This window comes from Camellia sinensis, chromosome 3 (genome assembly GCF_055761805.1).
Source record: "Camellia sinensis isolate YWXY chromosome 3, ASM5576180v1, whole genome shotgun sequence".
Classification (NCBI taxonomy): Eukaryota; Viridiplantae; Streptophyta; class Magnoliopsida; order Ericales; family Theaceae; genus Camellia; species Camellia sinensis.
The window spans coordinates 120,013,997-120,086,085 of record NC_138963.1 but is presented as its reverse complement, the minus strand read 5'-3'; the positions used below and the strand labels follow the sequence as shown (position 1 = coordinate 120,086,085).

The window sequence follows — 72,089 nt, the reverse complement described above, 5'->3', positions numbered from 1 at the left end:
GGGAGAGTGTTCAGGACAAAGTTGAACTATAGATACGGAAAGAGATCAAGAAACTGTTTAGATGATGGGTTTATCAAATCCATTCAACATCCTCATTGGTTTGTTTGCCAATGTTGTTCCTGTGTAGAAAAAGAAAAAGAATGTTTAGATACACGTATCGACTTATTGGTAATGAGAGTTCTATACCAAGCACCTTGCAAGCACATTAGTTTGTGAGCGGCAAGGTAGATCCCTATCGCGTCACTTGGGTTGGTCTTTAGGCATAATGCATGGGGTACGCAGTACCACTTGTGAAGTCAGCTTTTCGGGAGGATGACAAGCGCCCAGTCCGTGATAGTGGGCTTCCATGACCTTAATCAGGCTTGTCCAAAGGATGATTTGCATTTGCCAAATGTTGATATGTTAATAGATGCAATTGCGGGATGCCAAAGGTTTTTTTCATGAATGGTTTTAAGTAGGGGTGGGCGTGGGTCGGTTGTGGCTACAGAACTTCCAATCCGCCATCTGTCTGTCAGATTGGCGGATTGGAGAAAATTAATCCGCATCTATCTGCCAATCCAGCGGATATAAATTGAGCGGATTGGCGAATGTATGCGAATCGGTTTGGCGGTTTAAAATTTTATAAATTTTCAACATAATTCAATTTCTGCATTTCCTCAAAAAAAAAAAAAAAAAGTATTACAGTCAATGACTTAAAAAAATATTACAATCACTACATGTCTCATCCAAAGAAAAAAAGTTTGAAACTTCAGAATATTAAAATCATTGCATGCCTCATCCACATATTACAATTATAGCATGCCTTATCTACATAAAATCACCAAAACTATGAACAGAGTAATAGTAGAAATTGTATACCTTTGTATTATTACATCTATATCTGTTTTTGAAAACAAAAATCAACCAATATATATATCATCTTTTTTATTTATGATTTTTAGAATTAGATTTAAAACCAAAAAATATAGATAAATAATACATTTATTTTTTTCAATTAAAAAAATATATATATTTAAGTTGAAAACTTTTTTTCAATAGAATATTTAAACTCTTTTTCAATTGAAAACACAAACAGAATATTTAAACAAATTGAAAACACAAAGTCTTACAAATTATTAAGGGTTCTCACGGTTTGGCGGTTCGATTGCGGTCAAAAAAATTTCAAATCCGCAACTGTCTGCTAGTCATCACGCATCTGTCTAAAATGCGGCGAATCGGTTCGGTTCGGTTCGGTAGGTTTAGGTGGATTGGTAAATCCGCTGCGTACCCTAGTTTTAAGGGTTATGACCTGATTACAATGGTTCCCAAACATGCAAAAAAGTTCACCGCTGAGCACATATTGGAGTCTTTTGTAACGCTGTGATGCCATTCAGGTTGAAGAACACAGTTCAACATATCAAAGAGCTCTAATGGCCCTAATTGATGACATACTCTACAAAAAAAATTTGCATTTTATGTAGATTATCCTATTGGTGAAATCCAAGTTGGAGCATGATTATTTGAAACATTTTTTCGAAGAGTTTTCAGTAATTATTGCACATACAAGCTCAAAATAAGCCCATTGAGGTGTACTTGTGGTGTTACCTTGGGAAAGTTTCTTGATTATGTAATCCATCACCATGGAATTGAGCCGGATTTCACAAAAGCACATGCTATCAGAGCAAGTCTTATGACAAGGGAAGAAAAGGCAACATGTCTTACGGTGCCAACGAGTCAACGGTGATCGAGCAAACTCGTGGGAGGGACAACATTGGCAAAGCAAGGAAGGATGAGTAACCAGATAGACGCGATGTTGTGGCAACCATGGAGACTCGACTAGCCAAGTTAGAGCTTGCTGTGGGCGACTCAGGGGAGCGTCTTGATGTGTTGGAGCAAAGCTTAGAACAGAAGGTAGAAGGTCTTAAGGGGGAGATCAAAGAACTCCATGATGGCATACTTTTTACCATCAACTCCATAGTGCATGACAGCTAAGTTGCCAATGATTACAAGCTGAAGTGTTGAAGATGCTCGAAAGCTTTGAAGCCCACTTGGAGGAGGTAGACCAAGATGTGGCAATGTGCAAGAAGGCCATAGTCGGGGGAGTTGTGACCATGCCGGGGACATTTAAGGTGGAGGTACCAAAGCCAAAACCTTTTGACGGAAAAAGGAATGCCAAAGAAGTGGACAACTACTTATGGCATGTGGAAAGATACTTTGAAGCAATGACAGTAATCGAGGAAGATGCTAAGGTACGACCCGTAGTCCTTTACCTTGCCAATACAGCAACACTATGGTGGCATCTCAGACATGCTGACATTGAGAAAGGTACGTGTACCATAGATACCTGGGAAGACTTTAAGAAAGAACTCAAGAAACAGTTTTATATTGAGGATATGGCCTACTAAGTTAGAAAGAGCTTGAAGAAACTTAAACACACATCATCTATTCAGGACTATGTAAAGGAATTCTCTACTCTTATTCTTGAAGTCTCGAGTATGACTAATGAAGAACTACTCTTCAATTTCTTGGACAACCTAGAGCCATGGGTGGAGCAAGAATTGCGTTGATGTGGAGTGCAAGATCTTGCCTCGACCATGGCAGTAGCAGAGTCCCTAATCGAGTATAAGAAAGGAGAAAGTAAGGCCAGGACATCCAAGGAGAGTCATCATAAAGGTTGGGGAGACAAGACAAGGGGTTCCATCGCAAGGAGGGGCACGACAAATCGCTTACTGGCAAAGAGGGAAAGTGCAAAGCTAAAGACCAAGCTAAAGACAAGCAAGTTCAAGCCCAAGACCAACTGCTTCTTGTGTGATGGACCACATAGGGCAAGAGAGTGTCCTAGGAGACAAGCTTTCAATGCCATGATAGAATAACGGGAAAAAGAGGAGACTTCCCACATGGGATCCCTACAACTACTCAATGCCATCAAATTAAAGCATGCAACATCTACCCAAGGTGACAAGAGCTTGACGTATGTGGAGGTGTGCCTTAACGGGAAGCCTACTCGTGCAATGGTGGACACGGGAGCTACACACAACTTTGTCTTTATGGAAGAGGCCAGAAGGTTGGAACTAAGGACTAGTAAAGAGTCTGGATGGCTCAAGGCTATTAATTCAAAGGCAAAACCCTTGCATGGAGTTGTATATGGGGTAGACATCAGCCTTGGTGCATGGAATGGCAAGATCAACCTCACGGCGGCACCTATGGATGACTTCCAAGTTGTTACTGACATGGACTTCTTGGGGAAAGTCTAGGCAATACCAGTACCATTCCTACGCTCCATGGCAATCTTGGAGGAAAACACACCTTATGTGGTACAAACGGTGCTAGGAAAAGGGTTCAAGACCCTGCGTCTCTCAGCTATGCAAGTAAAGAAAGGCCTCAAGAAGGGAGAGGAGACCTGCCTTGAAGCCATGGCAAACGAGAAGAATGATGTACCTTTGGGGTCAATACCTAAGGAGATAGAAATGGCACTCGATGAGTACAAAGAAGTGATGCCGCCTAAATTGACGAAGAAATTACCACCTAGAAGGGAGGTGGATCATAAGATCGAGTTGGAGCCAAGTATAACGCCGCTCGCCATAGCATTCCAAGTTAGAAGAACTAAGGAGGCAACTGAAGGACTTGATGGATGCTGGCTACATTTAACCGTCCAAAGCCCCTTATAGTGCTCTGGTGCTATTCGAAAAGAAGAAGGATTTGTCTATGCATCGACTATCGGGGCATTTAGCAAGGTAACTATCAAGAACAAATATCCTATTCCTTTAATTGCTGACTTGTTTGATCAGCTTGGAAGAGCTCGTTGAGATCTAGCTACTACTAAGGATAACAGTTGGGGATGAGCCTAAAACTGCTTGTATTACTCGATATGGCTCATATGAGTTCGTAGTGAAGCCATTTGGCCTCACTAGTGCCCAGCCACATTTTGTACGTTAATGAACAAGATTTTCCATCTTTACTTGGACCGTTTCGTAGTGTTCTACTTAGATGACATCGTGGTCTATGGCAGCACCTTGAAGGACCACGTAGATCACCTACGAAGGGTATTCAAAGTATTGAAAGAAAATGAGCCCTATGTGATAAAGGAAAAATGCTCCTTTGGAACGAACGAGGTGACGTTCTTGGGGCACAAGATCAAGGAAGGGATGCTTATGATGGACGAGGACAAGGTGCGGGCAATACAAGAATGGGAAACTCCTACCAAAGTGACAGAGCTAAAGTCTTTCCTTGGCCTTGACTACTATTGGCGTTTCGTAAAAGGCTACTCTACTCGGTGAGGGTAGCACCACTCACCAATCTCCTAAAGAAGGACAAGGCATGGGAGTGGTCAAAGAAGTGCAAAGATGCCTTTGATGACTTGAAGAAGGTAGTGATGGAGGAACCAGTCTTGGGACTACCCGATCACACCAAACCATACGAAGTGCACACAGATGCCTCTGATTTTGCTATTGGAGGAGTACTTATGTAAGACGAGCATCCTATTGTCTATGAAAGTTGTAAGTTTAATGACACTGAACGGAGGTACACAGTGCAAGAGAAAGAGATGACAACAATAATCCATTGCTTGTGTACGTGGAGACACTATTGTTGGGATCCAAGTTTGTGGTCAAAACGAACAATGTTGCCACTAGCTACTTTCAGTCCCCAAAAAAGTTAAGTCCTAAACAGGCTAGATGGCAAGACTTGTTGGCAAAATTTGACTACGTCTTGGAGTATAAGCTGGGAAAGGCAAACCTCGTGGCCGATGCATTAAGTCGCAAGGCGGAATTGGCTGCTTTGGGTAGCAAACCCCGGGGGGAGTTGGTCGAATTCATTAAAGAAGGGCTGCAACATGTCCAACTCGCCAAAGGCATCATTGTATTAGCCAACATTGTTAAAACTAAATGCTTTTGGGTGGAGGATGGCCTACTCTACACGAAAGGGAAATGACTCTACGTTCCAAAGTGCGGTTACCTACGGAGGAATCTAATGAAGAAATGCCATGATACAAAGTGGGCAGGCCACCCAGGACAAAGGCGTACTAGGGCGTTGCTGGAATCAACCTATTATTGGCCAAGAATGCAGAATGATGTAGAGGCGTATGTGAAGACTTTATCTAGTATGCCAACAAGACAAAGTGGAGCAACAAGCACTCGGAGGGTTGCTGGAACCGCTGCCTATAGCTGAAAAGCCTTGGAAGAGTGTCTCTATGGACTTTATTTCAGCATTGCCTAAGTCAGAGGGGTATGACTCTATCATAGTGGTGGTTGATAGGTTTTCTAAGTATGCCACATTTATAGCAGTCCCCATGGATTGCACTGCGGAAGAAGCAACTTGGTCGTTCCTAAAACATGTGGTGAAGTATTGGGGTGTGCCGAGGTCCATCATCATTGATCGCGACCCTCGCTTCACAGGGCGATTTTGGACCGAGCTATTTAAGATGTTGGGGTTAGATCTGCATTTCTTCACTAGTTTTCATGCACAAAGTGATGGCCAAACTAAATGGGTAAATGCTCTGTTGGAGCTTTACCCGAGACACTTCGTGAGTGCCTATCAACGAGATTGGGCTAAGTTGCTATATGTAGCCCAATTCTCTTATAACATGCTGCGAAGTGAGTCCACCAACCATAGCCCATTCGAGTTGGCTATTGGACAACAACCACTAACACCCCACACAGTAATGTCGGGTTACACTGGAAGGAGTCCAGCAGCATTCAAATTTGCTAAAGGTTGGCAGGAACAAGCCTATGTAGCATGTACATACTTGGACAAAGCATCCAAGAAGATGAAAAAATGGGCCGACAAAAACAGACGTGCGGAGGAATTTCAAGTTGGGACTTAGTGGTTGTCAAGCTACTGCCTCAACAATTCAAGTCCCTAAGGAAGGTGCACAAGGGGTTGATACGGAAGTATGAAGGCCCATTCCCAATCACAAAGAAGATAGGTAAAGTTTCCTACCGAGTACAACTATCTCTAAGGCTCAAGATCCGTCTTGTTTTCCATGTGAGCTACTTGATGCCCTATCATACTAATGAGGAAGATCCAAGCCGAGGAGAGTCATCTAGAGCACCAACGGCAGTCATAACCTCGTGCGACGAAGAAGCAGAATACATGATGGCCAACCAAGTCATTCGAAGACCTGGAGTACCTCCTTGCACCAAGTACTTAGTCCAATGGAAAGGATTACTAGAGAGCAAGGCTAGTTGGGAGCCAGTCGACGCTTTGTGGCAATTCCAAGAGCTAATACAAAGGTTTCGTGAGGAGGATGCGATGAGGTCGTCGCCAACATAGGTGGGGGAGAATGCCATATCCCTGTTGAATTCTCCAATATATCCAGATGGGAGCTTGGAAGAATGAGAGCTAATAGAAGAATCTAGAACTTCCTAACAAACTCTAGAAAATATGAGACCATGGAGAATTCTAGAAGGCCCTAGAGAATTCAAGTACATACACACTTGTACATATAACTAGACTTGTATATATGTGTATAGATATTTCTAGAAGGCAGTCTAGAATGTTCTTGTAACTTGTAAGAAGGCTTTCATGGGAAGCTTCTACATACCATTTTGTTGTGTATTCTAGAATGCTCCAAAGGAGCTTATAAATAGGACTGGGGCTCATTTGCTCCAATCACCAATCAAGAGTTGTACAAGTTGCTCTAAAGTGAATACAAAGGCATTATGTCAAACTCTCTGTCTGCTTGTCTTTCTTGCAAACTTGTGAGTTAAGCTGACTTAGCGTCACCAAGTGAGATTTGTGATTGTTTAAGTGTCACACGGATAACTTAGAAATAACTACGTAGGGTAGGTTTCCTATGGGTAGGGGAACAGACAAGCATGGAGGCATGTAGGGTAATGCCCCCTTGACGAGAGTGTCAGGGATTGGCGGTGGTAGCAAGCATGTCATGTACTGACTTATTGGTAATGCGAGTTCTACACCAAGCACCTTGCAAGCACATTAGTTTGTGAGTTGCAAGGCAGGTAGGGTAGATCCTTATTGCATCACCTGGGTTGGTCCTTGGGCATAATGCACGGGGTACGCACTACCACTTGTGGAGTTGGCTTCTCGGGAGGATAACAAGCGCCCAGTCCGTGACAGTGGGCTTCCATGACCTTAATCAGACTTGTCCAAAGGATGATTTGTGTTTGCCAAATGTTGATATGTTAATAGATGCAATTGCAGGATGCTAAAGGTTTTCTTCATGAATGGTTTTAAGGGTTATGACCTGATTACAATTGCCCTCGAGCACATATTGAAGTCTTCTGTAACACTGTGATGCCATTCAGGTTAAGGAACACAGTTCAACATATCAAAGAGCTCTAATGGCCCTAATTCGTGACAGATTCTACAAAAAAATTTGTATTTATATGGATTACCCTATTGGTGAAATCTAAGGTGGAGCTGGATTATTTGAAAGATTTTTTAAAAGAGTTTTCAGTAATTATTGCACATACAAGTTCAAAATAAGCCCGTTGAGGTGTACTTGTGGTGTTACCTTGGGAAAGTTTCTTGATTATGTAATCCATCACCATGGAATTGAGCCGGATTTCACAAAAGCACATGCTATTTGGAAATGGCACCAATAAAAGCTCTCAAAAGTTTTTTTCCCATTATTTGTCCTCCCTCTTGAAAAAAGGAGCAAAGCTTTCATGTTAAGAACATATAAAGCCTTTGAGTCTGCCAAGGCCCTTCTCTTCTCTTCAAAACTTATGACCACGCGCCACAAGTGAACCATTCTTATTGTATTTCACATCCACTCTTTTCTCTATTTGAACACTTCTGGCACAAGAAGTTGATGGCCATGAACACCCTGTAATCATCAGCAGAATGGTACAAGAAGCAGAATAGAGATACTTACCTATTGAGAGGCATTGCTTGGCACTTGTTTTTGTGGCACAAAATTTGAGGCATGACCTTTTGACCTACCCACTTCATGTTAGGAATTGCGACTCTTTGTTATTTGCTCACCAGACCTGCAAATGATTGGCAACATAGCTACAATGCCTCTTTCCTTAGCAAAATTAGACATAATACACAAAAGTCCTAAGGCTATAAAATTCAGGCACTGGTTGACCTGCTAGCTCAACTTCTGAATAGGGATTATCAGCCGCCATAAAAATAACGTCCTAGAGATCACTTTGAAGTTGCCTAGCTATGAAGTTGTGGTAACACAATATCAGGTGGAAATTTTGATGAACCGTTTTAAATACTCAAGGAAGCAACTGTAAACGACATTTGCAAATTTGATTATTCGATGTTTATCTTTACTCCTTGCCAGTTCAGTGGTTCTTCAAATTTGGTGTATCCAATTGCGAGTTATTCTTTTCTTCAGTAGTCTAAAGAAATCATGCTGGCCATGTGCATGTATAGTTTTGCTAGAATATATATAAAAATATACGGGTACAAATGGATTTATTGACGTTTATTGTTGACAATATCTACTGATATTAATATGTGCTTAAATCAAGTCCATATGATAATATATATTAATTTCAGGATTTTTTATTGTTTTTATTTTTTATTATGATCTTATTCTAAGAAATTGAGGGTATGCTATTTAGAAATCTGTTGTGCATTTTTCCTTACAAACCCACCATGCATTAACAAACTAGGTTCCAAGCCAATTTTTAGTCACAGTAATAAATTATTTCATGAACTGCATGTAAACAAGACTAGAAAATTTGAGTTACTTTGTTTTTTGTTTCTTTTTTGCATTACATTATGCACTTTCTGATCCTTAAAAATAATATGCATTTAGTTTGAATTTTTCATGTTAGTTAACAAGTCTTAGAATCCTGATGCCTCAATGATGTTCACGCAAAACGAATCTATTTTGTTGAAGCTTCTGGTGGTATGCATAAGCAAAAATGGTTCACAAATTATTACAAGAATTTTGTTTGATTGGTTAAATTTTGTTCTCCGTCTTTGATTGTTGTCTGTGAACATTCAAAGTATATTAAGAACTGGAGAGGACCCGAATCTTCTGAATCCAAAATAAATCCTTAATAATGAGATATCCTTGTGTGTAATGCGCATATTTGTTTTTTGGTTTTCATTTGTCCCTCGTAGGTCTTATTTTACTTGTGTAAAATTTTAGTGTCCACATATATGTTTTAAGTAATACTATATGTTTTGAGCATAGGATTACAAAGACTTCGCATCATGATTTGTTTCTGAAGTGTGAATTGCCCATGTGGTTGTGGAGTTTTACAAGATCACTTTGCTGTCATCCCCACTTAGGCCCTGATGTTGGAGGGGGGCAGCCTGGAAAAGGGAAAATAATGGCCTGAGCAGCCTATTTTAGGTTTTAATTTAGCAGGTATGCATTGGCCATTGTATGATTAAATGTGTGCTTAGTTTACCATTATTGTTACATGATTGCTTTAATGATAAATGTTAACTATGAATCCATAAACATAATTTTCTTTAATTCCCTTGGCTTTGATATAAAAGCCTTTAGCATAGATGCGCATCCTCGTGTGGTTTTGGAAATGGATTCAGGTAGCCGACCCCAAGTAATTGAGACAAAAACTTATCGAGTTGCTTTGATTTGAGTGCATCTTTGTGTGTGGTTTTCTTTTTGCTAATAATATATGAAGTCAATTAAAATGTCAGGTATTCTAAGATGTTCTCTAGACTTTTGAAAGCATCAGTTGAATGGATTACTTGTACTCTTCTTACTGCTTTAACTTTTAAGCTGTCTGTAACACTTACTTTTACCAGTGAATACTATTTGCTTGAAGTGGTGCGCTAATTCTGATTCTGTCGGATTCTGTGGCAGTCGATTCTTGCAATGCAGAGGTCCATTTGCAAAAAGAAGGCATCACCTGGTGGATTCTACTGTAATTTCAGAAATAAGAAGATGCCTTGAAGATGGAATTGAGTTCCAAGGCAGTTTGTTGAATTTTAGGAAAGATGGATCTCCATTGATGAATAGATTGCGTGTGACACCTATATATGGAGATGACGACATAATAACTCATTTTATTGGTATCCAGTTCTTTACTGAAGCAAATCTTGATCTGGGTCCACTTCCAGGATCTTCAACGAAGGAGTCTGCAAGAACATCTGACTGGTTCCATTCCAGTCTTTCCTCATACAGGCCAATTGCAGATTCGAACCGAAGTATCACTCGTGGTGGGGCTTGTGGAATACTGCAACTGAGTGATGAGGTCCTGTCTTTCAAGATTCTTTCACGCTTGACTCCCAGAGATATTGCATCTGTTGGCTCTGTCTGTAGGCGACTCTACGAGCTAATAACAAAGAACGAGGATCTTTGGAGAATGGTCTGTCAAAATGCTTGGGGTAGCGAAACTACTCGAGTTTTAGAGGCAGTGCCCGGAGCAAAGAGACTTGGGTGGGGTAGACTGGCAAGGGAACTCACCACTCTTGAAGCAGCAGCATGGAGGAAGCTAACTGTTGGAGGTGCCGTTGAACCCTCTCGCTGCAACTTCAGTGCATGTGCTGTTGGGAATCGGGTGGTTCTTTTTGGTGGGGAAGGGGTCAACATGCAACCAATGAACGATACCTTTGTTTTGGACTTAAACTCTAGCAACCCAGAGTGGCAACACGTCAAAGTAAGCTCTCCACCTCCTGGTCGTTGGGGCCACACGCTTTCTTGTGTGAACGGATCTCATTTGGTTGTATTTGGAGGCTGTGGAAGGCAAGGTTTACTCAATGATGTCTTTGTATTGGATTTGGATGCCAAGCAACCAACTTGGCGTGAAATCTCAAGTCGGGCCCCTCCACTTCCACGATCATGGCACAGCTCATGTACCCTTGATGGGACAAAATTGATTGTTTCGGGTGGTTGTGCAGATTCCGGAGTGCTGCTTAGTGACACTTTTCTGCTTGACCTCTCAATGGAGAAGCCCATCTGGACAGAGATACCAGTAGCGTGGACCCCACCTTCTCGTTTGGGTCACACATTATCCGTGTATGGTGGTAGGAAAATCTTGATGTTCGGGGGTCTAGCAAAGAGTGGTCCCCTGCGCTTCCGCTCCAGCGATGTCTTCACGATGGATCTGAGTGAAGAAGAACCGTGTTGGAGATGTGTAACCGGCAGTGGTATGCCTGGTGCTGGAAATCCAGGGGGCATAGCTCCTCCTCCAAGACTTGATCATGTAGCCGTGAGCTTGCCGGGTGGCAGAATATTGGTCTTCGGTGGGTCTGTGGCGGGTCTTCACTCTGCCTCACAGCTTTATATCCTGGATCCAACGGATGAGAAGCCAACATGGAGGATATTAAATGTACCTGGGAGACCTCCGAGATTTGCTTGGGGACACAGTACGTGCGTTGTTGGAGGGACAAGGGCCATTGTTCTTGGTGGTCAAACAGGAGAGGAATGGATGCTAAGTGAACTTCATGAACTATCTTTGGCAAGTAATGTTATCTGATTTGGGAGAAACAGAAAGAACAAACAAGGGATTCTTTGACCTCTGGGAAGGGAAGTTCTCTATAAGTTAAAATCAATGTGGAGAAAATGTGCATTTGTTATGAAGATGCATGACAGATATATATATATATATATATATGGCTCTGGTTGATACTTGCGAAAGCAGATGCTGCTGTTGCATCGGTGCATTTTCTTGTAAGAGATCGCGATGCACACTTTCTGAGTGACTTTCCATCAGTGTTTGAGGCGTGATGTATGTAACTGATAGTTTGGACACATTGGACCATTACCCCTTTCTAGGTTAATTAATAGTATTACTTTGATAGTTTGGTAGTTTCTTTGTTGATAGCAAACCATGTGTTTATTGTGGTTTAGCAGGTTCCATAATTTAGACCCAACTTTCCCAACTACCTTCTTCATCCTCATCCCCGAGACCATTAAAGGAAGAAAGATGGGTGAGAAAAAGAAGATAAGCAGCGCTGCATGTGTATATATCTAGTGACGAACTGATTTCATCTTTTTTATGCATCTTTTCTGGACAATCTTATTAAGCAAGGGGGTGAGGCTGTAATCTGGAGAAGTGGTCAGTGTCACCATTGTTGCATAATGGTTGCTTGCCTGCTCTTTTCTGCTACGGCTGTGGTGGTTGGGATTGTTGAGACAGTTTTTTTGCTCTAATAGTTAATAAGGGTCCGATGATGCTGCTTCTCACGTGTTTGCTAGTTGTGGTTCAATCTTATTTCGCATTCGAAGTTAAGCTTTTGGATATGTTGCTGTTTAAAAAGTTTATTGTGTTTTATAGCGTTCTACTGTGTCTGAACAAATTACTTGGTGTTGGTCACTTTCAACTGCTAACATAATAATGTCAATCTGATAGGTAAATCAGGCGCTATCCTATCATTTTTAAGTGAGCTTGCTACTTGGGAATCCATGAATAGTGAAATTGGCGCTTGAACTAGTAGCGGTCAAGATTTTTTGATTTTATTACTTTGGCTACCTTTGCTGGGAGTTTTAGATCTAGAATGAGACTAAACCCATTATTTGGTATGAGCTTTTTGTCCGGATTTTAATGAGTATTCCCACAGTAATTTGATGATCTGCATAACATTGCTTTCTCAAAAAAACTTGATTTTTGTGGATGAGAACTTAGACGTGGACTTGGAATTCCTCTGCAGGGAGAAGTTGGTGATATTGCTGTAGTATTTAACAATGTTATAAGACCTGAACTGGACAGGCCAGTTCAATCGGTGACCGGACCTAGTTTCGGTCCAGATGACACAAAAATCGAATTAGGCCAAAAACCGGCCTTATTTGCAAAAATCGGTGGTCCAACTGGTAAAACTGGCGAACCGGTCCCGGTCCTCGACCAATTCGATTTTTTATTTTATTTCTTCTCTTCTCTCTTTCTTTCTTTTATATATATATATATATATATATAGGGAATGGCTCTTGTCAAGTCCTTAATCAGACTGGACTGTGTTGTTGGGCCCGTGGGGGCCACCACGGGTCTCGTTTTGATAATCTGAACCATTCAATGGTCCTGTTTGGTAAAGCTTATTTCTAACTTATTTCAGTTTTTAGCTTAATTTAAGTTATTTTGATGTGTTTGGTTTAGTTTAATAATATAACTTATAGCTTTTTGTAAGTCAAAAATCAACTTATTCTTTGAGTGGGGGAGTAGAAGCTTAATTTATAAGTAAAAAATCAGCTTATGTTCACAGTTATAAGCTATAAGCTGTTAAGTTATGAGTTATAGACCTTGTTTGGTAGAGCTGTGGGAAAGTGTTTATAGCTTATGCCTAAATAGCTTATAGCTTATAACTATGAACATAAGCTGATTTCTGACTTATAAATTAAGCATCTCTTGCCCCACTCAAAGAATAAGCTGATTTCTGACTTCCAAAAAGTTATAAGTTTTAAGCTATAAGTTAAACCAAATACATCAAAATAGCTTAAATTAAGCTGAAAGCTGAAATAAGCAGCTTTTAAGCTGCACCAAACAGGCACATAATCGCTTTCTCACAGCTCTACCAAACGGGGCCAATGTGTAGAACTTGTCGAGTACTATATGCTTGTAAAAAATCACGTTGATTGGATATCGATAGCTATGTGATCAAAACAGATTTTGTCAATCGTTAATTTATTCACCGTCCATTTTTTTTATATACAAAACTGATTTGATCACATAGCTATCGATATTCGATTAACGTGATTTTTTACAGGCATATAGTACTCGACGAGTTCTACACATTGAACGGTTCAGATTATCAAAATGGGACCCGTGATGGGCCCCTACGGGCCCAACAACACGGTCCAGTCCGATTAAGGACTGGACAGAAGCCATGCCCATATATATATAGAATAATGCTTGGGACCCCCTTTTGGGGTCACCCCCTCACCCCCTTTGCCACGTGGCGGGTGGTGATTGGAGGAGCAGGAAAAAAAAGAAAAAGAAAAAGAAAATGTAACCAATTAGAGAGAGAAGGGGTCAAAGGGGGTGGGTGGAAAAGGGGGGATGAATCATTGTTGATATATATATATCAAAATTTTGACTAAAAACTCTTCAAAAGTCTATTTTCATGAGGAGGAATTTCATTAGAAGCTTGAAAAAATTATGAAGGGAGAGTTGAAAATTTTATTTCTCCAAAATTAAATCTAATTTAATCAATCTGTTTGGAGGGAATATTAATTTTTTTTAATTTTTTTAAAACTTGTGACTTTTTTTTTATTATTATCAATTATGATTTTATTAAATATTCTTAGTAAATGTTATGCAACACTTTTTTTTTAAAAATTATTTGAGTAATTATATATATATATATATATATATTTATTTATTTTATGGGTAAATTACATTGAGACTCCTTGATATTTATGTTTATTACAGTTTCTCCTCTCACCTTTTGGAAATTACATCCCCCTTCCTGAGATTTAAAATTTCATTACAGATTGTCCCATGAGATTTAAAGTTTCATAACAGTTCCCCCCTCACCGTAATGATCATCATACATAAAATTAAATTAACAGGGGGTCAGTGTAATTTTCCAAATGTGAAGGGGGAACTGTAATAAATATAAACCTCAGGGGGTGTCAGTGTAATTTACCCTTTATTTGTTTATAATATATAATTATATAATATTAATTATAACGTCACGGTTCGACTGCTTCGACTTAACGGTTGAACCAGTGACCCGTCCACCTGGTCATTTTTTGAGTTCGCTCATTGGTTTGGTTTTCAAAATATTGGTATTTAAGATGTCTATGTGTGCAAACTGTAATTTATTTATTTATTTTGGACCATTACATTTTGAGTAGTAGGTAGTAAATAGAATGCCAAACACTGCATGGTGTTGTTGTGAAAAAGTGTTGACTGAGACTAAGGTGTATTTGATAAAATTGTAAATTAAAAATTAAGTATTGAAAATTGAATGTTAAATTTTTTAAGTTAAAAGATTGTTTGATAAAAATTTAAGTACTAAACTAAAAGTAAGTTATATGTATAATATCAAATTTAAAATTTATTATTTTCAAATTATATAGTTTAATTTTTATATTATCATGGTGGTGGTAGTGGTGGGTTGTGATGGTATGATGGTGATGATGGTAGTGGCATGGTGATGGTGGTGGTATTGGTAGTGTTTACAGTAGCAATGGTAGTGGTAGTAAAATGATGGTGATGCTTATAACAACGACAATGGTGATGAAGGTGGTGGCAGCAATATTATAATGGTAGTAATAGTGATGACGTTGGCATGGTGATAGTGGTCGTGGTAGTGGTAATAGTAGCGATGGTAGTAGTAGTGATAGTGATGATGGTGCTTATGATGTGGCATGATAATGGTAGTGGCGGCGGCGGCGGTGGTGGTGATAGCGGTAGTAATGGTGGTGGTGGTGATAACGGTAGTGATGGTGGTGTTGGGGGTGGTGGTAGCATAATGGTGGTGGTGGTATTATAATGGTGGTGGTAGTGATGGTGGTGAGTTTATAATAGTGTGTATCGATATTTTTGTTTATTATTTATAAATTTAGTCAGAATTAGTTAGAATTTTCATAAGTTTCAGCTTACATTTTAAGAGATATTTAAATTTTTAAATGATATCAATTGTTGGCTTAATTGATTAAGTGATAATCACAATTAATAATCAATTAAGCTCGTTTGATAACTACAATTAATATCACTTAAAAATTTAAGTGTGTCTTAAAATGTAAGACTAAAATTTAAGAAAATTTTAAGTCATATCAAATTTACTTAATTCTGACTAAATTTATAAATACTAAATATAAGTATCGATATACACTATTATAAATTCACTACCATCACTATCACCGCCACCAATCACCACCATCAACATCGCTATAACTATCATAATCATTGCCTCCGCAACCACCATTGCCACCACCACCATCACCGCCACAACAAACACCACCATCATGCCACTGCTGCCATTACCACGACCATAACAACAACCACTATCATGCCACCGCCATCACTACCACCACTACCACAATCACCATCACCGCCACCAATCGTTACTACTACTACTACCACAACCATCATGCCGCTGCCTCGGCTATTGTCGTTACCACTACTACCACCACCTTTATTTCCATTGTCATTGTTGTTATAAGTACCACCATCATTTTACTACCACTACCATCGCTACTACCACCACCACTATCACTATCATGCAACCACCACCACCACTTTTATCACCATTGTCATTGTTACCATAAGCATCACTATCGTGTTACTACTGCTACCATCACTGTCTCTGCTACCATTATGCCATCGTTGCCACTACCACCACCACCATCACCACTATTACAACATAAAAATTAAAATATACAATTTAAAAGTAATAAATTTTAAATTTGATCATATACATATCAAACAATATATTTATTATTCAACACTTAAATTTTATCAAATAATCTTTTTAACTTAAAAAATTCAGCATAAAATTTTCAATACTTAATTTTTAATTTTCCACTTTCAACTTTATCAACACCAAGTAAGCAGTCCATAGCCACTCAGCATGTTTTAAATGACCATCACAAAGTGCAAATGGACTTGAAACGTGAGTTCTGTCTCCATGTCTGAAGGTGAATTAAGGGGAGTTTGGTGGCGAAAGTGAGTTTTATGCCACCACAAACACCACCAACCTCTTGGTCGTCGAGGACGGAATCAAAATTTTATTATTGGAGAGATTAAAAGAAAAATACATATATATATATACATATATATTTCATTATATACATAAAACATACATATATGTCTAATAAGATATATATATATATATATATATATTATATAAACATAACAAATTTTTTTTTAATACCATAGAAGCAATTTCTAATAGGATGAAGAAGTTTTTTTGGTGCAAAAAAGAAAGAGAATACGAGATGAAAGAAGAATGACATATATCTTTTATACTGGGGGCTGTTTTATGTATGAAATGTTATATATATATTTTTAAAGTTCTATGGCAAATATTATTTTTCACCAAAATAGGGGGGCCATGGCCCTTTATAGTCTTCTCCTAATCCCGTCTCTGCTGGTGGTACTACCTCAACCACTACCCCAGGCTCTATTTTTATTTTAGTCCTAGGACAACAATAATTCGAAAGATCATGATTACCCTATTTATCAACTTATTTGTTCGTGTGTCCTACTTATTTGTCTACTTGTCCACTGTCATTACCCACTGTCGATTGTTGGTCGTTGGTGAATTTTCAATGTCAGCTAGATTTTAGCAACTTTTCCGACAAGTCACCGGCAATAGTGGGTGGCAATTGATAGTAGTGCGAGAAAGAGAAAGAAAGTAGAGATAGAAAAAGAACAATGTAAAAATGAACGGGAAAAATGACCTTTAAAATAATAATTTGTATTTCTCAGCAATATATTTCATTAGGGTTTGGTTTAGAATGTGGGCTTGGCAGACCCATTTTTGACCGATTTCGGTGATCTATACCGTTCACTTTTTATGACTTGTTAAGTAAAATATCCATAAAAAAAAAATAAATCAAAATGATTGGACATCAGGCACTATATATTTGAAACAAATTTGTATTACAAAAAATGTATGGTTATTTTTGTTACACCAATTTGTGACAAGATTACAGATTTTGTGGTTGATGTTACAAAATTTTGTTATAAAATTATACATTTTTGCAGTAGGTTGCATGTGGTATGCACCCCTTTAGGGGTGCACACTAAGGGTGTTTGGCAAAGGCTATTTTTTGACTTTTTGGGCTAAAATCTACAAAAAGATAAAATAAGCTAAAATAGTCAATAAGACAAAATGTTACATAAAACCCATAATCATTTCATTTTTTCTCTCGCAAACATCACATCAAACTACAAAAAGATCAATTATCTTTCCAAACACAAAAATTTTGGTCTACTAAAATAGTCAAAAACTAAAATAGCCTATTAAAATAACAGCTTCCCAAACACCCACAGACATCATCACTTAAGTGTGAGACTCCCACCATATATGATCTATAATTATACTGACTTCTCTTAAAGTTTAGAAAAAATATAGTAAACCTTACAGGTTTGACATAATTGCATTAGACTCTCTTAAAATTTTAATTATCATAATACTTGACCCCATTTTTATCATAAATCGTTAGTCATATGGATAAAAGAAAATGATATTATTGTCCCTTTTACACTAAAATGTACGTTTTGCCTTATTTATTTTTGTGTTTTTCATATCATCTACATTGGTTTTAATCCCTTTAACTTTCCTAAAAAATTATCAATGTAATTAAGTTAAAACTGTTGAGCTTAATGTATTTTTTTAAAATCTCAAAGGAAATCAGTGTAATTTATCTTAATTTTTTTTAAGGTCTTTAACATTTTTGTTAGGCTAAATTACACTAATTTTTCTTAAGATTTAAAGAAAATACTGATATGCCTCATAATTTTGATATAATTACATTGAGCTTTCTTGAGATTTTAATTTATTTAACTTAATTAATTTTCATCAATAGTTTGTAAGTTATGAGTGAAAAAGTAATATTGTCATATCTTGTACAAGAAAATATATATTTTATGTAATTTATTTTTATGTTTTTACACTATTTACAAAAGTTTTGATTAATTTAATTTTATACAAAAAAAATTAAATATAATTATATCAAGACTATATTTTTTTCAAACTTATTTATAGATGCAAAAAAAAAAAAAAAAAATGGCGCTCCAAATTGTTTCGTTGAGTTGAGTCTATTTTATCGAATATAGTACGTACTGCCAACCTTTTTTTTTCTAATAGGGCTGAGAGTTGTGATTATAAAAAGGTGAACATCGAGAGTTTAGATCCTCGGATTATCCTGCAAGGCTTCTTGTGGATAGCCAAAACGGCGTTGTTTTGGAAAAAATTCAATTTTTTTTTTCTTTTTTTGTTTCCTTCCTCTCTCTCATGTTGTTCAACCCTAACTAGGGGTGTGAATTTGGCTCGGTCCAGCCTGGTCCACTTGAGCTTGGGCTGTCCCACTGTTAGGCTATGTGAGCTCCCGTTGAAATTCTGATCGAGCAGAGCCAGCCCACGTGGCAAAAATCTAGGCCCAGGCCCAGACCCAAGCCCACTCAAAATAGGGCTGAGGACTCGGGCTCGGGTTCGGGCTCAGGTTGTAGGTTAAGCCTGGCAGGCCTTTTTTTTCCCCCAAAAATAATTGATATATATATATATATATAGATTATTTATGAGGGATAAAAAGTAAAAGAAAATTTTACTAAAGTATTTTAGTTATGATTAATGAAATGTTTGTTTATATTTCATCTGGTATTTAGTTATTATGACTTATGTTTTTCTAGTTATGACTAAAAAGATATGAAATTATGTAATTTTCTTCTTTTATTATGACATTGTTTTAGTTATGATTCATGAGAGTTATTTGGTTATACTTCGTATGATATTTAATTCACAAGGGTGGTTGGGCCCAGTCAAGCCAACAAGGTGAAAATTTTCCGGCCAAACTTCAAAACAGATGGCCTAGGCCTAGGGTCTAGGGTTCGGGCTCATGGGTTTTGAAGTAATATTTGTGGTTTGTTTAGTGATTTTTATGTTGCTAATTTCTTGGATTAAATTGTCGAGTTCACCCATGTGGAGGTAGCCACCGTTGTTGACATTGGTTGGTGTTGAGCATTCCAAACTATGTGAAGTTAGCCATGGAAGTCAAAATGTAGCTGCTACAGATTTGCTGAAGTTCTTCAAACCTAGGATGGCTTGCCATTTATTTTGGTTGTTGGTTGTTAGCAAGTAGATGTTGATTTTTGGCTCTCCCGTTTGTGTATAAATAGGGAGAGCTGTGAGTTGAAGAGAGATATACAAGAAAGGAAGAACATGAGTGATATACAATAGTGTATATCTTTGTGAGAGTGAGAGAAAAACTAGAGAGTGTAAGGCAGTAGAGAGTGTGAGTTGAGTGAGAGTGTCTCTTCTGTATAATCTCTATTTGTTTTAATGGAATCTCCGGTTCTCTCCATGAACGTAAGCATTGAGACTGAACCACGTAAATCTTGTGTCCATTATTGTTTGTTTGATTTCTGATAGTTCATATAGGTTGCCTTAAAGCACAACAATTGGTATCAAAGCTAAGATTGAGCAAGGAGGCAAAACAGAGGCTCGAATGCTCTGTTTTTCGAAATTGTCAGAAATTAAATTGTTTGAAATTCACTTTTGAGCATTCCAGAAGGAAGGTCTCAACGAGAAGAGTCCAGACTCAGAAAGAACAAACAAAACGGAGGTCGAGGTGGCCCACACGCGCCGGTCAAAGCTTGGTTGGTGAAGTCAACTTTGAACCAGTGTGCCACTCGCGGCTAGAGGTTAAAGACGACTGTGTTGTAGCCAATACAGATACTTTAAATATTTATTTGGGAAAATAATCCCACACAGGTGAGTTTGGCTTAGTGGTCAAGGTTGGTGGGCTTTACTCCTTGGTTTGGGGTTTAAGTCCTACCCATAGCATTTGGAAAATTTTATTTCTTTTTGGGTATAGCTGACATCAGTGCCAACTCATTCCCAGGTCATTAGCCAGTCAGCGCCATGTGTCACAGCCACGTCACCGAATCTACCACATCAGCAGAAAGTTTCAAAAATTACATATTTGCCCCTACAAGCTTGGTAAATTGCAATCTGGTCCCTGAAGTTTTCAAAAATTACAATTTGGTCACTGAATTTTTGAAAATTTTTATTTTGGCCCCTATAGTTTGTGAAATTACAGTTTGGCCTCGAGTGTTTGGAAAATTTACAATTTAACCCTTGGTTTTTGGGATTATTTTCAGTTTGGCCCCTGAAGAGGAAGAAAGTGTGTTCCTAGCCAAACACAATGTTCCGATCACAACCGCGAGGTCAGAATAATCAAATTTTGAAATTTTTTTTTTTTTGAGAAGATCAAAATTGCAGGAAAATGTGCAAGTTTCATGAAAGAACCTTTCAATGGTAATAATGACTTTACTCTATGGCAGCAAAGGGTAAAAAATATTTTAGCACGGGAGGGCTTGGTGAAAGCTCTTAACAAAAAGTCCAACAAACTGGAAGATATGGGAGATGACAAGTGGGAGGAGTTGAGAGAACTGGCAAACAGTAGAATCCAGTTATATTTCGAGAACAACACACTCTGAGAAGTCATCAATGAAGGAGATCCAACAGAGCTATGGGCAAAGTTAGAATTGAGGTACAAGTCAAAGTCCTTAACAAATCGATTGTCTTTGAAGAAGCAGTTGCACGCACTTCAAATGACAGAAAGAGCGAACCTTACAGAACATCTGGATGAGTTCAACAGGCTCATAATGAAGTTGGGGTCTATCGGGGTGAAGATCGAGGAAGGAGATAAGGCTATTATCTTGCTAGTCTCCTTACCTTCATCATATGAACATCTTAGGACTACTCTATTGTATGGGAAGGATACTCTTGGACTGGATGAGGTGGTTGCTACGCTTATTTCTCATGAGGCGATGAAGAAAAAGGAAAGTGGCAAGCACCTAGAAGGAAATGCCATGGTTGCATCAGAAAATGATCAAGGCAGAAGCAGGTCCAATGATAGACAAGGTAGATACAAATCAAGAGGACATTCGCAATCAAAGCCAGGTTATATGAGAAAGTGCTATTATTGTGATCAGGAGGATCACCTCATCAAAGACTGTGCAAAGTTCAAGGAGGACAAGGTAAACAAGGAACATGCGAGCTCATCAAATGTCACAGCTATAGTGAATGCTAAGGATGAGTATGCATTCACAGTTTCGTCGAGTATAACGAAACCTGATTAGATTTTAGATGCTAGACTTGAAGGGCTACAACTTCTCTTCTAGTAAAGGAAATCTCAAAGTTATCTATGGAGATACGGTGATGTTGCATGGATAACTATAGGGAAATCTATACAGACTTGTTGAAGAGGTTGTGATAGAAGGAGCTACTGTCACTTACAGGGCAAGAAGTACAAGACATGCACCGAAAAGACATAGGGCTCAGCAGACATGGCAACCAAAGTGTACAAGAACGTATGAAGGCAGTTCAAAGGTGCACAAAACGGAGCCATTGCAGCCAATCTTGAAAAAAGCTTAAAGCAAAGAGACCAAGACAGCAAAGCATGTCCTAGGGAAGAAAAGAGCTTCTTTTGCTCATGAATTAGAGACCTATTGCAATCTCTCTAAGACTACATTGAAGAGAGAGATGCAATCACAAAGAGTTGCAAAGTAAGCTTTGCATGACACCCTAGTGAGGGGGCGCAAGGCACTCTAGGCAGGGGGTGTTATTGTGATCACCTTACATAGGTGAAGGGGGTGATTTGTTGAATTCACCCATGTGGATAGAGGTAGCCATCGTTATTGACATTGGTCGGTGTTGAGCATTCCACACTATGTAAAGTTAGCCATGGAAGTCAAAATGTAGCTGCTACAGATTTGGGCTACAGATTTGCTGAAGTTCTTCAAACCTAGGGTGGCTTGCCATTTATTTTGGTTGTTGGTTGTTGGCAAGTAGATGTTGATCTTTGGCTCTCTTGTTTGTGTATAAATAGGGAGAGCTGTGAGTTGAAGAGAGATATACAAGAAAGGAAGAACACAAATGATATACAAGAGTGTATATCTCTGTGAGAGTGAAAGAAAAATCAGAGAGTGTAAGGCAGTAGAGAGTGTGTGAGTTAAGTGAGAGTGTCTCCTTCTCTATGTAATCTCTATTTATTTTAATGGAAATCTCCGATTCTCTCCATGAACGTGGGCATTGAGGCCGAACCACGTAAATCTTGTGTCCATTATTGTGTGTTTGATTTCTGGTAGTTCATGTGGGTTGCCTTAAAGCACAACATAAATCTCCTCCCGGTCCATAATTCACACACTTCCTCTTTTTATTTTGTTTTATTTTATTTTATTTTATTTTTAACATGGTGTGAGATGGGTTTGGAAATGTCTTGCACCAAATCTCGGCTCTGGTCATATATTGCTCCAGTGATGAAGGTATTTTTTATTTTTCTATCTTGCATAAACCTCTTTATTTAACAGTTACTAGAAAAAATAATTAACAAAATAATCAAACTTCGTATCTTGTATGCCTGTTTCTTGCAAATATTTCGTGTTTGTTTTGTGGTTGAAATATCTATCTAGCTTTATATCATTGCTCAAATTATAAAAATAATGATCAAATATTTGTTATTTATTACCTTGAGACTAAGATTGCTTTCTATCCCTTGTTTAGAACTATATGAACATAGTCATGATAATATTGTTGCAAAAATAATTCTCTCTTAGTAAATTATGAAACTCTATATGTGAGGATATTCTCTCTTATAGTACTGGGTGCTTTGAATTCTGTTCTTTTGATTCTTGATTCTTTATTTTGTATTGCCATTTGTATTGCATATGTCATCTAGTAGTGTTAACATGACTAACTTTGATGAATTCACATATGCTAACAAGAGTTGTCGATGTGGTAAAAGAGCAGCTGTTCAGATATATCTGAGTCTGATAGAAATAAAAACAAATTAAACTATTGTTGTCCAGACAATGCTTGTAATTTTTGTGGATGGTGTTTGCCTACAAATGCAAGAAGTGATGAAATTGGAAGAGAGGTAGAAAGAGATGTGGCACTTGAAAGTGTTATCGAACAACTTGTCAGCCCAAGAGCTTCCATGTACTTGAGATTTAATTCAGAATATTGGGTACACATTTCAAAATACTTATATTTTGCCATTTCGTCCATCCAATTCTTTAGCTCCTCCATATATACCAACAAATGGGATCTCTTTTGCCTTCTTCTTCATCCATTTCTTCATCTCCTCCATACTACGAGGTGAGGTTATTTGTAGGAACCACTCCAACCTTTGCTTCTGAGGCATTGTCAGGAAATAATAGAACATCGGGTCTTTCTCATTGCGAAGCACGCCTAGAGTCGCCAAATATGTGCCCCTTGGCAGGTCTCCATAGACTTGCATAAGTTCTGCACACTCATGATACAGAGTCCACTTTCCAAGCATTCAGGAAGTTCTTCTGATGTTTGAATAGGGAGTGCGACATACACATTTGGAATGGCATTAAACAAACTTGTCCCCATAGTTGCTAGCCTCCTTGTGCAACATTTGGAATGGCAAGATTTGGTTTGGCCCGCGTGCCATATCCATTGCCATTTCCCCAGGATTTTCATTATATATTACATTGTAGTGTAATTGTTGTATCCAGCATTAGGATCGTTGTCCTTTCCCCAGCGGGTCGTTTCCCCACCTTTGTCATTCCCCCCAATACTTGTTCTTGTGTCCGTCTATATTACTCATAGTTCTGTTGACCGTTCTATGGTAGACGGATTTGTTACCTCCATCAATCTATTTGACATAGGTGTGGTTTCGAACCGCTCATGATTGGATCATGATTCAATTGCATTGCATTTTCATTTGCATTGTTCATACATAGTTTTGTATATATTGCATATCATTTTGCATTCATTTTTGCATTGTCATGCATGTTGCTAATAACATTGTACCTGTTAAGTTTGCTTTCTTTGCAGGCACGATATTGTATGTACGGTTCGTTTGAAGCTGGTGCGACCAGACGAGCTGCACAGGTATTGTATCCTCCGAGTGAGACGTATCGAGAATTGCATAATTTTCTTACATCCTTTCTGCATTGTAATGTAGTTGCATTGGTGTATGCTAGCTTAAAACTGTCGCATGTGTGCTTCATTACAGCTTTCTTTGCATGATCATAAGCTATGTCCGGCTCTGTGCATTGTCTTGCATCTTGCCCCCGCCTTCGGGCGCATATTTTGTTTGTCTTGCATGTTTGTCTGAGTCTTCGGCCTTATAAAAAATGGGTCGTCTCTGGGCTTTGACATTCACTCCCGTCATTGTTATGACTTTCGAGTTCTGTCAAAGAGGGGCAACTGTAGACACCCCATTTTTGACCGTCCTCAAGACTTGGACGTCACCATTGGAACACTTGGTGATTACCCTTGTTTGTGTTCGTCTTGAGTTCCCGGAGGTCTCAGTTGCGCGCCTTGCCTCAAGATCTCTCGACTCGACCGTGTTGTGTCTGGTTTTGCACCAAACACTTGTGTTTTGCCTTGGAGGGGCAGGGAATGCCTTGTGAGGCATCCCCACACATCACCGGCCATGGCTTGAGGCCACCGGCCAGTGATTTTATGCCATCGACAATGTATATTGCCGGTCGGCACTCTTTATTGCCGGTCGGCCATTTATTTTGTCAAAATGGCAATTTTGAATGGCCGATCACTGTTTATCTACTTTTAGTAGATATTTTGTACCAGCTGTGATAGCTGGCACCCACTCTGCTCCCCTCCATACACGTGTATGGAGGGATTTCCCTCTTGGATGGCTTGTTTTGAAAGCCTTACAAGAGGGAGTTGCCTATAAGAAGAGGCTTCCTCTCTTGGCATTAGGGTTACAAAAATTTCAGAGGGAGCTCTGGATTAGGGTTAGGGTTGATACATATTTCCTATCTCTATATCTCTCTCTTGTGTGTGTCTAGTGTGTGTTTGTCCATATTATTGCACACAAACACATAGTGTTACACCTTCTCTTGGTTGTTGAGGGACCAGAGGGTTGTTCTTGGTGTTCTTGACTGGATTTGAGCTCGAGGAGGCAACAAGATCATCATTTGTGAAGGAGGACTTCAAGGGTAAGAAACTAGTCCATTTTTACCCCATTTTTGTACACTACTTTTACCTATCTTGCAACTATTTTTTGGCTTTGCATATAATACATAAAAGTTCTGTTTTTAAGGCCTCTAAATAGTTTGTTAAGAGTGTTTTAAGCTTTGGGGTTGTTTGACCCCTCTTAAGCCTTGTTTGGCCCTTGTTTTGTGCTATTTTGTGTGAGCTCCGGGACTTTGGTGTTTGGGCCTCCTCACCACTGAAATCTTGAGGGATTTCAGTGGTAAGGATGGTGCCTTGAGGTCCCAAGAAGGAGAGGGCCACCCCCTCTCCTTGTTGTCCTTGAAAAGGACCATTTTTGCCTATTGAGGGAGCACCTAGCTTAGGCTCTTGTTGACCATGCCTTAGCTGTTATTTATGCTTATTTTGCCATGAAATAGCATTGTTTTAAGTTGGTTTTGGTACACCATGCTTGCTTAGCATACATGCCTTGTAATGCCATTTTGTTACCTTAACATGCCTTAGGTTGTAAACCATTGTTCTAGCATGTTTTAGGCTTGGCTTTGTGAAGCTTTCATGTTTATTTTGCCATGATTAAGGTCTGTCCTTAGTTGTTTGGGTCGACTTTGGCATGCATTGTATAGCCCCTTTGCATTTTTGGCTTGTTGACCTTAAGGGTGTGAGTGTATAGCATGCATAACTTGCTTTGATTTAGTGGGTTAGGACCATTTTCCATGTCATTTCATTCCACTTAGTATGCTTGTATGCTTGCATTTCATGATCCCTTCGATGTGTCAAAGGCTTGTGTTACATGCTCCATGTTTTGGTCATTGTGCATGCTTTTGAATTCAAGTCATTTAGATGCCATCTAAGTAATCTTTTGGGCTTTGTTTTATGTGCTAAAACTCTGTTTTGGGTTATTGAATTCATGCCATGTTTGGTCTTGTTAAGTGTGGTTCAATACCCCTTTAGCTTGCTTTGAATCTTCGACTTTGCTTGCATACCTTGATTGCATTGTTTGGGTTGGTTTGGCACCATGTTCTTGCATGATTTTTAAAGCTTAATTTACATGCTAATTGTCCATGTTATGCCTCTTTCAAGTGTGCTTAAGAGTTGCCCTTTTGTGCTTAAGTATTAGCCCTTTAACATGTGCATGTGTGTGCGTGTGTTGGCCTCCATGTTTGAGCACTTTGGCCACTGGTTTAGGCTTGTTTGAGAATTGCCTAATCATGTTTAAGTCCATCTCTTTGCTTGTTTGCATGCTCACCTCGCATGGTTGCTTGCATACTTGCATGTACACATTGCATTGCCATGTTGCATCCTTAGCTCGCATGCCTAGGTTGCATTGCATTGTGCATGCATTGCCTCACCTCTTGAAGTGAGTCATGATAGAGGTAGAAGCCCCTTGGTTTGACTATGTGCATTGCATTACATTTGAAATGAAAAATGCACAACTTGGTCTCTTGGGCTATCACGCATTGAAATGCGCGCTTGATGGTCCGAGAACCAAGGACCATGTCCCTTTGAGTCATAAACATGATAAGGGATATGTTTGGTGCATACATTGCTTGAATTGCATTGCCATGCAAAGTTCTGCCCTCTGCTGCTGTCAAAACAGATTTTGCAGGAACTTTTTGCCAATCGACTGCACATAGTGCCGACCAGCAATCCATCCGTGGCCGATAGCTTCATCAATAGCCGATGATCACATCTTACTGCCGGTGGCCATTCTCCTCAGCCGGTGGTGTCTCCCAATGTCCAGGGAAGCAATTCTGAGGCTTTGGCAGTTTTCAGAGGGGCAGAGCAGGGAAAACAGAGGCAGCCTACGCATGGCAGTGGACTTTCGAGCAAGACCCGAGCACGCGTGCATTGAGCCTTCTTCCCGAGGCCCTTTTTCTTTCTTTCTTAAATTAATTAATTTGTTTAATTAATTTAGTTGGTCTGTAACAATTAATTAGCTAGGATAGTTAATTCATTATTCAAATTGTATTATTCTTTTGGTCCCTCCGAGCGAGGGTGAATCTATAATAAATGTGGGTGAGTGTGTGCATGTCTTCCAACCCCCACTTCTTTCTCCCTTTTACTTACCTGCTTTGATGGTTAGTAATAGGTCATGTTTAATTTAGCATACCTTATGCTATGCATGCGTGCATCATTCATCAGCATTGCATGCACCGGGCTGGGCGCATCATGCTAACTGTATTAGTATTTCAAATCTAACTTGAATAGATGATGTTGGTGCATTTCACATGCCACTTCTAGGTTAGCCGAGCCTATTCTAGTGACATTTTGTATGCGTTGCATTAGGCACTTAACATGGACTTGGATCATACATTGATTTGCTAACGAGTTCCCTGTTTTGGCTTGGAGTACTATGTAAGTATTTATTCTTTAGCATCCTTGCATGCGTGTGAGTGCTGCCATGACAGCATGCTTACCATGTGGCTAGATGCTTATGTGTTATAAATTGCCTGAATGCCTGTGGGTGAAGGTTGGATTGTCTGAGTTGGAATAGCTCATTGAAATCTGTGTTTTAGCCTACTCGCGAGTAGCAAATTCCAAAACATTTTTCAAAACAAACGGATATGCAATGCTTATTCCCAAATTAGGCGATCTAGTCTATACTTTTGTGCTGTGCGCATAACATAGTAATTCTAGGCTAATAATCGGGATAAGAACACATAACGTTTTCAAAATTGGATATCACGGTTAGTAGAGGTCGATCTTCAGATCGGGCGAGAGGGGGTGCTCATAGCTGACCTTCCCCAATCGTACCTTAGCTCCCGAGCCGAGGCAACTTTGGTGATGACGGACACGTGGCCTTTGGCACCGAGTCAAGGTTTCCTAAATTCCCCTATAAAAAAATATTTAGGTGGCGACTCCGTATCTGGCAAAGCAGTCTATGTTTGGCACTTCTTTTCTAAAAATCTGTTTTTCTCAAAACGATTTGCCGGATTTGGACTCTTTGGTTCAGATTAAGAACTGTGACACAAATCGAGTCCGAACTATAGCGAGGCCCACGGGCGCGTCTACACCAGCACTGACCTGATCCCTGTAGAAGCCTAGCTTCAATGGACTCTGGCTCAATACTTATCCTGGACACTCAAATAGATAGAGATGAATTCCCTAAGAGCTTTATCTTTATCCAGACTGAGGTCCTCCCTCATTCTAGGACTCTTATCCCTTATCTGTTCATCTCGGATTCCAGTATCTCCGCAGATAACCTCGGCCTAGCTGAGATTACCTCGGCGCCATGACCAGGGCACGTGGCACCTCGGCTGGTACTTCGGTGCCACCTTGGCCACGTGTTGTCATTTACAAAAATATGCCCCCACAATTGCCCCCTAGGTTTTATTACCTCGGCATCCTGAGGTGATGGAACCTACGTCGTTTGTCCATATAGCACTTCGGCTAGGACTCACTCCATTCTTCATGACCGAAATCATCATACGTCGGCTCTCATGCCCATGACTTTGTAGTTCTACTTTACCAATGCCTAAGAACCAAGAACCAAGTTTGAGATCGTCCCTCTATCCGAGGTTCTTGCCTTATTAAATCAAGAACTCCAAGAGTTCTATCTGCGCATGAGTTGTCATGTACGGTTTCTCAACCGTTTTCGCTACGCGTCTTTTTCTCATTGATCCGTACCTGACACGCGCCATCAAGTCGTGTCGCTTCGGCGTACGCCGCCTAATAGACAAATTATCCAAGGCATGTCATTTATGCTTTGTTGCCTTTTCGTGTTTTAACAAAACATCTCTCTCTTTCCCTGTTTCTTCAATTTACATTCTTGTTTTCCCTCTGCGTTCAAGTTTTTCTCTCTCTAACAAATCCCCAACCTCTATTGTTATTTTTTCGAGCTTCCTACAACCACTCCATTCGCCTCCTCTGGTACAACATTCACCGTTCTGCTTCATTTATCGTCATCGTCTGACTTCGGCGACCTCATACCGACGTCATCTTCTTCGGTGAGTCGATGTTCTTCCCCTTTTTTAGTCTTCAATTTATTTCAAAAATTTTATGGCATTTAATTGTTGCCATTGCGAACCTGTTCGTGTTCTTGAATTTTTGCTTGCGTTTTGAATTTCATCATTCGTGTATCGAGCATGTTTGTTTTGCAATTTTGTGTTTGTCCAATCTACCTCTAGGTCTGCACATGCACACACGAACTGCTCATACACTTGATGCTCTTGCAACTTGCCACTGTCTTTGACTTGTGCACATCTACACACATTTTATTCAGTGTTCTTGCATTTCTATTTGTTTTCTTGAGTCTGAATCATTGTTCTTCTCTGTTTTTCCTGTTTCCTTGTTGCATTTTCCAGATTCTTTGCCTTCAATTCTCTGCTTCTACATAGATTTAGGTTTGGGTTTTGGTAAAGAAATCACATGTTTTAGGAAAACTGAAACAAACTCCTCTTAATCTTGAAAAGACCCTTGTCCTAGTTTCTGTTTTGGGTTTAGCCGAGGTCCACTTTCTTCTGAATTCTCTCACCTTGCCCCTCTAGCCGACGTCATGGATATGTTTAGGTGGAGGGTGGACACCCTAGAAAAGCTTGAGCACTTTAGGAGAGAGTTCTCCATCCCTGCTGATGTCAATCTTAGGTTGGTAGGGGAAGATGACTCCATCATGCCCAATGACAACTTCATGCCCTTCCTAGTAGTCGCTTTTATAGAGTGCGGACTTAGGTTCCCTTTCGATATCCTCTTTCGCCAAGTCCTTCATTATTACAAACTTAACCCAATGCAGCTAACCATTAACTCTTACAGAGTCATTAACGGCATAATTGCCCTAGCTAGCTGAGAAAACGCTAGGATAACACTGGCCGACATCCAATACTGTTACACCATGTGTGGCTTGAAGTTAAAAAAGGGCTACATCTATTACCTTACGCCGAGATCCACTGAATACAAACTCATTGCCGACCTCCCAGACTCCAACAAAGGTGCTGGAGATGATTATTTCATCGTCTCGGGCAACTAGGAGTTCCTACCAGATGATGACCTCCACCTCTACCCTTTGAGCCGAACAGTCTTTAAAGAGGGTAATGGTAAGAGCCAAGTGTCACTTTACCTATTTTCAAGTCTTTATTACTTTGTTCATTTTATATGTTCTAATGTCTGTTTTTTTACTTACAGTCCTTCCTTAGCCACCAAAAGACTTCCGCAAAACCTTCTACCCCAGCAAAGATTTCAAGAAGCTGCTGGGCTTGCCTGTTAATCAGCACAAGGCCCCTCTGCTGCTCAACTACATCCCAACCTACAAATCCACCTTACCCGACGTCCCTAAGAAGAGCAAGTCTCCATCTTCAGCAAAAACTCCTCCTACCACTTCATCACCACAGCCTGACCAAGCCTCAACCTCTGACCCAGTAGGGCATCCATCAACAACTGCTCCCCAACTGATTCCTCCAGCGCAGCGTCGACGCTGTTGCCGAGTTCCTGCCAACACTTCTGCTGGTAGAACTCGTAGTCAAAAACGCCATAGTGCTGAGGCGTCAGCTTTCAATCCAGCGAACCCGCCCACTGCACTTCTGGTAATTCACTTCTACGCCAAAGTCACAGTCGCCGCCACCGCCGACGAGATGGGACGTAGCAAGGCTGTCGTAGAAGATCTCTTGGCCGACATCCCTGGCGTTGTGTCAGTTCAGTCTTCCCCATCATAGTCCCAGCCAAAGAGGTTGAAAAAAGTCCAAGCAAAGGCAACGGTGACTCAGATCGATTTTGAGGACACCTTGCCAATTTCAAAGTTGGTCGAGGCTGAGAAAAGTAATCCTTAGACCGACAAGAGGCCAGCTGAGGCCGAGGCATCTGACCCACCTCAATCCAAAAGGTCGAGGTCCAGTGGCTCCTCTGACCCTTCTATTTTCCGAGCCAATGCTCCCTAGAATCCACCCATTATGGTCGGAGACCGACCACTTCTTGCTGGGGATAGTGCCCTTGACAACCTAGAGGTCAGTGCTGCCATATCCACAGCCGTTCTACTCCCGGCCGACCTTAACCGGATGGCCGAGCTCACGGAGTATGAGAATTATGCTATGATGATGCAGTATTGCGTCTTGGTAAGTTACCAAACACTTGTAACCTTTTACCTAACTTTTAGCTCTGGTTTCCATACTTAACTAACTTTTTTTACAATCTTGCAAGCTATCCAGCAGGGTCACTCCTTAGCAGTCAAGGCCAATGATTTCAAGAAAGAGCTGACCAAAAAGACCAATGAGGCAGCCAAACTCCTTACCTCTCTCAACAAAGCCGAGGCTCGTATCCGAGGTCTCCTGGACCAGGCCAAGGTTACTCTGTTGGCCCTAAAGAACGCCGAGGATCGTGCTGAAGCCGCAGAAAATGTTGCCCAGGTTGCTCAGGCCGAGGAAAAGGAGGCCAAGGAGAAAGAAGTCCAGGCCTAAACCAAGCTTCAAACAGCTCTAGCTACAAAGGAGGTTGAGATCAAGGTGGCGGACGAGAAGGCTTATTTCGAGAGAGCAGCCAATGTCCGTGAGGACTATAGAAAACAAGTCAGACAGGCATGCAACAAGGGTTACACCCTTGGTTGGATGGCTGCTCTAAAAGAGCTGGTTGTCCCCGAGGACTCTCCCCTTCGAGATGAAGGCCGACTTTCGGTGCCATTCCCTCATTTTTCAAGCCAATCTGAGGCTAAGGCTAGGAAGGAAGAAGAAGAAGATGAAGATGAAGACGAAGAGGCCGATGTGGCAGCTGATGCTGAGGGTTCTGCTGGGGCCAAGTCCCCAACTCCGAATGAGTAAGTCCTAGACTTGACTCAGGATGAGGAGGATGAGGTCTCACAAAGTGCCTCCCCCAAGAAGACTACGTCCGAGGTGCCTACCGCCAAGAAGAGCCTTGATCAAACTCTACAAGAAATTGACGCCGAGCTCGAGGCTGAAAAGGCTACTGAGAAGATTTCTCTGTTGTCTTCTGAGGTTGAAACACAGCCTGCCACCGACGCCTAGTAGTCTAACTAGAAGCTTTTATCTCTGTACTTTGCACTTTTTCCGTTGAACAATGTTATCGTTTAATATGGTCGATGTGCTGCTCTTTTTTTTTTTTTTTTTTTTTTTGTACTCTGAACAAGTTCTATCTTTTGTGAATGCAAGTTGTCTCATTTCTTCTAAGTGTTTGAATGCATTCTTTTCTTTTATGTGTGCTCTATAACTTTCATACTTAGAATAATTTGGCATGCCTTCAATTTATTTCTTTAGCTGTATAGTCTCCTCAGAGTAAAATACGTGGGACATAACTTCCAATTTGTTCATCCCGGCCTTGGCTTAACACTTGAAAACATTGTAAAAATATTTTCATAAGTGTTGTTTTAAACTTGCCACTTCACTCTTACTTGTTGTCTTCTATCAAGATTTCAGTCTTCCATACTTCCCGAGTTTGGCAACCTAGCAATCTCGGCGAGTACGTATGTACTTCTTTCAAATTTACCTCGGAATAACTTTAACTTGTAAATTTTTCTATAAAATTTCAACAAGTCCCAAGCACTTTAAACTTTATTCATCATTCTCCAGCTCTCTGCCCCCTAATGTGAACTTAAGTTTCACTTAGGTTCTCATTAAACATGTGGCTATGATCTTGTTGCTGAAGTTAGATTCAAACAGAGACTAGCCGAGGTTCTCAACATTGGTTCCTCTGTTAATCGTACTCAAATGCACTTAGTTCCAATCTGAGTTTGATTCTGCCGATACGGTAGATCTAGGTTAATCCAACTTAGTTCAACTCTATTATATGCAAGTATAATTTCAACTCTGCCATATAATGAGTCTAAGTTATTCGTCATGTTTCGATCAGAAATATCGCTAACTTAGTTCAACTGTATTATATGCAAGTATAATTCGATTCTGCCATATAATAAGTCTAAGTTATTCGTCATGTTTCGATCAGAAACATCGCCAACTTAGTTCAACTCTATTATATGTAAGTATAATTTAACTATGCCATATAATAAGTCTAATTTATTCATCATGTTTCAATCAGAAGCATCGCCAACTTAGTTCAACTCTATTATGTGCAAGTATAACTTAACTCTGCCATATAATAAGTCTAAGTTATTCGTCATATTTCAATCAGAAACATCGCCGTAGGTCTATTCTGCCCAATCACACAATTTCAGTTTTACCAAACTAAAACTTTATTAATACCTCGGCTAAGAAAATTATAACATAAACAAAAAATCTAATGATAAAAAAACTTCAAATTGCAAGTGTTCCAAGGTCTTGGCAACTCTTTGCCCTCACTGTCCTCAAGCCAATATGCACCATTGCCAGATACCGAGATGATTCTATAAGGTCCCTCCCAATTTAGGCCCAGTTTGCCTTCCCTAGGATCCTTCTTGTTGTCGACCACTTTCCTTAGCACTAGGTCTCTAACCTTGAACTCTCTTAGGTTAACCTTCTTGTTATAAGCCCTAGCAAGTTGCTGCTGGTATGCCCCTAGTCGAATTGTTGCTCTTTCTCTTTTTTCCTCAAGTAGGTCTAGATCTCGGGCCAGGAATGCTTCGTTGGTCCCATTTTCTACTCCTTGGGTTTTGATCCCTAGGATGCCAATTTCCAGTGAGATGACTGCTTTTGTGCTATAAGCCATGGCAAATAGGGATTCCCTAGTTGATCTTCTCGGCGTAGTTCGATATGCCCAAAATATATTAGAAAACTCTTCCACCCACTTTCCCTTTGCTGCTTCCAGTCTCTTCTTGATCCCATCCAAGATAGTTTCGTTGGACGCTTCTGCTGTCCATTGCTTTGAGGGAAGCTTGGAATGGAGTAGTAGTTTTTGATTTTGTACTTGGCACAGAAGCTCTTGATTAGTTTATTGTCAAACTGTGTGCCATTGTCTGTTATTTTTGCCCTTGGGATCGTAAACCTGGTGATGATGTTCTTCCATATGAAGTTCTTTACATTAATGTCCCGAATCTTTGCGAGGGGTTTTGTTTTTACCCACTTTGCAAAATAGTCAGTTGCTACCAGCAGGAACTTCCTTTGTCCAGTCGCTTGAGGTAATTGTCCAACAAGATCCATGCCCCACTGGGTAAATGGCCAAGGGCTGGATACTGGGTTTAAATCTGTTGCTTGTTAATGTATCAAAGGTACAAACCCTTAACACTGCTCACACTTTTTGACATAAGCTTCAGCATCTTTCTACATATAGGGCCACTAGTACCCCTGAGTAATGGCCCTATGAGCAAGTGACCTACCTTCTGCGTGGCTTCCGCATACTCCTTTGTGTATTTCATACATGAAGTTTTTAACTTGTGAAGGATGCACACATCTCAGAAGGGGACCATTAAAAGACCTTCTGTAGAGATGTCCTTCTGCTGTTAGACTGAATCTCGTCGACTTCAGTCTAGTCTTGTGTGCTTCTTTGTGATTATCTGGCAACTTCTCATCTCTAAGGAATACTACTATTGCATCCATCCAACTTGGTCCTATCTCCACACACATTGCTTCATACTCTATGTTCAGTGGTTCTATACTTGGGCCTGACAAATAGTCAACCATTATTGTCCTTGCCTTCCCTGATTTCATTGCACTAGCCAAGTTAGCCAAGGCATCAACATGGTTGTTGTTATCTCGGCTAACTTGCTGTAGTCGACAATCCTGGAATAAGGCTACCAATCTGACAACCTCCTTTACATAGGCCATCATTCTTTCATCTCGGGCTACGTATTTGCATGTTGCTTGGTTGATGATAAGTTGGGAGTCATAGAAGACCACCACCTCGTCAGCTTCCATTGCTGTTGCCAACTTCAATCCTGCGATCAGTGTTTCATATTCTGTTTCATTGTTTAAGGCTTTAAACCCTAAACGAATAGATTATTCCAGCATCTGCCCATTTGGCGATACTAGCATTACTCTTGCCCCTGTTCCCTAACGATTCGAACTACCATCAACAAACAGGTGGAAGGAGTCACCGATGTAAATATCGCAAGACCAGAGTTTCTCTTCTTTCTTCTGTTCTGCTATCCCTAGCTAGGTTTCTTCTTGTTCACCTGGACATCCTAAACCGCGACTCAATAGAGCCCGATGTGGGATGGCGCCAGGTGTGAACTCGGCCACGAAGTCGTCCAGAACCTAGCCTTTGATTGCTGTTCTGGGTCTGAATTCCAAGTCGTATTGGCCCAACACTACTGCCTATCTGGCTATCCTGCTTGTCAGATCTCCTTGCTGCAACAGGGACTTTAAAGAATGCTCAGTTAATACCACAATCTTCTGGGCTTGAAAGTAATGATTCAGCTTCTTCGAAGCCATTACTAAGGCGAGTGTCAGTTTCTCCAACTGTAAGTATCTGGTCTCTGCATCTGCTAGGGTTTTACTCAAGTAGTATACTGTCCTTTGTTCTCCCTTCTCTTCTCTGATTATTATTGCACTTACTGCATGCTCTGAAACTGCAAGTACAAGAATAGTTTCTCTCCAAGTACTGGATTTGAGAGAACTGGAGCTGTGGTCAAGTATTTTTTCAAGTCAGCCAAGGCGACTTTGCACTCTTCTGTCCACAAGAAATCTGTGGCCTTCTTCACTAAACTAAAAAAGGGTTTGCATTTGTAGAACTTCTGCTTATAAACCTATTCAGGGCTGCGGCCCTTCCAGTCAACATCTGTACTTGTTTTGTCAATATCGGGCTCCTCAAGTCCAGGATGGCCTTGTTCTGATCTGGGCTCGTCTCAATACCCCTTTTGGTAACCAAGTATCCCAGGAACTTTCCTGACCCAACTCCAAATGCTCACTTCGACGCATTGAGTCGGAGCTGAAATGTCCTCAGGATATCAAAAACTGCTTTCAGGTCGACCAGATGATCCTCAGGCTCTTTGGTCTTCACGACCATGTCATCAATTTATACCTCCACTGTTTTGCCTATTAGATGTTTGAAAATCTTAGTCACTAATCTCTGGTAAGTTGCTCCTGTATTTTTCAACCTGAAAGGTATCACTTTGTAGCAATACAACCCTTTTGGGGTGATGAATGCAGTTTTCTCCTCATTTTGGGGGGAAGGAGGGTACATGGCTATCTGATGGTACTCCCTCATCCTTCCATGCCCTGATGTGGCATCCACCAATTGGTCAATCTTGGGAAGTGGGAAATTGTTTTTGGAACAAGCCTTATTCAGGCTGGTGAAGTCCACGCAGACCCTCCACTTCTCATTCTTCTTCTTCACAACAACTGTGTTTGATAACCATGCTGGGTAGTTTACCTCTCGAATGGCTCTGGCCTCCAGCAGTTTATCCACCTCCTCTTCTACTGCCTCAACATGCATCAACGTAGGCCTCCTTGCTCACTGGATGACATGTTTGGCTGACATTCAATCTATGGCAAGTGACCTCGGGGTCAATACTAGGCATCTCGTATAGTGTTCAGGCAAACACCTCAATGTTTACTCGTAAGAAGGCTTCTAACTCCCTTTCCTCCTCCTCGGACAATCCTGAGCCGAGTAGGAAGAAACACTCTTCGTCCTCTTGTTGAACTAGGATCTTCTTCAGGGCTTCCTCACTCTTCTTGGCCGATTCTTTGCCAACGTCATCCAGGACCTCTATGTCCTCGTCCTCAATCTCTACTGTTTCTGCTTCTCGTATGTTGCAGGTGGATTTTATTGCTGCCATGGAGCAATTTTTTGCCTGCACCTGATCCCCTCTGACCTCTTCAATTCTATGCTCTGTTGGAAACTGTAACAGCTGGTGCAGTGTTGAGGGAACAATCTTCATTGTATGCAACCATGGCCTTCCCAGGATAGCATTGTAAGAGGAGGGGGTGTCAATTATCGTGAACTTTGTGCTTACCTTCTTGGTGCCTGCCTACACCTCCAAACTTATTGCACCTAAGGGCCACGTCGGCATTCCGTTGAACCTGACCATTGGACCATTGGACTGCTCCAGATCATCTTGGTGAAGGCCAAGCTCCTTGTAACATCTGACATACATGATGTCACAAGAGCTGCCTTGGTCAATTAGGATGCGCTTTACTTGGCACTCTTCAATCTTGAGGGATATTACCAGAGAATCGTTGTATGGATGCTGCACCATGTCTAGGTCATCTTCAGTAAAGGACACCATTGGTCCCTGACACTCGTCTGCCCTTGGTCTTTTTTGCTGGACCTGATACACATGTTATAAGTGTTTCACATTCTGAGTTTCCCCACGTATCTCATTCTCATTGACCTTCGAGTGAATCACATTGATCACTCGAGGTCTGCCTACTTATGGTTGTGGTGCTGGTGGAGGTGGTGCTGCTGGTGCCTGAGGCAACCTCGCTTGTTCTTCCCTTGTCCTGGCCTCATCTACTAGGTCACTTAAATGACCTTGTCTTATCAGGTCTTCCAGATGTGCCTTTAGGGCTCTGCACCCCTGAGTCATTTGCCCATCCTCATTGTGGTACGCACAGCGTTTCCCCAAACTTCTTCCCATAAATTTGCCAGGAATCTTTTCTGGTGCTTTATAATAGGGCTGATTCCAAATTCTTTCCAGAACTTTGTAAAGCGGAATTCGGAATACGGTAGTGACTGCTTGTGCAGCCCTCAGTCCTATCTCTTGCTTGTTATATCCAGTATTACCTCGGCCTCGCTTCGGCGAGCCGTTTTTCTTCTCTTGTTTCGACGCCCTTGTCCCTGGCGTGTCTTTATCGGCTCTCGCATACTTCTCGATCCTGGCCATGAGTTCCTCCATACTTTTTGGCACTGTCTTTGCCATTGATTTTCGAAACAGACAGTCATCGTTCAGGCCGTTCTTAAAAGACACGACCGCCACCTTTTGGTTGCACTCTGGTATTCGATTAAACACCTCATAGTACCTTTTCGCATAAGCCCTGAGGCTTTCATCCTTGCCAATTTTCAAATCCATCAAGGAGTCCACCCTCAACGGCTATTGTTTGTTTGTCACAAACCTGGCCACGAACATCTCGGCCAGGCCTCCCCAGCTTCTCACAGTTCCTTTCGGCAACTTGTGAAACCAGTCTGATGTAATTTCCCCAAAGAATGAGGGGAACACCTTGCAGAGCAACGACTCGTTCCTGGTGTAGTGTGCCATTGAGTTTAAGTACAAGGTGAAGTGAAAGTTAGGGTCAGACTTACTGTCATATATTTGGAATCTCGGCATGTGGAACCTTTTCGGGGCCTCAAATTTGTCTAATTATACCAAAAACGGCGTTTTCAGCTTGACCGGAGATATTACCTTGGCATATTCTCACTTTCTCTAGAGGTAATCCCTCAAATCCTTCTTGGTCCGTCTAGAAGCTCGGCTATCAATGGATTTCAGCCTTTTTGGTGCACTACTCTCGGTGTCGTTATGAGTCCCCTTGGACCTCCATCCATTAGTCGTGTCGAAACAAAGCTCATTCCCTTGAACATGCCGATATTCTTTGGTGTAGGCTTCTTTGGTATGACGTGTCTTCTAAGACTCTCCTTTCAGCGACTCTCCCCACCCGACCTCCCGTGAAGGCTGATGAGAATGTTCCTTTGTCTTGTCATGCTGAGGGACTCCAGGAACTGTTTTCTGCCCCCTTTTCTGGGCGTCGTTCTTGGCCACCGGAATTGGCATGTCTTGTAACGGAAACGGTGGCTGCATGACGTTATTTTGCATCATGAAATTGACGACCGATTGTAGGTCTGCCAATTTGTTCGCCATTCCCTTCATCTTTCCGTACTTGGAGGTTGTTCTCGTTATAATACTTGCCTCGGTCTGTCTTCTTTGGTACGTTTCCCTCCTGGCTGACGTCTTTCTCTCCGGGATTCTTATCCCGAGGTTCTTCGTTGCAGTCATCCTCCTCTACGTTAGGGTCAATGTGTTTACCATTTCCAATAGGAATGTCGTCCCCAATCTTCTCTTTCTGTCCGTCATTGGCCATCTATTCTCCTTTCTTTCCCACAGACGGCGCCAAATTATGTGTTGATTTCTGACCACACTGCCAAACAAGTACTCAGCTGGAGAACATCGGCAGAATAGATTGCGCCCGAACAACCTGTCACAGAAAGATAAGACTCTAGCGGTGGTTCGTCCACCCGGGGGTACTCTGACGATCAAGTTAGTACTCAATTATCTCTCAAAGATAGCAAACAGTGCTTAACTCACTAGCCAGGATACAAAAAGCGTACCTTAGACCCACAAGGGTGCCTTACTTTTATAGCCAGCATTGATCTGATCCCTGTAAAAGCCTAGCTTCAATGGACTCTGGCTCAATGCTTATCCTGGACTCTCAAATAAATAAAGATAAACTCCCTAAGAGCTTAATCTTTATCCAGACTAAGGTCCTCCCCCATTTTAGGACTCTTATCCCTTATCCATTCATCTCGGATTCCGGTATCTCCGCAGATAACCTCGACCTAGCCGAGATTACCTCGGCGCTATGATCAGGACACGTGGTACCTCAGCTAGTACTTCGGTGCCACCTTGGCCACGTGTTGTCATTTACAAAAATATGCCCCCATACTTAGTATTTTATGTTAGTTTATTGAACAGTTAACCAACGGATGGATGAAATTGTAATGTGACTCTAAATCTTAGGGAGAGTAATGTAATTTTCAAAACATTAGGGGGGACTATTGTCATCAGGTCAAACCTTATGAGGTGTCAATGTAATTTATCTTAAAAAAAATAGAGTAAATTTAATCAACTATCATGAGAGCATTTCTTTTTCTTTTTTTTTTTTTCTTTTTTTTCCTTTCTTTAGAAGCAATAGAGTAGTGTTTGATAAAACTGAAACTGAAAATTAAGGCCTCGTTTGGCAAGTAGCTATTTTAGCCAAAAAGTCAAAAAATCACTAAAAAAACCAAAAAAACAACTCATACAAAAAAGTCAAAGATTCCCTTTTCTCTCTACTTTTTGCACATCTTTTCGTAAAAAGCTAAAAAGTCATCCCAAACATACTAGTTTTTTTTATATCACACATTTTAGCCAAAAAGCCAAAAAGTTACAAAAAAAAACCTGTTCCCAAATGAGGCCTAAGTATTAAAAACTGAATGCTGAATTTTTTAAATTGAAAAATTGTTTCATAAAAATTTAAGTGTTGAATTAAAAATAAATGGGTAAATTACATTTACCTCCCCTGAGGTTTTTGACAAATATAGGGATCTCCCCTGTGGGTTGAATAATTATAGTTAACCCCCCCTACTTTACCTGACAATGTCAAGATTCCCCCAAAATTTGACAGCCGTTTATACCCCTAGCAGACCCTGCCGATGTCATCAAATGTAAACAATAAATGCCCATAATACCCTCAACCCATCTATATATACCAAATGTTAGAGTTCTCCAGCTTCAGTAAATCCCAGTGAAAGAGAGAAATTTACAAAGGCAACCAAAACTGAAGAACAACAAAAAGAAGAAAGAGCCAAGCACAACACATGTATGTTGCCACTCACATTAACTATTTAAAAAAAAAAAAAAATTGCACGTGAAAATGCGTTATAACTATGATCCATTATTGAGAAATGAAGCACAAACAACAAACATCCAACACAGGTATGTCCCATTATTTAGAAATAAAGCACAACAACAACAAAATGCGATATATGTTCTAAAAATGCATTATAACTCTCACATTTCATGAATGTAGGTTCATTGGATGGATATATCATCATCAAGTAATGGAGGAGGGGTGATGAAATATAGAAGCAAGCTCTGTTACTATGGGAGCAAAGCAACAATTAAAGTCACTGAATCTGAAAAAAACAAAGGCAAATTGTATTATTTATGCCCAAATGGGAAATGTGGATTATAGGAGTGGTGCAAACCAATAAACTCATCTGTTGGAGGAGAAATGATGATGGAAGACACTCGAACAACTGTTAACAGACACACTTTATCCTATGAAGAAGAAAGTCTTGCAATGAATTTAATGAACCAAATGGGGGCTATGCAAACAAGGATGCAAGTACTTGAAGCAAACATGGGATTTATAAAGATAATAATAATCATGAATGTTGTTTTATGTTTGATTTCCCAAATGGTTGCTCTGAAAATGTAATGGTGATGATTCACCTAATGTTTTGTAATGGCCCTTATGTAAGGTTTTGTAATATTTTGTAATAGACCTTATGTTTGTAATGCAGTATGTTTTGTAATGGACCATATATAAATACGATGAAGTTATTTCAGCATTGTGCAAATATGCACATCTAATTTGACTAACGTAATGACCTGTAAACATAAAAACCATTCCATTACATCATCTAAACATCAAGTAAAACCATTCCATAAATATGCACATCTATTTAATTACATTATGATTGTTGTCAAACATGTTCAAGTAGTTTACTTACATCATTCTTATCAGATATGTTCAGTTACATCATTCCATGGACCATATTTGTCAAGTCTATGCAATTACATCATGTACATTCCCAAAATGAGTATTCATAAAATACTTCATGGCCACTACAAAAAAACAAAAATGGCCACATCATCATATTTCTTAGCATTGCATGTCCACTACAAAAATACAAAAAAGTGGAACATGATCCTCACTAACTATACAGTCAAGCAACATATATTTTATACCTTCAACCTATGTTAATCCTTGTACCCAAAATATCATCAGTTTAGCTAAGTCATCTGCAAAAAAAGTCAAACAAACAAACAAATAAATTGACGTTGTGTGACCTATGTCACAAACAAACAAATATCAACAGCTTAGCTAATTTCATTGTAACTTCATAAGTAAGTTCATAACTAACATGATGTTGTGTGACCTATGTCACACACTGAGTAGGCATTGCGAGGGTCCCTCTTGGAATATCCTAAATTGAAAACCAAAGTAAGGTAATAAATATGAATATCAATATCATAAATTGATAGAGAAAACAAATAAAAATCACAAATGAAAAGGCAAAACAAATAGAAAAAACTTACTTGTGCATGGTTGGCTTTCCCCTTGCCTCTCCCACTTGAACTTCCCTTCCCAGCTGAACTTCCTCTTGTAGTTGTATTTCCCCTCCCAGCTAAACTATCCCTCCCACTTGAATTGCCTCTACCACTTGCATTGCCCCTTTTAGCTGAACTCCTCTCCCACTTGAATTGCCTCTACCTCTGCCCCTACTCATAGATCTGCCATTGCCCCTACCAGTAGTTTTGGCACTGCCTCTACCACTGGATGTGCCACTGCTCCTACCAGCAGTAGATGCTTCACCCCTGGCTGGACCTCTTTGGCAAGTTCTCTTGTTATGTCCAAATTGCATGCACCATTTGCATCTCAAGGTACTAGACCTTTTGCTCTGACTTGTTCTAGCTGGTGGCTCATGAGCAGCCCTCTTTCTTGAAGTCCTTGGCCTTCCTGACAATCTTTTCAGTGGTGGGGGTTGTAAGGGGTCCCCAGGTATAAGTGTCCACATGCTATGGTCTAAGATGGGATGTATCATTCCACCATTGGCTCTCAAGTAAGTTGCCTTAGAATAGTAAAGGTGGACAAAATCTTCTATGTTTAACCTACTGTGAGAAATTGCAGCCACATCATGCTTGCATGGAAGACCAGATATTTCCCATTATCTACATACACAAGTCATAGCCCCAATATGGACAATGTGATTAACCCCCTCATTATCCTTCACCTCATACTCATTGCCTCCTGCATATTCCACTGTGCAAGTCCTTGACCATCTCAGTGTGACCTCAAGTTGTTTCTTCACATTCAATGTCACATTAGATTTCCATTGCATTGCCTTTTGGTACCTCATCTGAAACTTACCCATCAACTTGCATAGTTAAAATTGGCTGACTTCTCAAATTTGTGATGTTATTTGTGATGTGATCACTTCTAATCCTACCATCAAATGCAAGCCTAGACCTTCCTTCAACTGGAACCTTCTGCAACCAAATGAAAGCATCATTGTTCAGGTGCTTAATGGCTTGCATAGCCTGATCATACTCCATCTAATTGTAAGCCCTTGCTGCTCTCCAAAATTGCTTCCTCAAAATTAAACCAGGAAATTTGGCTATGAAATTGTTATATAGGTGCATGCAACATCTTCTATGAGTTGCCTCTGGTATAATGTCACTCACAATCTTATCAAGGCCCTGCATACAAAAATAATGAAACATTAGTAACCATTAGAAGTTTAAAATTAGAGAATCAAGCATAATTATGTAAGTAAAGTAGTTGTTGAATATGTCAGTAAAGTACCTTTTGTTGATCAGACATGATGGTCCATGGTCTTGAAGGGAGTGCATCTTCCATGATTGTTCTCAAGTTGTGCAAGAAAAAAGACCAACTGTCCTTGCATTCACCCTTTACTACTGCCAATGCTAATGGAAACAAGCCATTATTTCCATCTAAGGCAACTGCTAAAATTAAAACACCACCATAGGGACCCTTCAAGTGACAACCATCTACCCCTATGAATGGCCTACATCCATTAATGAACCCTGTTTTCATTGTATCAAATGATATGAAAATTCTTTGGAACAATGAATATTGAGGAATGGTAGGGTCTGGTTCTTCTCCATCTTCTGAGACTGGGGTAGAGGGTATGTCATAATTTATGACCACCAAGCTGCCAGGGTTTGTTTTATTGATTTCCTCAACATATGTTGGCAACAACACATATTGGCTCACATGATCACCCTCCAGCTCCTCCTTGCACCTCCTTCTGGCTCTATACAGTTGCATTCTTGAAGCCTCAATCCCAAACATTTTATTTAGTTTCACTTGCATGGTATCTAAGCCCATGTGTGGATTGTCCTTAAAACTTTCAACCATTTTTTTAGCAATCCAAGTTGAAGTAGGTTCAGTGTTTGTGTTCATCCTGCTACATGTGTGAGTAGGGACTAAGGTTTTAATCTTGTAGGTGATTCCATCTGGAAGTGGAGATGCATGAATTCTCCAAGGGCAGCTCTCAGCAGCACAATGGGCTGTTACTTTAGACTTCTCATTTTTGTCTCTTACTATCTTGAAACCAGTTTGCACGGTATAGTCCCTCAATGTAGCCCTGAAAGTATTCACTTCTGGAAAAATCATCCCTTCTTCCAATACAACTTCTCCATCTTGATTCATATATGGCTCTTTGCCATTGTAGGTATCATCATACTTCATGCCTGGAAAGCTCATCTCTTCATCATCTAGACAGTCTGCTTCATCATCATAATCATCATCAGTAGTAGAATATGGCACTTCATCATCACCAAATTGGTAATCACTAAGTTCAGCATCATCATCTTCACTTGAGCACTCATTATCATCATCACTCAAAATCTCATAGCCATCTGATTAGTTTTCATCCTCAGCAGTTGCATTCCAATCCCTATCCTCATCACTAAACCCATAAACGTTGTCCTCATGGTACTCTTCATCTACATCTACAGTATGGTAGTCTTGCTCTACATCTACAGCATCTACTCCATGATTTTCATTTCCAACATCATTTTTATGTCCACCATCACTCATTCCAATAGAATATGCTATGTCTACATACAAGTTAATTGTTTTACTCCTACCTTGCACATAAAACATGTCTAGCACATCAAGATCATTTTCTACTAATCTCCTTGTGTCAGTACCAGGCATATCACAATGCAATATGATTGCTATTGCTTCACTACAAGAAATATGAGAGAGGACTGTTGCAATTACATCATTCAAGGCATCAATGTAGCAATACATATTTGGGTCCACATCATACACTCTTCCCACTTTCCCTTTGTAGTTGATGATTAAATCAAAATAAGGAAATGCAGCCATGCTGTGATCATAATGATGTACCAATTAATTCCTAACATGTACTGTACTTAACAATTAACTGAATAAAAGGAAAAAAAAATGAAGAAAAGCCCTAATAACACTATAATGAAGAAAAGCCCAAATTCACAAGAAAAATAAGAAAAATGATGTAAAAATTAACTCCTAAGATGTATTGTACTCAACAATTAACTGAAGAAAATATGAAAACATGAAGAAATCCCTAAATTACACTATAATTATACTAATATTAAACAATCATAAGTAAAACCCAAAAAATCAGAAATTCATTCTAAACATACATCTCATGAATAACACTTAGAAAATCAAAAATTCATAAATTTTCAACAAATTCCTTTTTTTCCAATCAGAAATTTTGCAAATCAAATAAAATCTTTTTTTTTTTCCAATCAGAAATTTTGCAAATCAAATAAAAGCCCTAAACATATATGTCATAAATAAAATAAAAAAAATCAGAAATTTATATTAAATCCCTACATTACACTATTCTTATAGTAATATTCAACAAATTCCTTTTTTCCAGTCAGAAATTTTGCAAATAAAATATAAACTCTAAATATATATTTTCGAAGAAAACCATTTTCACATACATTTCATCAAATCAAACACAGAATAGAAACAAATTTGTAAAAAAAAAGATGGAAAAAAAAAATCTAAAATCATCAACTCAAATTAATCATATTCGAAGCTTACTGAGTTCGAAATCTTACCAGGAAGCCGTAACAGCAACTTCTCACCGATGAAACTCTTTTACATTGTGTACTGGCAACGACGATCGGTTCAAAATCGAATAGCTTCTTCGTCTTCTTCACATAGATCAACCTTGCTTTACGTTCTTACTGTCACCTCCCTCTCTCTCTCTTCTTTCTCTAAAGAATTCGATTTGTATTGTGAATGTATTGATTAGGGATTTTGTGAACAAAGGGCTTTTTGGTCTTTTTGCAAGCAAAAGCAAGGGTAACATGGTCATTTTCTATTGGATACTAACGTCGTTTGTGCAAAATAGATGGAATGGGGAAATCTTAACATTGTCAGGTAAAGTAGGGGGGTTACTGTAATTATTCAAACCACAGGGGAGGTCCCTGTATTTGTCAGAAACCTCAGGGGAGATAAATATAATTTACCCAAAATAAATTATTTGATATGTGTAAAATTAAATTTAAAATTTATTATTTACAAATTGTATGTATTAATTTTTATATTGTGGTGATGGCGGTGATAGTGATGAGGTGATGGTTATGGTGGTGGTAGTAGCGACAGTGTTGGTAGTGGTAGCGGTGGCATTAACGGTGGCAATGATGCGGTGATGGTGGTATGATGGTAGTGGTAGGGGTGAGCATGGTTCAGATTGGGGTAAAACCAGGACCAATCCGTTATCTATGGTTCCTAAAAAATTAGAACCAATCCAATCCATTTAAATTTTAGAACCAATTTGAACCAATCTGTTTAAACACGGTTGGATCGATTTAAGACCACCGATTCACATAATTAAATAACAAAAAAAATATAGAACATTTTAATTTCTAAAAATAGAAATCCATTGAAGAAAAGATCAACAAAGATGAGATGAACAATCGATTTGAGAGTGTAGAGTTCACTGAACATCTTTGATCTGAGATTAAATCCACCGATCTGGCATGAAATCTACAAAAAAAAAAATAACAGTGTTAGAGAGAGAAAGCTCACCGAGAGAGAGAGAGAGAGAGAGAGAGAGAGAGAGAGAGAGAAGGGGGGGGAGCTTAATAAGTCTGAGATGAAATCCACAAAGAGAGAGAGAGAGAGCTTACTGAGTCTAAGAAAAAACCAAAAAAAAAAGTAGAGTGTCACCGAGAGATAGAGAAAGAGACCAAGCCGCGATTTGAGCTCACCGATCTGATTTGAGATGGATTATCTGAGATGAAATCACAAGAATAAAGAGAGAACTCAGTTTGAGAAAGAGAAGAAAGAGAGTTGACTGCGAACAGACCAACAAAAACAGTGTGAGAGAGAGAGAAAGAGAGAGAGAGAGAGAGACAAGCTGCTATCTGAGCTCACCAATCTGATCTGATATGGATTATCTAAGATGAAATCACAATAATAGAGAGATAACTCAGTTTGAGAAAGAGAAGAGAGAGAGAGCTGACTGCGTCTGAGAGTGAGAGTGAGAACAAACCAACAAAAACAGTGACAGAGAGAAAGAGAGAGAGAGCTCACTGAAAGAGAGACAAGCCGTGATCTGAGCTGATCTGAGATGAAATCACAAGAATAGAGAGAACTCAGTCTGAAAAACAGAAGAGAGGGAGAGAGAGAGAGAGAGAGAGAGAGAGAGATTGGAGTTTGAAAGACAGTGAGTAGCGCGTGATATGTTGAATTAGGGTTTAGCTTTTATATGAAACAAGAAATGATATTATGTGGAAGGGTATATATTATAAATATAGACTATTTGTATATAGTTCGAATCGGTTCCAATCAGAAATCGTGGAGTTTAATTCGAAACTAATCTATGGCTTACGGATTTTTAAATTTCTAATCTAAAACCAAACCACGAATTCAAAAAATTAATCCAAACCTACCGGATTAGACTGGACAGGATCAGATTATGAATTATACATATTCCTTGCTCAGCCCTAAGGGGTGGTGGTGGTAGCGATAGCGGTGGCGATGACATGGTGGTGGTGGTAGTGGTGGCTGTGGATAATAGTGGCGGTAATGGTAACAGTGGTGGTGGTCGTGGTACTAAGTTTATAATAATATATCAATGTTTATGTTTCGTTTTTATAAATTCAATCAGAATAAAAATAAGTTTAATATGACTTAAATTTTTTCTAAGTTTTAGCTTATGTTTTAAGAGACATTTAAATTTTTAAATGATATCAATTGTGATTATTAAACAGACTTAATTGATTATCACTTAGGCTTGGTTTGGCATAATAAAAAAAAGTCAAAAAGTCACTATTCTATTTAAGTCACATCATCTCTCTACCACATCACTTCAAACCTAACCCATATTTCATAAAAAGTCAAAAAATACACTTATTTAGTTTATCCCAAACAACCCTTTAATCAATTCAATTTTAAATGTTGAATCAATGTTATTAAACACCAAGCATTAGAATTGAAACATGTTCCAATTTTAACTTCTCAATTTATGCTTGTTACACTAATCTTGTTTGCACCGCTCCAATTTTATCAAATGTCTCCAAAGGAACTCCAAAACATGTTCCAAATGTTATTCTTGTCTGTCACAGGAGAGAATAAAAACCAAAATGGATTATTCATTTATGATAAAATTCATCACCAATTATTCATCTATTTGGAGTAAAGGAAACATATAGAGAAGGCATAGAAAAAAACAATTGAAATTTAATGAAAAAAGAGGCAATGGATTTTGGCAAAGTACATGGATCCGAGAGATGTCCAGATCTACTATAGAATTTTCCAACAAACAAATCTTTACTATTGAAAATAACCACATGTAGGATTCCAAATGTATTTTACTTTCCATTCCTCTGTTTTTCTCAGGAAACAAACACAGAGATGATTATGAGAACAATGCCAAAAGTCAGTAAATTGAAATCTGTAAATAAAGCACAAAAAAAGAATTGATTTCTTAGGTAGCAATAGGCATTACATCTTCAAACCCAAGAAATCAAGCACATGAGAAATCAAACCCAAGAAATCAATCACAAAATAGAAGGGTTTGAAGGGTTTTGCCTTGTTGCCGCCGTAGCCCTTAACCTCCTTGGTTTTGCTTTCGCCTCTCTCTGTTTTCAGGATTAGGGTTAGCAAATGAGAGAGAAAAGAAAAGAGGGGGAAACGGAAAATGAACAAAAAAAATATTGAATTTTTTTCAAAATGACACCGCTTTGGCTGTACCGCGGAAGCCTGGCAGGATAATCCAGCAAAGGATCTGAACTCGAAGGTTGAACCTCTATCTTTGTCATTTTTTTTTTGATTTTGGGCTTTTAAATATAATTTTAGGCTATTTACATAAAAATCTCATAAACTATTGAGAAGTATTATTTTAATTTCTCAAATTATAAAAAAGTACAAATAAACCTTATAAACTAGAGGAAATATAATTTTTCCTTCTAAATTATCACGCATTTTTTACGTTGATCCCCATACTTCGATTTATTTCAATTTAGTATTTGAACTGTCCACAAATTGATCAATTAAATCCTTGCCGTCACCTTCCATTCACAATTGGACAGAATGTACTGATGTGGAGGGCAAATTGATTTTTAAAGTATAATTTGGGGGGCAAATTGATTTTTAATTTGGGGGTAAATTGATTTTTAAGGTATAGTTTGGGGGTATAAAATGAAATTTTAAATGTCACGTCACCACATTCTGTCCAATTGCAGATGGAAGGTGACGACAGGGTCTAATTGATCAATTTGTGGAAAGTTCAAGTACTAAATTGAAATAAATCGAAGTACGGGAGTCAACGTGAAAAACGCATGATAGTTTAGAGGGCAAAATGATATATTCTCCATAAACTATTCAGAAGTGTTATTTTATCTCTTAAACTCACTACAAAAAAATTTGTTTTTTGCGACGGTAAACGGCCGTCGCAAATGCTCCCGAAAGCCGTCGCTAATGTCTTTTGCGACGGTAATGTGGCTTTTTGCGACGGTAAGGGGGGGTAAGTACCATCGCCATTAGTTTCTGCGACGGTAAGCCAAGTTTTTTGCGACGACATTTTTCCCGTCGCAAATAATGGGGGAAAAATCACTTTTCGCGACGGCACGTAATTCCCGTCGCTAAAAGTGAGTTTTTGAGACGGGAACATTACTGTCGTTAAAGGCTCTGGCATCTTATAAGTATTGGCGACGGCACGGTTTACCGTCGCTAAAGGTGTCCTGTACATTCAATAAGACAGCTTTTGCGACTGTGTTGGTACCGTCGCAAAAGCCTATTAATGGTTTTTGCGACGGGTTCTTCTCCCGTCTCAAAAAAAAAAAAAAAAAAAACCTGCTGATAAATTATTAAAAAAATTAAAATAACCTGTATTAGATAAAAAATAAGTATAAAAAATTGAAAAATTACAGAATAATATAAATACGTACAAAAACAAAAATTGACAAATAATGAAAATTAATAATATTGTTCAATTCATAGCAATACATAAATAAAAATTCAGAACAATAAAAATTATGCCACTACATAACGTCGCATAATACATACATATTGTTGCTCCCAAATTTAAATAACATAAATCAAAATCAAAATCAAAATCAAAAGTTTTCGTCTTCATTCGTTCGTGGGTTACAAAAACAAAAATTAGTCATAATCTTGATACGCCCGCATTCCAGAAAAAGCCAACTGCTACTCAGGAAATATCTGAAAAAAACAAGATAAAAATAATTAAAAACCATATAATGTGTTAATATTTTAATTATAGAAAAATATAAAAAAAAATTGACTACTATATAATTAGAAAGATAGTTTAGTAAATAATTTTGACTGGACCGAAATCCGGCTCTAACTCCCAAACCGGGAACCCGATTCGAGCCCCGTCTTCTCCCACAAGTCTCTCGTGCCTAGGTGGACGTGTGTGCCAAGTTTCGTGCTAAACCGACGCCGTTTGGTGATTTTGGGGCGTTAACGCCTCGAATTCAAGTTTCTTAAAGAAGTAGTTTGCCTAAAGTGAAATCCGACTCTAACTCCCAAACCGGGAACCCGATTCGAGCCCCGTCTTCTCCCACAAGTCTCTCGTGCCTAGGCGGTCGTGTGTGCCAAGTTTCGTGCTAAACCGACGCCGTTTGGTGATTTTGGGGCGTTAACTCCTCAAATTCAAGTTTCTTAAGGAAGTAATTTGCCTAAAGTGAAATCCGGCTCTAACTCCCAAACCGGGAACCCGATTCGAGCCCCGTCTTCTCCCACAAGTCTCTCGTGCCTAGGCGGTCATGTGTGCCAAGTTTCGTGCTAAACCGACGCCGTTTGGTGATTTTGGGGCGTTAACGCCTCGAATTCAAGTTTCTTAAAGAAGTAGTTTGCCTAAAGTGAAATCCGACTCTAACTCCCAAACTGGGAACCCGATTCGAGCCCCGTCTTCTCCCACAAGTCTCTCGTGCCTAGGCGGTCGTGTGTGCCAAGTTTCGTGCTAAACCGACGCCGTTTGGTGATTTTGGGGCGTTAACGCCTCGAATTCAAGTTTCTTAAAGAAGTAGTTTGCCTAAAGTGAAATCCGACTCTAACTCCCAAACCGGGAACCTGATTCGAGCCCCGTCTTCTCCCACAAGTCTCTCGTGCCTAGGCGGTCGTGTGTGCCAAGTTTCGTGCTAAACCGATGCCGTTTGGTGATTTTGGGGCGTTAACTCCTCAAATTCAAGTTTCTTAAGGAAGTAATTTGCCTAAAGTGAAATTCGGCTCTAACTCCCAAACCGGGAACCCGATTCGAGCCCCGTCTTCTCCCACAAGTCTCTCGTGCCTAGGCGGTCGTGTGTGCCAAGTTTCGTGCTAAACCGACGCCGTTTGGTGATTTTGGGGCGTTAACGCCTCGAATTCAAGTTTCTTAAAGAAGTAGTTTGCCTAAAGTGAAATCCGACTCTAACTCCCAAACCGGGAACCCGATTCGAGCCCCGTCTTCTCCCACAAGTCTCTCGTGCCTAGCCGGTCGTGTGTGCCAAGTTTCGTGCTAAACCGACGCCGTTTGGTGATTTTGGGGCGTTAACTCCTCAAATTCAAGTTTCTTAAGGAAGTAATTTGCCTAAAGTGAAATCCGGCTCTAACTCCCAAACCGGGAACCCGATTCGAGCCCCGTCTTCTCCCACAAGTCTCTCATGCCTAGGCGGTCGTGTGTACCAAGTTTCGTCCTAAACCGATGCCGTTTGGTGATTTTGGGGCGTTAACGCCTCGAATTCAAGTTTCTTAAAGAAGTAGTTTGCCTAAAGTGAAATCTGACTCTAACTCCCAAACCGGGAACCCGATTCGAGCCCCGTCTTCTCCCACAAGTCTCTCGTGCCTAGGCGGTCGTGTGTGCCAAGTTTCGTGCTAAACCGACGCCGTTTGGTGATTTTGGGGCGTTAACGCCTCGAATTCAAGTTTCTTAAAGAAGTAGTTTGCCTAAAGTGAAATCCGACTCTAACTCCCAAACCGGGAACCCGATTCGAGCCCCGTCTTCTCCCACAAGTCTCTCGTGCCTAGCCGGTCGTGTGTGCCAAGTTTCGTGCTAAACCGACGCCGTTTGGTGATTTTGGGGCGTTAACTCCTCAAATTCAAGTTTCTTAAGGAAGTTGTTTGCCTAAAGTGAAATCCGACTCTAACTCCCAAACCGGGAACCCGATTCGAGCCCCGTCTTCTCCCACAAGTCTCTCGTGCCTAGGCGGTCGTGTGTGCCAAGTTTCGTGCTAAACCGACGCCGTTTGGTGATTTTGGGGCGTTAACGCCTCGAATTCAAGTTTCTTAAAGAAGTAGTTTGCCTAAAGTGAAATCCGGCTCTAACTTCCAAACCGGGAACCCGATTCGAGCCCCGTCTTCTCCCACAAGTCTCTCGTGCCTAGGCGGTCGTGTGTGCCAAGTTTCGTGCTAAACCGACGCCGTTTGGTGATTTTGGGTCGTTAACTCCTCAAATTCAAGTTTCTTAAGGAAGTTGTTTGCCTAAAGTGAAATCCGACTCTAACTCCCAAACCGGGAACCCGATTCGAGCCCCGTCTTCTCCCACAAGTCTCTCGTGCCTAGGCGGTCGTGTGTGCCAAGTTTCGTGCTAAACCGACGCCGTTTGGTGATTTTGGGGCGTTAACGCCTCGAATTCAAGTTTCTTAAAGAAGTAGTTTGCCTAAAGTGAAATCCGACTCTAACTCCCAAACCGGGAACCCGATTCGAGCCCCGTCTTCTCCCACAAGTCTCTCGTGCCTAGGCGGTCGTGTGTGCCAAGTTTCGTGCTAAACCGATGCTGTTTGGTGATTTTGGGGCGTTAACGCCTCGAATTCAAGTTTCTTAAAGAAGTAGTTTGCCTAAAGTGAAATCCGACTCTAACTCTCAAACCGGGAACCCGATTCGAGCCCCGTCTTCTCCCACAAGTCTCTTGTGCCTAGGCGGTCGTGTGTGCCAAGCTTCGTGCTAAACCGACGCCGTTTGGTGATTTTGGGGCGTTAACTCCTCAAATTCAAGTTTCTTAAGGAAGTTGTTTGCCTAAAGTGAAATCTGACTCTAACTCCCAAACCGGGAACCCGATTCGAGCCCCGTCTTCTCCCACAAGTCTCTCGTGCCTAGGCGGTCGTGTTTGCCAAGTTTTGTCCTAAACTGACGCCGTTTGCTGATTTTGGGGCGTTAACGCCTCGAATTCAAGTAAAGAACGCAAAGATGTATTTTAGCTTAGAATGCAAAGATAAATTTTATACCTGATCTTCTGGTGGTGGTGTATATGGATTCTCGTCTTCTGCAGATTCCCTAAATGCCCGGTGGCCACTCGATGCATCAGGAACCTATGTCAGTCAGTGCATAATGTGTTAATCATATTCGAATTTCATACATAATCTTGAGTGAAAATTGAACTATCAAACAATTGTGATGTTTATATGGAACCTGTCTGTTGGGATCCACACACGCCCCCTGTGACACAAGGGCCATCATCTCAGCTCTCATCTGCTGCAAATGTGTAGAGAACTCTGCTCGCAGCTCCTCCCTCAACTCATCCCTTAGCTCAGCACGAACCTGCTGCGTGATCTGATCAATAGTCGATGGATGGGGTGTTGACTGTGATGGCCCAGCACCATCCTTATACACCACTCTCCGAGGCACGATTCTCCCGTATGTGCGACAATATCCATGTCTGTCATGACCTATCAACTCATGGAAAATGGCATTCCTAGCCTCCAAAGTCCGACCATCCTCAGGTAGCATAGAGAGTTGACGATTAAACTCATCCTGTATTGAATAAGACACACAAGTATACGCGAAATTAAGATGGTTGACACATAGGAACATCATCCTTCAAATTAGGATCAGAGCTTCTAGGCTTGAAATACTTAGCCTTAAGCTTGTTCTTGTGATCCTTCCATATGCTGTTGCAGTTTTTCATGCAGATTGGCTTGTACTCCTCTGGACATATATTCAAATTGTCCTATAAAACACAAAGTTTAAGGCTAAGTATAACACAAATTTGGAATTCGAATTTGTGGACAAAAATATACTTTTACCTTCACATCCTTCCAGATAGCATCAACAATATCATCAGGCACACTGTTCCAGTCAACAAAAGTAAGAGGAACAATGTTACCATTCCGGCCAATAATGCCAAGTTGAGTAGTTAACTTGGCCACGTTATCCCCTATTGGGCAGTAATTTCCATCAAATTGTATGTGCAGCTTTTTACCAGTACCCCACTCTTTAATGCCCTTGGCACATCCTCTACCACGCCTAGTCGAGGTCGATGAAGAACTAACATGACCTGCGATATACAATAATAATAAACAATATGCAATGGTAACAACCAAATGCAAATTTAAATAATGTGAATACAAATCATATCAAATAAACCTGATGTGGGCTGTGAAGAAGTCGAAAGGTCTGCAAAATACAATGAGAATAAACAAGTTATATATAATGAGCATAAATAAATGTATGTGTAAATAATTTTCATGCAACTCAAAGCAAATTTAAATACCTGCAGATGGCTCATAAGCTGATGATGATAGCTGCTGTGTTGCCATTGATGGTGGACGCACCGATGGTAGGCGTGGAGGCCGAGTACATGGTAGCTGCTGTGGTGCCACTGATGGTGGTCGATACGGTGGTAATGGCCCCTCAGATGCTGGTGGCACTAATGGTCCCTCCGATGCTGGCCGATGTGATGCCTCCTCTAATGGTGGTGCTACTGATGTCCTGTTATGTAGCACATCAGACATCATGCGCCGGGGATGATCAGGCTTCCTCTTCCTTCCCATAATAATCTTCAAGCAATATAACATTAATTGACATTAGAAACCTAGACAATGGTTTGTCATCAACTATAATATGACATGATTTGAACTAATACAATTACAAAGACAAAGTAAATTAAGAAATTGATGATTAACTACAACCTTGGCCTTAATTGAATTACTAATGTTGATTACATATCAGCCTATTTGAACATCAACTGTTTCCCTTTCTGCGGCTTCCCTCACCCAACCAACTTCTTCATCACGAAGCATTATATTTTCTTCCAATTGTTGGCTCATGTGTGGCTCGATTTGTGGATCAGTTGAACTCATATCAAATAAACCTCTTTGAGACATCTTCACCACGACTTGCCAGTCTGGTTGTAACGGGTCTGCAACATACCAAACTTGCTCTGCTTGGGACGCCAAGATGAAAGGTTCATTGGTAATTCGATCATCTCGGTACAACAAATGATTGAAGTTCACCAACGTGAAATTGAAGACATCTTCTTTCTTTCCGTGAATGTTGTCAATCCAATCACACTTAAACAACACATGTTTCTTCTCATTGGAATATCGAATCTCAACAATATCTGTCAATTGTCCATAATAGTACACAGACCCCAGACGAGGATTCTTGTTTTTTCGACTAGCATAACTTATGGTATCTGCCTTCAAAGCTACACCACAATTTTGTGTGGCTCGACGATCATCCATGGCCTTTACTCGATACCGAAACCCATTCAGTATATACCCGTTGAACCTCCTTGCCAGGTTATGAGGACCATTTGCCAATAGAATAAGCTCTTCAGAAAGTATGACATCAGTAGTCCTTCGCAAAGTTTGGACCTATTTAACACGAAATGTAAAATTTAAAATGTAGATCGACTTAAGTAACTAGAATCTATAGAGTTAAATACATACATGTTCCTTGAACCAAATGTGAAAAGTTTCAAAATGTTCACGCCGAAGTTGATGATCGTCGACACGAGGCATTTTGAGCTTAAGTACTTCAAGGTGTTTGCTGTGTAGATTGAAATTTTAGCCATACAAAAATTTTAGTTGAAAATTCAATAAACATAATAAAATATTGAGTGAGTGACTTAACCTACTTTATGAATGGTTGAACCGCGCTTGTATTGCATAAGATGTACCGATGAGCTTGTACCCAAGAAGTATTATTAAGATAAAAGCTTGTGTTTTCACCAGTAGCATGACCCAAATTATCAGCACCACTATAGTTCCTCACGGGTCGACTAGATTTGGTTTCCACATCACTGAGATATTGTGCACAAAAATTCATGCATTCTTCCATAAGATATCCTTTAGCAATTGATCCTTCAGGACGAGCTCTATTACGCACGTATTGCTTCAAAGTAAGAAGATACCTCTCAATTGGATACATCCATCGAAACTGAATCGCTCCACCCAATAACGCTTCATCAGCTAGATGTATAGGCAAGTGCTCCATTATATCAAAAAAACTCGGAGGAAATATTTTCTCTAGATGACAAAGTGTTACAGCGATACGATCTTTAATATATTGCAAATCCGTCGCACGATTCACTTTCAAACACAATTGTCTAAAGAAATTGCTCAATTCAATCAAGGGTTCAATTACATTCTTCGGTAACGATCTGCGAATAGCCAATGGAATAAGTTGTTGCATCAGAATATGACTATCGTGGCTCTTAAGACCCCCAATGCTTTTATCATGTAAGCGCACACGACGTGATATATTGGATGAATACCCGTCAGGAACTCTTACTTCCTTCAACACTTTCAAGAACAAATCTTTCTCATCCTTGGTCATCGTGAATTGTGCTGGTGGTAAATAGGCTTTATTCGACCCTCTTAACTGCAAATGTAGGGGTTTTCTAATATTCATATCTTGTAAATCACGCCGAGCATTAACACCATCCTTCGATTTTCCTGCAACCCCTAATATTGTCCACAACACATTGTCACAAACATTCTTCTCTATATGCATCACATCGAGGTTGTGTCTTATTAGATTGTGCTCCTAATATGGCAATTCATAAAAGATACTCTTTTTCTTCCAACTATGGCTGCGATGTCCAGCTTTCTCCTTCTCTACCTGTCTCCTATGCCTCTCTTTAAGGTCATCCCTATTGTATTGGGTTAAAATACCCTCAGATTCAACATCTCAGTTCCAGACAACAATTTTGGTTTGAGTCTGACTTCCCGACTACCATCAAATGATACTTTATCCTTCCGGAATTTATGGCCAGTAGGTAAAAATCTGCGATGACCCAAGTATGATTGTTTCCTACTATGCTTCAACCAACACGATGTAGTTTCCTTATTGCAACAAGGACATGCATATTCTCCTTTAGTGCTCCATCCTGACAAGTTTGCGTATGCAGGAAAATCACTAATTGTCCACAGTAAAGCTGCATGCATTTGAAACATTTGATTTGTTGATGCATCAAATGTTGACACACCCTCATTCCATAGTTCTTTCAACTCCTCAATCAACGGTTGCATATAAACATCAATTTTGTCACCAGGTCCTTTCGGACCGTCAATAAGCACAGATAAAATTAGAAATGGTTGCTTCATGCACATCCATGGCGGCAAGTTGTATGGAATGAGCACAACAGGCCAAGTGCTATGAACTATGTTCATCGTCCTGAATGGGTTAAAACCATCAGATGCTAAGCCAAGCCTTACACTTCGGCAATCATTACTAAAGTCAATATTCCGACGGTCAAAATCTTTCCATGCAAGGGAGTCAGCAGGATGCCTGAAGACACCATCATCAGTTCATTCCTCTGCATGCCATCTCATTAACTTGGCCGTCTTGGATGACATAAACAACCTCTGCAACCTTGACTTTAAAGGAAAATACCTCATCTGTTTTGCAGCTACTTGTTTGCCACCTGTGTTAGGACCATTTGAACCACCATCACCATTTGATTTCCATCTAGAACTGTTGCATATGACACATTTATCAAGATTGGCGTCCTCGTTTCGAAACAACATGCAACTGTTGGGACATGCATCCCACGTCTCATACGTGAAGCCCAAATCTGTTGTGACCTTTTGAGCTTTATAATATGAGTCCGGGAGTTTCACATCCAACGGAAACGCCTCATTCAATAACTCAAGCAACATGTCAACAGACTTGTCCGTCCACTGATTAAGCACCTTCAAATATAGAAGTCGAACAATGAATGACAAAGATGTGAACTTCTGACAACCCGGATACAATTCACTTTGTGCATCTTGAAGAAGTTTGAAATACTTTGCAGTCTCTGCATTTGGACCGAGCTGGGGTTCAGATGCACGGGGATCAGGCCCCTGTGGTTCATCACCCTCAACACTTGTACCGGCATGTGGATTTCCCATAGCCCCTTGTATCATTCCAATCATATCATCTCCAATGTCTAAATTAGCTAATGTTTCATTCTCTCGATTACTATGCAGAGATATGTAAGATTCCCCATGATTAATCCAATGTTTGTATTTTTTAAAAAAACCATTCAAAATCAGATGCTCCCGTACACCATCTCGTACAAAATAGTATCGATTCTCACACTTCCTACACGAACAACTGATCATCGAACCTTCAATCCTATTGGTGTAGGCAAACACAAGGAATTCATCAATCCCATTAATGTATTCACTCGACATCCTATTTGGCAAATCAATCCAACTCTTATCCATCATCTGTACACATCCACAAGAATATCTCACCAAAGTAACTCTAAATATAATACCTACACATAAATATTCACTCGACATCCTATTTGGCAAATTAACGAAATGTCTAAAATTCCTATTTAAGGTTTAAATTAATTAAATTAAAAATTTAAGATTTATTTTATTATAAGGGTTAAAATCCTGTTTTTTTTTTGTATTTTTTTTATTTTCTCTTAAATATTTTTATGACTTATTTAAACATTTGCAATTTAAATTTGTAATCGAACCATTACATGTGTATGATATCAAACCCCCATTGTCAAAATTTTATTTCGTTAGTAAAGTTTTTTTAGACCTCCACTGACTTTCCGTGGTTAAAAACACCCCCATTAGTTAAAGATAAAACTTCATGACTTTATAATTGAGTTTATATTATTATTAAAACTTTATAATTGAGTTTGTCTCATGGTTATTTGTAATTGAATCTTCTTAAACACCAATATAATTTGAGACGATTTAAACAATTAAAGTATTAGTTTAATTTATTTCGTTCTTAAGTTCGTAAACTCAACACAAGTAACTAAAAAATACCAAAAATAATATATTTTTAATGTTTGACTAGCTGAAACTACTAACTGCATTTACTGAGCCAAAACTACGAAAACTAAAATAGCTAACTTGATAGTTATTAGTTCAATGGAGTTGAAATTTAGTGATTTAATCACTGTTTTAATTAAAAAAATAAAAATAACTATTTTGATAGAGATGCTCTAATATAATATGAATAAGAAAATAGTTGTTTGGCCGGATGATGTGGTTGTCTAAATTATAAGATTAAAATTTTTCACATTATGTTAGGTTGCTACTGTTACTGATTTTGACAAACTATTTCTAATTAGAGCATATGGTTTGGAAAAAATAAAAAAATAAAAAACTTAAAGGATTGAATGGTAAAATTGATAATTTATGGATCAAATAGAAAAAAAAAATGATAATAGTTGAAGAGATATAAATGAAAACAACCATAAAAATAATTAAAAAAATTAAAAACACTAATTGATAATAATTGATAATAATTGATAAATGTTGATAATAATTAAAAAATAAACAGATTTATATATATATATATATATATACATATATATAGACAGATTTATTAATAACCATGAGACAAATCTGTTATATATAGACAGATTTCAGATTTATATACATATATATAGACAGATTTATTAATTAAAGTATGTTCTTAATTAAAGTATGTTATTTATAAACAGATTTATATATATATAGACAGATTTATATATATATATATATATAGACAGATTTATATATATAGATTTCGGATAAACAGATTTATATATATATATAGACAGATTTCAGATTTATATATATATATATATATATATATAGATTTATATACATTGCATATATATATATACACAGACCGAGAGACAGAGAGAGAGAGAGAGAGCATACGCAGAGGGAGAGAGAGTCGTCGCCGGAGCACCACTCTTGTCGCCGGAGCCATCGCCGCCGCACCACTGATGTCTTCCTCGTAGGCCGTTTGGGGAATTTGGGGGTGAAGTTAGGGATTTGGGGAGGAGGATCGAGCGGCAGCCAAGAGGAAAAAGAAGGGGTTTTTTTTTTGGACTTTTTGCGACGGTATGATGTAGACCGTCGCAAATAGAAGGCAAAGCGGCGCCGTTTGAATTAATCCTTTTTTGCGACGGCAAATTTCCGTCGCAAATGATATATGCCATCTCCAAAAAAAGATTTTTTGCGACGGTTTTATTTACCGTCGCTAATACTTCCGCATTTCCGACCCCTCCGCTTGGTTTCATTACCGACGGGTCAGTACCGTCGCTAAAGGGTATTATTTGCGACAGGTGCAGTTACCGTCGCAAAAAACCGTTTTTTGCGATGGGGGGCGCGGCGTCGCTAAAACTCCGTGTTTTTTGCTATGTTTTCTTGTAGTGACTATAAAAGTGTACAAATAAACCCCATAAACTATAAAAATGTATAGATTAGATGTCTTTATGGAAGGAGCCAAAATGATGCGTGCCAATAATTTAGAGGATCCATTTGTATGCTTTTATAATTTAGGGGACAAAACGATACTTTTCAATAGTTTATGGAGTTTATTTATACACTTTTATAGTTTAGGGGGTTGAAGTGATACGTTTTAATAGTTTATGAGGTCTTCATGTAATTTTTTATATATTAATAATTTTTTTTTAGATGTACTTAATTTAGACCTATTTAAAAAGTAAAATATTCGGTAAAAAATATTTTAAAAATTCACTAAATAAAAAAATAAAATAAAATATAAATTCCGCATCTTTTCATAATTTTTGTGTTTATTGATTTTTTTTTTTTTTTTGACTTCTTCCCAAATATTTTACATGTTAGCTGCATATAAGTTAGATGCATCTAAAAAAAAATTGATTGAAACATGACCAAAGTTTGCTTAAGACAACAAAATAGGAAAAAACAAAACTTAAAATTTGTATTTAAAAACTCAAAACAAAATGTATTATTATTATTATTATTATTATTATTATTATTATTATTATTATTATTATTATTATTATTATTTTATTATTATTATTTTTAGGTAGGGCATGCCATATTTAGATGGGTAAGTATTGGATGTAATGGTGACTATTATTATTATTAATTTTTTTTAAGGATAATGTACAATCAAGTCCTGTTTTGACAATTAATTTTAGCTTAGGTCCTACTCATATAACTTTAAACTTATAAATCCTATGTTAATTTTATATGACCAATTTGCCCTCACGAATTGAAAACTTGAAACATTTTATTCCTCGCACTCTCTCTCTCTCTCTCTCTTACTCTTTCGTTCGTCTCGCCACTCTCTATAATTCTTTCAACTTTTTCACTTCATACATGCAGAACATAGCAGACCCATAAAGCAAAGCACACATGGCAGCAACCTCACTTCTACTCGTCAATTTTCCTCTCTTAGCCTCTTCATCTCCCTCCCTTAGTTTCCAAACAATAGTGTTTTCTTCACAGACCCAATTCTCAACTTGATCCCAACCTAGACCTAGAATCAAACTAATCCGTCTATCAATTGTCAAATCTTAGACCGAGGATGTTCGGAGGAAGGAAGACATAGTCATCATTGCCCATCGTTTCTCGCCTCGTCGTTATCTCTCACCGTCATGACCCAATCATGTCTATCTGAGACTACATCTGGAGATTTCTAGATTTGGAAAGTGTAGAAAGAGGAGGATGAAGGTGAGGGCAAGAAAGAGAGAGTGGATTGATAATATTCTCAATTTTAACCTTGAAAAAAATTGAGAAATTTCTTAAAACTGATAATATTCTTAATCAGTACTGGAGAAAACTGAAAAAATTTCTTAATTTTGGTAATTTTAAACTGCAATCATTCTTAGTTTTAAAATTGAGAACATTCACAATTCCAAAACTGAGAACATCATAGTTCTTACCTACAAACTCCAGATCTTAAATTCAACATTCTTAATTTTGATATTCAATTTTGTTACATTGCTTCTAAGTTTATTAAGTCATTATCATTCAACTTACAAATTGACGTGATCTATCAAAAGGGTAAGAACATCAATTGTCTTTCAAAATGAGACTTTTGCGTCTAAAAACTTTTACATAGGACTTAAGCTACCACACTTGTTGTCATTAGAACTTTTAAATAATTAATTCTTTTTTTTTTTTGACTGTATTATTACCAAAAAAAAGTCAAAAGTTTTGATGAAATCAATCTTATATTGTAATTAATCAACCGCATAATTTCATATGAGTTCATTTAAAACTATTCATTAATTAACGATATAATGATGCTATATGACAATATCACCTATTACATCCAATATTTAAAGAGACAAAGAATTTTCATAAAATGACAATGACTATATTTATTAAAATAATAAATCTATGGATGCAAAATTAACAACGCAAAAATAAGTGGAACAATCTAAATAAAAATCTATATTCTTATGATATGTATTGTCAAGTTTATCTTAGGGGTAAACACACCTCTTTGAAAATCTAAAAAATTAATTACTTATTGATGAAAAATATTATTTTATATTTTAATATTTGTAAAGTTTATTATTAATTAGTAAATATTTTTTCAAACCTATACTGATATATAATCTTTCCATTATCTTATTTAGTTATTTTTAGGAAAATTTATACTATGTATACTCATAAGTCCTATTGTTTTGAAAATGTATTGGTTTATTTATCTTATGTAGTTACTTTATCTTAATTATATTTTAATGCTTGTAAACCCCTCCTCCCCTTTTTCCTTAGGATCATATAAGTCTTATTATTTTCAAAAGGCATTTCATAAGATCTTTTTAGATTTCTTTATATCATATCAAGATTTTTTTACCCTTTTATTTGTAATTGTTTCACATTCCGCCAGTTAGGGGACCAATCATATGTTATAGAAGCCCTTAGGTCCCATTTGTTTGGGGTTATAGGAAGGAGATTGAGACTACTAATACCTTGATATTACTAATACTTTGTTTGTTTTGAGAGATGACCTTGGGACTACTAATACCTTGATATTACTAATACCCTTGGAAGGGGGATTCATAGTGAGAAGGTAGATATGGTATTAGAAAAATAGTGAGGGGATTATAAATTTTTTTATTTTTTTATTTTTTATATATTGGGAATTTTTTTAAAATATTAATGTTTAATTTTTATATTTTTTTATTTGTTTTATTATTTTATATAAAAATAATTTAACAATTTCTCACTATTAATCACCTCACTATCAATCCTCTCACTATCAATCTCTTCCATTCTATTTCTGAAAACAAACAGGGCCTTAGACCATCTCCAACGGTGAACCAAACCCAGCATCAAATTTAAATTTTGATGAAAAACCTACTTTTTCAAGCTCCAACCGTTGCACCAGATTGATATCAAAATGAGATTTCAGCAAAAAAAAGTATCAAACTGAGAACCGTTGAGATTTCAACAGATTTTACCAAATCACTGTTACTAACCGTTGAAAGAGGTACACCGGTCAACCAGTCGGTTGCCCGGCCGGTTGACCAACCGGTCAACCAGTAAAAGATTTGTTAACACCATAAATCTGCAATTTTTATTATTATTTATTATTTATATAATTGCAGGACACGTGGCATCCTCTTATTCATTTGGAAGTTAAAAGAAGTTATAGAGATAATGGAGAAAATGAAGGACAAAGTGGATGAGTGGGAGGACAAAGTGGATGAGTGGAAGGACACATGGCAAGACAAGAATGAAGATGGAAGAAATGGGTAGTTACTAAGTAGTTATTGCTGTATTTTTTCTTCTATAAATAGCCATTAATGGCTACATTGTAAAGGATCCAGAATTCATAATCAAAGACACTTGATTTCAATATTTCTTGTTATTTTCCTTATCTTAGGAGTAGTTTAACATAGATTTATATTTCGAAGCATTTATTTTCAGCATTTCCATTTCGAAGCATAGGAGTAGAGGTAAGTAATTATTACTTTGATTGTTCACTCAATCATCTTTCTCCGTTCCCCATTCTTCTTTTAATTTTTCTTTTCTTTACACTTGGCAATCTTGAAGTCCTCTTCGTTGAGGCAAAAGAACCGTCAACACAATCGCTTGATAATTGGCTTGAATTTAATCTGTAAGGATTTTTCAATCCTTGCTGGCACGCTCGCATTTATGATATTTTCCTTCGTAGGAAAAATAAGCCAACATTTTAGCCAACATTTTTTGGCACGCCCAGTGGGACGTCAAGTGTAATAAATGGAAAATGAATTGGATTTGTCCATTTCAAATAGTCTAGATGAAATTTATTGGCGTAAACAAGAAATTTTGGATCTTCAAGAAGAGATCCATTTTCTTGATGAAATAAATTTTCATCCCTTACAATATTATTTGGTGGAAGAAAAAAGACACCATTTAATTGGAGAAATTCATCAACTTGATATGGAAATTCGCCAATGGAATGATGAGTTATCAACTCTCACTACCAAGTCTTTAACTGAGGCCTTAATGGCCGGAATTGGTGAATTTTTTCAGAATTTTTCCATGGTTAAAAATAGCAAAAGCAAAGAATTGATTTCATTAATGGCTCGGGGGGTTCAAGAATCCTTTTTTAAAGAGCCAAATTATGAAATTAACATAACGGAAGAGCATGTTTTTGAGCCAAATTTGGCTAAGAACGATGTTTCATACATGGCTCGGGGGGTCCAAAAATCAATTTTTAGAGAGTCAAGTCATGAAAATAACATTCTTATGGGAGATTTTCATAAGCCATTAATGGCTAACATGGAAAAACAACCCACTTTGCCAAAGAATTATGAAAACCTATTCGGCAAAAGTCATGTTTTTAAAACAAACATGGTCAAGAATAATGAACAAGCCACTGTTCATGAATTCAAAATTTTTGATATTTTTCAAAATGTCAAAAAGTATAAATTTTCATGGTCACACTATACCATGACTTTTGGTGTTCAAAATCCTTTTTGGATTTGTGGTTCACATCAAAATATAATTATGATGATGTGGCTAATAAAATTAACAAATTGTTCTTATGAGTTCGAAGCACTAAGAACAAGGGATGACCATTTAAAATGCATGAACTTGGCTAGAAAAAGCCTGTGCATTTAAATAAATGGTTGAGAATGGCCTATCTTTTCAAATTGATGGCCAGTTGTTTGTATGTACACAATCAAAGCATCGAAGATACATTCGAGGCATCAAGAGTTGTTTCGAAGGTTGATTACTTCACATTCGAAGCTGTATAAAGCTTTGAAGATACATTCGAAACATCAAGAGTTGTTTCGAAGGTTGATTACTTCACCTTCGAAACTGTATAAAACTTTGAAAACTTTCGAAATGTGTACATCTCTTCAAATATATGTAAAATGACAATTAATTAGTTGTCGAATAATGCCTGTTTTTGGCATCATAAGTTGGCTCGAAGAACAACAGTTTTGGTGTCTTCAGAGAATTAATAATTGGTTCGAAACACAAAATTAATATTTCCATTAATTATGTGTGAACCAGAACATATAAGTTTTGAATAAACCACAATGGTTGGCCAAAAAACAGCTTCGAAAGCCGTTTTGCCATAAGTTGCTTCGAAAGCTGTTTTGCCATAATTTTGTAAGCTTCGAAGTTCTCTATCTTGCATCAACAACAGCTTCGAAGAAATAATAATGATGGTTGTGAACCTTCGAAGCTTCGTCGAGTATTTTTGAGGATGTAATTCGTCTTTGGTCGGTTCCATCGACCTTCGAAGAATGATTTTGGTCCTTTATATCACTTTCGAAGCTTGTTACTAGTAATAATTCGAGTCATCTTGTCATAATTTCATACTCATTCGAAGCACTTTATTGGTGTTGTTACATCATTCGAAGCACTTTGCTGCTTAGGTTAGTCATGTGCTTGGTTCGGCCCTTCAAAAATTCAAATAAACATCATTTTTAAGGGCCGCGGGGGGTAATGTTAACACCATAAATCTGCAATTTTTATTATTATTTATTATTTATATAATTGCAGGACACGTGGCATCCTCTTATTCATTTGGAAGTTAAAAGAAGTTATAGAGATAATGGAGAAAATGAAGGACAAAGTGGATGAGTGGGAGGACAAAGTGGATGAGTGGAAGGACACATGGCAAGACAAGAATGAAGATGGAAGAAATGGGTAGTTACTAAGTAGTTATTGCTGTATTTTTTCTTCTATAAATAGCCATTAATGGCTACATTGTAAAGGATCCAGAATTCATAATCAAAGACACTTGATTTCAATATTTCTTGTTATTTTCCTTATCTTAGGAGTAGTTTAACATAGATTTATATTTCGAAGCATTTATTTTCAGCATTTCCATTTCGAAGCATAGGAGTAGAGGTAAGTAATTATTACTTTGATTGTTCACTCAATCATCTTTCTCCGTTCCCCATTCTTCTTTTAATTTTTCTTTTCTTTACACTTGGCAATCTTGAAGTCCTCTTCGTTGAGGCAAAAGAACCGTCAACACAATCGCTTGATAATTGGCTTGAATTTAATCTGTAAGGATTTTTCAATCCTTGCTGGCACGCTCGCATTTATGATATTTTCCTTCGTAGGAAAAATAAGCCAACATTTTAGCCAACAAGATTCAAACAGTTCAGGAAAAAAAGTTCAAACCGTTAAAAAAAAAAAAAAAAAATTTGCCTAACCGGTCGACCACCTCGGTCGTCCCGAAAAAGTTCAGAAAGTTCAAAAAAAAGTTCAGACAATTCGCAAAAAAAAAAAAAAAAAAAAAAATTTTGCCTAACCGGTCAACCGGCCGGTCGACCACCCGGTTGTCCCGGGATAGATTTGGTGAAAGGTGAACCGTTGGAGCGAGTAGTATCAATTTAGTGAAATGGGTCATTTTTTACTCAAATTTGGTGAAAAATTTGAGTCACCGTTGGAGATGCTCTTAGTATACTTTTGGCAAATATAGTAGGAATGATGTGACACTTTAATATTATGGGTATGATGTGATGTTAGGTATATCTAGAATATCTGTTAAAAAATTATTCAGCGCAGTTCTTTTAAATGTAACCCTCTAATGTGACGGGTATGATATGACATTTCAATGTGACGGGTATAATGTGACATTGAGTATATTTAGAAGGTTTATTAAAAAACTTCTTAATGTACTTTTTAAAAATACAACACTCCAACAAACAACAATAATTAAAGACATTATAATGACAAATGAGTCATTATACATAAAAAAAAAAAAAAAAACTACATAAATCACAAAACAAATATGTGATTATATAGATTACAAGATCAAGATATGTGATTTATTGATCAATCCTCTATTTGTATTTGTAAACTTTATTGTTATTAAAAATTCCAATATACACACACATATATATATATATATATATATGTAAAGAAAAAATAATGAAAAAGACTCATGTCAAAAGTCTTACCAGTAACCTAGCTGTGACCAAAAAAAAAAAAAAAAAAAAAACGGGGGATTGTTAGCACCTATAAGTCCTGAGATGGAAAACTATGGAATTACATAATTAGGTGTAAGGGGGTGTTTTGAAAGTTAGTTTGGACATTGGCAAGTTGTGAGAGTACTTGGTACTGTTGTGTCCTTCCCTTCTCTCCCACCCAGGATGTGCATCGGTCCATTGGTCAATCTAACCCGTTCAGTCCAATTCTAATTTTTTAGGATATGAAAATTTTATTTGGGTAAATTACACTGATACCCTCTGAGATTTATATTTATTACAATTTTCTTTCTTACCTTTTGAAAATTACATCTCCCTCCTAAGGTTTAAAGTTTCATTACAGATTCCTCCCCTCAGCAATTTAATTTTTTTAAATACCAATTTTGCTCTCATTGGGTAAATTACATTGACACCCCTCACATTTTAAAAATTACAATCCCCTCCCTAAGGTTTAAAATAACATTACCAATTGTCCCATCGGTTAGTATTAGTCGGAAAAAAAATTCATTGAAAAAAAAAGTAATTGGAAAAAAAATTATTTGAAAAAAAATAAATTGAAAAAAAATTTTGTTATACAATTTTTAAATTTCTCCTAAAAAACCAATATAAACTCATTTTTTGAATTTACGTTTTTTCGTCAAATTTACAAACTGAGACAACCATTTATAAACCAAAAAAATTATTAAACAAGTTTCTATGACATTTTTTAAAATTTTTGTAAATATAAATTGAAAACTGAAAACGAAATAGTTACCAAACAAGCTTCAGATGGTAAAAATATCGTAAAATTAACAAATAATTAAATAAGTTACTAACGTAAGAAATGACTTATCAAAAGATTCTTAGGCTATGTATGATTTGATTTTTAGAATTTTTTTTTTAAATTAAAAATTAATCTGGTTAAGAAATAAGAAATAAAAAATAATTATCATTTTTATATAATTTTTATCTTTCGAGTGGTTAGAAATAATTTTTTACAAATTAAATTGAAACAGTCATATGTATGTATATAACCAGTCCAAAAGTTAAAATGATAATTATTTTTACCCTTAAATGATATTTATTTTTTATTTCTTAACCAAATTAATTTTTACTTTTAAAAAAAAAATTTCTAAAAATCAAACTATACATAACCTAAGAATTTTTTGATAAATCATTTCTTACGTTGGTAACTTATTTAATTATTTGTTAATTTTACAACATTTTTACCATCTGAGGCCTATTTGGTAATCATTTTGTTTTCAGTTTTCAATTTATATTTACAAAAATTAAAAAAACTGTCATAAAAACTTATTTGATAATTTTTTTAATTTATAAATGGTTGTAATGAGTTTACGTTGGTTTTCAAACAAAAATTTAAAAAGTTTACTAACAAAATTTTTTTTCAATTAATTTTTTTTCCAATGAATTTTTTTTCCAACTAATATTAACTGAGGGGGCAATTGGTAATTCTACTTTAAACCTTAGGGAGGGGATTGTAATTTCTAAAATGTGAGAGGTGTCAATGTAATTTACCCAATGAGGACAAAATTGGTATTTAAAAAAAATTAAATTGCTGAGGGAGAATATGTAATGAAACTTTAAACCTCAGAGGAGGAGATGTAATTTTCAAAAGTTGAGGGGGGAAATTATAATAAATATAAACCTCAGGAGGTGTGTCAGCATAATTTACCCATTTTATTTTAATCCATAGGATTGTCTTGGATTGATATTTTCAGCTCAATTGATTAATAGGCTAGGTTTAGAAGTTATACATTTGGCCTGATCCGGCTAGCTACATATTTAATTTAATTAATCAATTAATTTATATACTATACTAAAAATATATATATCCTTTTTTATTTATAAGATATTCAAGTGGTCACTGTTTTATTAAAGACAATTTACGAAAAATGTTCGAAGAAATTTGAAGATTATGTTTTTTTTTTTTTTTTTTTGATGTGCTACTAACAGTTTGGCTGAAAAAACTTTGAACTTATGAAATTATTGGTGTGTTTAGTTTAAAAAACTTTGTAATGTTTTAATTAATATGGTATTAAATCTTTAACACTTATCTATTTATCAACCTTTTATAAACCTTTATCTATTTATCAAAAAATAACAGGTACTATGATTATCTTTTTATATAGCTTTGTTATATGGCCGGATGGATGGGTTTAGAAATTATAATTTATTTAGGACTAGGTTTGCGTTGATTATATAGACTCGATATTTAGACCGAGCGGGTTTGAGTAGATACAAAATTCCTTGTTTGGTGGTGGCAATCCAATCCGAACCCAACCTGATTCCCATGAATGCTCTCACTCCAACTATACCAAGAAAAAAAATAAATAAATTTACACTGACATCTTTGAAATTTGAATTTTAAATTGCATACATTTCATTCTACTCTAGTAGAAGACCGCTATTTTTTTAACAGTTCCACTATTTTATTTAATATATTTCTAATTTTCCATCAACTAATTATTTTTAACAAATTTAAAAATTAAAAAGAGTTAACGTATGAGACAAAATTACTTGCTTTTATTCCTGGTAACTATTTTTGAGATAATACTAATTAATTTAGATTATTTTGATACAAAATGATATTTTGACAAATAAAAACACAAGGGTAAAAATTGAATATAATTAATCAAACTTAACACCATTAATATATCTGTTATAGGATGAAAGATAAATACAATTAGGTCAAAATTGTGGGGCACATTGAATTTTTTATTTATTTATTTATTTTTTCTAATTTGGTCAATTTAATTTACCAACAAAAAAAATTACTTTTTTGAGAAATACAAGACATCTAAGTAAAGAGATCTCTGCATTGATAAAAAAAGAAAAAACGTGAATAATCATTATGAAAAAGTTAATCTAATACTATTATAAAAGTGTGAAGAACTTGTCATATTTTTTTATTACTTCTTTAAAATCTCAATTTTATCCTCTTAAGTCTATTATATTTTATAAAAGTCATAAAGAGTCCTATATAAATCAACTATTTCTATATTTTTAGAGTTGAACACTCAAAAATGATATATTGGCTTTCAAGAGTCCTATCACTACAACAAATGGCTCTTTTGGCTACTAAATTTTTAGTCGCCAAAAGTCAAGTTTTAATTGCTAAAGATTTTTAGCGACTAAAAGTTTTGGTCGCCAGGTTAGTCGATGGACAATTGTTGGGAAAGGTCATTGACGACTCAAAAACTGTTAGTCACCAAAAGTATTAAATTGCCGACCATTTTTTTGGTTGCCAAAAGCATTAAAGTAAAATTAAATATGACATTTTCAACAACAAAAACTTCTCGTCGTGAAAATTTTCAATTATTTTTAATGACTAAAATTTTAGTCACCAAATATATATTTTTTTGTTTCATCTTATTTGTTTTTTTAGCTACTAAATATTTTAATCGCCTAAAGTTTGATTTTTTTTTTTTTTGCTAGTAAACTTTTAGTCGCCTAAAGCCTGATTTGTTTTTGCCTACTAAACATTTAGTTGCCAAAAATGTTTTGTTGTTCATCTTATTTTTTTTTAGCTACTAAATATTTGAGTCACCTAATGTTTGATTTTTTTTGGGTACTAAACTTTTAGTAGCCTAAAGTTTGACTTGTTTTTACCTACTAAACCTTTAGTCGCCAAAATATTTTTGTTGTTTTTTTTTTGCAATTTTTTAGCTACTAAACATTTTAATCGCCTAAAGTCTGATTGTTTTTTGCCTACTAAACTTTTAGTCACTAAAAAATGGAATGCCAATAAACACACCTTCACATGATTGTATTTATAAAAAATTGGAGAAGTTGGGCATGCAAGATGGTATATTTGATCAACCTCAACCAACAATGGCTCTGTCACATCTATGAAAAAACAAAATAGATCACATCATTAATTCTAATCATCAGGGAACATCATCAAAAAAAAGCAAAGTTATAAGAAGAAGAAGGTCAGCTCCTGAAAGTAAAATTTCTATGGATGCTCAACAATCTTGCATACATGGGTTCCAGTCCTTTATCTACTTCAGTGGATACTTCTACATACATATATACATACATACATCTATTCTACAACATTAAGCTAACACTATAGTATGTCTGACAAATAGTTTTGGACCATTAAGAAAATAAAAGCATGCCTCCACTTGGCACAAAAAACACTTCAATTGACTATGCTTGATTTATATAGCGATTCTGGTTTAAACTTGACTCGTTCATTGTTTTGGATATGGGATTTCTTGTCTTGATGGTTGTTCATGTCTTCTTTCATCTTATTCCTTGTTGAGATTAGTTATTGGAGTGTCTTGGTTGTGTTTGAAATAGGTTAGGAGTTGGTTTTTTTTTTCAAAACTGTTGTTGCCCAAATTTTGACTTGTTCGCTCAAGCGTACTTTCTTCCACTCGCGCAAGCCTTGAGAACTTTCAGTACTTTTATAGGTCTACAAAACTATTAGGAGTATGGCATTC

General features: G+C 38.0%; 4 protein-coding genes across 9 annotated transcripts in view; 1 reads left to right on the top strand and 3 right to left on the bottom strand.

The window, feature by feature from the left end:
* Nucleotides 1–12,064, top strand: part of LOC114266847 (adagio protein 1) — a 24,803-nt gene extending 12,739 nt beyond the window's left edge. Inside the window, exon 2 of the mRNA XM_028207775.2 lies at nucleotides 9,740–12,064. Within this exon, the coding sequence (XP_028063576.1) occupies nucleotides 9,740–11,354 (1,615 nt within the window). The 3' untranslated portion in view covers nucleotides 11,355–12,064. The remainder of the gene's footprint in view (nucleotides 1–9,739) is intronic.
* A 21,495-nt stretch (nucleotides 12,065–33,559) lies between these two features.
* LOC145821800 (uncharacterized) lies at nucleotides 33,560–34,056 on the bottom strand. The gene is made up of 2 exons (XM_082918373.1): nucleotides 33,711–34,056; nucleotides 33,560–33,564 (listed from the first exon to the last, which is right to left on the bottom strand). The coding sequence occupies exons 1-2, from the start codon at nucleotides 34,054–34,056 to the stop codon at nucleotides 33,560–33,562; spliced, it is 351 nt and encodes a 116-aa protein (XP_082774499.1).
* Nucleotides 34,057–41,623: 7,567 nt separating this feature from the next.
* Nucleotides 41,624–48,899, bottom strand: LOC114281238 (uncharacterized). Of its 6 annotated transcripts, XM_082920627.1 has the most exons (6): nucleotides 47,334–48,899; nucleotides 46,928–47,031; nucleotides 43,569–46,784; nucleotides 42,302–43,462; nucleotides 42,127–42,189; nucleotides 41,624–42,004 (listed from the first exon to the last, which is right to left on the bottom strand). In XM_082920627.1, exons 3-4 carry the CDS (start codon nucleotides 44,490–44,492, stop codon nucleotides 43,319–43,321), a joined length of 1,068 nt encoding a protein of 355 aa, XP_082776753.1. In that variant the 5' UTR covers nucleotides 44,493–46,784; nucleotides 46,928–47,031; nucleotides 47,334–48,899; the 3' UTR covers nucleotides 41,624–42,004; nucleotides 42,127–42,189; nucleotides 42,302–43,318. The 6 variants fall into 6 exon arrangements, with proteins under 6 accessions (XP_082776753.1, XP_082776751.1, XP_082776755.1 ...); XM_082920625.1 differs by having other exon boundaries at nucleotides 43,569–45,123; nucleotides 45,851–48,899; XM_082920629.1 differs by having other exon boundaries at nucleotides 43,569–44,979; nucleotides 45,851–48,899.
* On the bottom strand, nucleotides 44,652–56,155 carry LOC145789171 (uncharacterized). Its single transcript, XM_082918372.1, has 5 exons — nucleotides 56,101–56,155; nucleotides 55,913–56,012; nucleotides 55,235–55,837; nucleotides 47,009–47,031; nucleotides 44,652–45,123 (listed from the first exon to the last, which is right to left on the bottom strand). Exons 2-5 carry the CDS (start codon nucleotides 55,982–55,984, stop codon nucleotides 44,652–44,654), a joined length of 1,170 nt encoding a protein of 389 aa, XP_082774498.1. The 5' UTR covers nucleotides 55,985–56,012; nucleotides 56,101–56,155.
* Between the last annotated feature and the right edge of the window lie 15,934 nt (nucleotides 56,156–72,089).

Coding starts and splice junctions, on each gene's coding strand:
- LOC114281238 (XM_082920625.1), bottom strand. CDS start 44,492: ATGAGCTTTCCAGGCATGAAGTATGATGATACCTACAATGGCAAAGAG. Junction 43,463..43,568: donor TCATGTCTGATCAACAAAAG/GTACTTTACTGA, acceptor TTTTGTATGCAG/GGCCTTGATAAGATTGTGAG.
- LOC145789171 (XM_082918372.1), bottom strand. CDS start 55,984: ATGCCTCGTGTCGACGATCATCAACTTCGGCGTGAACATTTTGAAACT. Junction 55,838..55,912: donor ACATTTGGTTCAAGGAACAT/GTATGTATTTAA, acceptor CGTGTTAAATAG/GTCCAAACTTTGCGAAGGAC. Junction 45,124..47,008: donor ATCCATCTCAAATCAGATCG/GTGAGCTCAAAT, acceptor TTATGATCACAG/CATGGCTGCATTTCCTTATT.
- LOC145821800 (XM_082918373.1), bottom strand. CDS start 34,056: ATGGCTTATAGCACAAAAGCAGTCATCTCACTGGAAATTGGCATCCTA.